The sequence below is a fragment of the Musa acuminata genome, chromosome BXJ1-9 (genome assembly GCF_036884655.1).
Source record: "Musa acuminata AAA Group cultivar baxijiao chromosome BXJ1-9, Cavendish_Baxijiao_AAA, whole genome shotgun sequence".
In the NCBI taxonomy this organism is placed as follows: domain Eukaryota; kingdom Viridiplantae; phylum Streptophyta; class Magnoliopsida; order Zingiberales; family Musaceae; genus Musa; species Musa acuminata.
Genome location: NC_088335.1, coordinates 15,898,631 through 15,970,719, shown reverse-complemented (window position 1 = coordinate 15,970,719; position 72,089 = coordinate 15,898,631). Strand labels below are relative to the sequence as shown.

The following is a 72,089-nucleotide window of genomic DNA, read 5'->3' as shown; positions in this document are numbered from 1 at the left end:
CAAATTTTCTACAGGTTCATTTAGTTGCAGGGCAAATATTCCACAGAGAACTATTTTTACCACATTTTATTTTGTAGGAAATCATAGAATCCAGAAAACTTACTTTTATCTGTTGTAGTTTCTTGATCATCATCTAAATGCTCTAAACTGGTCATCCAGCAAAGCTTCTATAAGGACTTTTCCTTTTAACACAAAATTGTGATGATAGTTGATACAGTTACATTCTAAACAAGGTTGCTAAACTGTTATATGGTTAAGTGGTCTATAGAAGTGTATGTAGAATCTAAAATCTATGAATATCTATTTTTAATTTAATAATATCTCTCTCTGCTAGTTGTGGTGGATGTCACATTAGTTGCTAAACTGTATTCTTTTGACTGTTTTTCTGTTCACTTCTTATTAAATTATGCAGTCTTGTATTTTTGGGTATATGCCATTATTGGTCTAGCTTGAAATAATTATTTGCTGCTGAAGATGACAAAAAGCACAATAGTATCTGCTTACGATTGGCTATGTGAATCTATTTTGCCATATTTTTGTTAAGTCTGTGTGTCTGAATGGTTAAGGTTTGTTATATTCTAAATCGCCATTATACATTAAAACTTCTTTGGTCTTTCCTCTCCTCCGAAGTCTCTAATGTGGACTAATTCAGATGCTATTTTTGTGCAGTGTAAAGTTCTCATCATACATGACTGCCCTATGTATCTTTAAATTTTTTGCTACACCTTAATTATCACATACAAAATCATATCTCGAAGGAAATTTCTTGCAAGACTATCTAACCTATCTAACCAACATGATGTTGTACATCAGTATTGTCAACCAGAGTGACGTAGAAAGGATGACTACTACAGTAATAGTAATAGTCTTACAAGATTAGTAAGTTCTATTTCAGAAATAGACCTTGTTAAATTTATCTATAAGGTTGAAAAGGTTTTTTTTTTCTTTTTTTGTTGGTTTTGTTGGGATATGGTTGAGGTTGGGCTTTCTGGGTGAGTAGATGTAAATTTGGACCAGTGCTTTAAAATGCAAAAAAATAACGTAAGTATCTTTTGATGTAGCTCGATCCAGCCCCTCTAATATTAAAGAATAACAGTACTTCATTAAAATAGTATCTTCCCCCATGCCATTACTGATCCTTTCATACTTCATATATAAATCTTTTTCAAACACAAATTGAAGAAAAATATCTTATCATGTGAATGCTTCCATAACAAAAAGGTTAGTGCTGAAAAGGATTTCGTGGGAAGAAAACCATCTTATCTGCACCTAGATGCAGTGGCAATAGTGCAAATATTCATGAACCATTTCAAATGGTGAGGATGAAGAAGTTGGTCTGAGTATTGGCTCAGATTTTTGACTTGGAATGCGGAAATATATTCAGATAAGGAAATTTAATTCATGGATATAATTATCAAAGGATAATTACATAATACAACTACAAGGAACAAAATAGTACAAAAAGGAACAAAATAGGAAGGAGAAACAATAACATGGGAATAGAATTACATGTTAGACATCCCATAAAGATTAAAGCTATTAGGATAGGATTAGATGCTGATCTATTGAGTTGTGGAATTGTGATAAAAGGTTTAAGATGAGGAAATTTACTCATCTATGTATATACCATATACACAGGCAAAGGGTACATGCAGCATTGCACTTACTATTTGGATACTAAAAACAAACATGAAGCTATGGGAGGATAAAAAGACAGAATTAATGTGTGGCACCAGTCTTCTCAAAACTAAAATGGTTTCAATCCTAGAAATATCAATGATGACCAAGCTAAGACAAGTGCTGAAAAATATTTGGAGAAAGGATCATAAACAACTTAATTTTGTTTTAATATAATATTACTTTTGGTTTTTGAATATGATAGGTGTTTTGAAAATAATGAACATTACCTTTGTATGTGATCAGGAAAATGCACAAAAATGTCTTTCTAGAACTCATAATCAATGCTCTTTGTCACAGCTTACAAAGTACTGTCTTTTTTTACCAAATTATTCTTGAGGTAGCCCATTTACAATTTTTACCATATCATTCGTGAGCTAGCTTTTTATATTTGTTTTTAAGTACTTTCTGGTTGGCTTTTCCATACTTAATTACACTGAATTTGTCTAGTGAGATTGGTTCAGTATACAGATCATTTAATGATATACATATTGATCCCTGTCCAGTCCGATATCCTATTGTATTTTTTGTTCAGTAAGGTAAGGATTTGCTATTTTGTGATGTGTAGGCTGCAGCCTCTTTCTTTCACATAAATTGAAACATTAGGATACGTAATTCTCCCATTGAATTCCCCTTTAATGAAAACTTATTACCCTTCTTTTTACACTCTTATTAGAATCCTTAGTAGAGCTAATCTGTTGCTAGATTAGAGGAGATTTAATTAAACATTTTACTTTATTTCCTTTGGCACTTCAAATATTGAAAAAATTCAACACATATCAAGTAGGATTTTCAATAACGATTATACTGATGTTTATAAAAAAAGAAAGGCATAGTGTTTCTAGGTGAAAATTCAACTGTTTCTAATAAAAAAGGGGTGTACTTAATTTGCAAGTAATGAAAATTCAACACACTGCACTTCCACCAATGTGAGTTTTGGGGAGGTCAATGACTAAATATAGAGAGCTTGCTTCTTATAAAACAGTCCATAAAGTCTTTAATAAAATATTTACTTATGAAATAGATCTTAGGCATCAGTTTTCCTTAAAATCCTCACTATCATGTCCCATGATTTTGAAGTTGTAATTGATGATCACACCTCATATTCTTTCTAAAGTTGAGATTGCTTTTGTCATCTTGTTCTGAACGAACACTATTATGCATTTAATGGTGATGCTTGTGAGCTGTTAAACATCCCTTATGCATTAGAGTCGGCCAGGTCTATCATGGCATTAGTCATATTATAAAACAATTAGATTAACATAAAAAAATAAAGGTTGAAATAGGATCGAATAATTGTAGAAGTCAACTGATATTTACTTTTGAGGTAGTATATTTGTTTCAGATTTAATCACCAGACAATTTTTTTTTTCAGGTGAAATGGTACTTTGAATATGAAGATCCAAATGGAACTGTAAATGAGATATGGCGTCAAGTTTCTTCAAAAGTTCCTCTAATAAAACTGATGATCAACCGTGACAAACGTCTTGTCCAGAGAGGCCATGATCCCGACTGTTCTTGTATATGTTCCAAACAGAATGGGACTATCAGTATCAGAAAATGAGTCCAGAAGATTAGAAGGCTCAACACCTCAAAGCACGGCAGGAGATTTATTTCAGATCGGAAGACGAAATTTCAGTTTGATACCAAGTGACTGTACGTGTGTCTGACTACTTTTATTCAGGGAGAAATATTGTTTTTTGTTGTTAAAGTTAATTCTTTCATTATTTGTGCCTTATAATACGTCGAAGCATTTCCCTTTGTTTCCAGTATGAGTGGATGAACGGTCTGCAAGTATGTGGAACCAACCAAAGTTTCCTTCTAGGCCCTCTTGGAAATAACATTTTCTGTTGCAGTTTTATACTTTTTCCTTGACCTAATATATGTATATAAATGTGTAGATCAATGTGTCTCGGCCAAGTTTTTGTTCATTGGATGAAATGAAATGGAACTGCATACTCGAAGGCTCGGAAACTGGTAATGCTTCTCGTGTTTGATCCATCTTACCTTTGTTGGTAGCAGCTAAGTTTGTCTATCTCCTCAAAAATCACAAGATGCAAATTCTAGATATTCGCGAGTTGTCATATTTTCAGTATCATATGCTGGCATTTTCAAGTAGGAATTGTACTCAGCACATTATTAGATCATCTTAGAAAATGATCTTAACAGAAGCAAATAAGGATTTAAATTATTGATAAATGATTGAATTTCAAATTCAATATGTGATCCCCTAAACGATTTATGATTAAGGATCAATTCTTTGAATTCAGGTACATAATTTATGAAAACTATATCCCTCCTCTCTCTCTTTATATATATATATATATATATATATATATATATATATATATAGAGAGAGAGAGAGAGAGAGAGAGAGAGAGAGAGAGAGAGGATATCACAATGAATAAGAATATAACCAATTACATAATATGATTTTTCATGGTATCAAAGTCTTACTGCTTTTCCCTCTGCAATCCTCGTTGATCTGTCCCAGCTTCAGCAATTCCCTGCCCCGGTGACAGCAACTCCCGTGCAATCGAGAGGTAAGCTGATCTGCACATCACAACTTCCTCTTCTCACCTACTGCTGTTGCTGTTGCTGCAGCAACAACAATGCAGCCACTGCGTCATCTCAGCTACGCCTCCTCCTCACATTGCAGTGGACGCCTTCGATCTGATCCGGTGCTTGCGCTTGCACCGAAGACGAAGATGTACGATTCCTCTACGTAATCTGCTCTGCAGCAGATCTACTCCACCTCACTGATCTGATCAGTCCTCTGACGATGCTGATCTGATCTGCCGCCTCCGGCCTCGTCCCATCTCCGGCGATCTCCTCTTACAATGTTCTGCTCTTTTCTACCCTACGACATTAAATCTGCAGCACCAGCACACAGCTGTTGCAGCGCCTGCTTTCGGGAAGGGTTCCCCCAAACTTGATTGCCTACCTCGCCTTTGCAGCGACTTTCTCGACTCGGCGAACAGCAAACACTCTTGGCAACGATCTTCTGATCTGACATGATCCAACGGACAACAAACACTCATCTGGTTGTGGTCTTCTGATCAGATCCAACGGTGCTCGGCGACTGCTTCTTTCTCTCCCGCTTTCGGGAACAGATAGCGCTGCATCCAACTAAACTAACGCCCCATTCAAAGTCTACAGCATGACCTCTTCTTCAACCTCTCTAGTTTTGATGGCTGTTTTGTCAAGCATAATTCATCAAATCTTTCTTTTGGATATAATTTATTGGGTTATTTCAATGACTCTCTAAACTGTCCATAAAAAAGATCCAAACACAAAAAGAACAACTTCAATGATAAATCTTGATTATAAATTATAACTATTATAAGATCATTTTATATAATAAGATATTCAAGCCTTAACTACTGACTTCATAGTATTACTAATCTTTTTTATAGCACTATAGTAAACACATAGTCCAAGCCACATATCACTTTTGCTAATTGCTCGCACACTCTAGAATGCTATAACCCAAGAGGAAGATATAATCCTCTTAATAATGAAAAAGTTATTCTTCACACTCTTAATAACCTATGAGATGAATATAAGGAGTTGGCAATCACAATTCGAACCTACAATTCACCATTATCATTTGAAGAACTCTACGATAAGTTATTTGATCAAGAAGCATATTTGAAATGAGAAAGAAATGAAGACAGAATTATAATTACAACCATATTCAACCAAAAGTCCAAAGGTAAGAGCAACTAAAGTAATAAAAATTTTAATAAATGATTAAATAAATTACGGACATATAGGTAACCCACAAAGCTACAATCATTTACAATACTATTAATTCTCTAATTATGATGATAACTTCAACCTAGACAACAGAAGAAATCACTTCAACCCCTATAATCAATATAACTACTAAGAGTCCCGACGTCTTCACAACATCAATAATTAGTGAAGAGTCATTTGTCAACTCTATAATAAAGTGAGATATACAACAAAAGTATGTCGATCTTGACAAAAGCTTAATATAATATCCACTTTTTTTCACTGTATCACTTAAATTATATGATGATAATCTTACTATAGATTTCACACAATATAAATAAATACTTGACTCTCTATAGTACTTATTTCTTACTCGTTTATACATTTTATTTAATGTCAATAAATTGTCTAGTTCATGCATCAACTCTCTTTTATTCATTAGTCTAAAGTGAACTTATGATATCTCAAAAGAACTCTCAATCATGGTCTTTTCTTTCAAAAAGAATTATCCTCTCATCTTCATACCTTTGTTAACACAAAATAAACAGGAATCATTGAACATCTTAATTGACGTATATTGTAGTTCTTGGTACAAACTCTATTAGTTGGAGCTCTAAGAAATTTAAAAAATAGTTACATGCTCTACCACGAAAGTTGAGTATCATGTTATTATAGAACTTAATTGGATCACTAACTTCCTTCATGAACTTGGTGTCACCCTTCACTCTCCAATAATTTACTGAGACAATGTCGGTGCTATCTATCTATACTCCAATCTAGTATTCTATTATTGTATGAATATCCCATATCCATATATTTGATCAATTAATAAGCTCTCTCACAAAGTCACTTGCTTGTAAGGTATTGCGCTCACATCATTACAAGATCAACATCCATAATGGAAGCTCAGTCTTCAACGGGCATAATAAAGGATAATTGATTAAAGCAAATCAAGAATCCCTAATAGAAACAGATGGATACAAATGATTGATAAATGATTATAATGTTAATACATTAGGATTTTCAATCAATGATTCAAGAATCAATTACCTTAGTTCATGCACATAATTTATAGGGAAATAATCCCTCTATATGTATCAATAGATGACACCATAATGAATGAGAACATAACCACTTACACAATACAATTCTTCAGCCTATAGGTATGAGGTTCACCGTTTGTATACAACTAATGCAGCAATCTGTTGATTGCTTGGTGGCTAGAAATATTTGATTTCAGGAAAGGGTCAAAACAAAGACTTGTTTATATACTCATTTGAAATGGATCAGAGCCATGAACCTTCATTACGATTGGAGAATAAGAACGCATGGTCTGGGAAAACTTTGTTGAGAACCAGGCTCCAAAATGAGAGGAACACAAATCAGAATAATTTAAAATATAAAAAAATTTATTAAAGAAACCTGATTATAAACCCTCAACCAATACTTTGTAGTCCAGCTGCTCCCCTTAATCCCACTTGGAGTTCCATAAGAGGAGACCACACCTCTAGTTATAGTGAGTCATGATATTTTAAACATAATAAGACTTATTATAATCTTATCTAAAGTAGGCATCCTAAATCAATTAAATTCTTATCTTGATATCTACTTAGCAAATAAAATTTATATTAGCATTGTTTTAATATTTTTTTATAATATTAATATACTTAATTATAAGTTTATCCCTTTAAAATAAAAAAAAAAATCTCTAATGGTATACAAATATTTATAGGTACATCTCTTCTATTGCAGCATCCGAACTTGTCATGCTTTGAACATTTTATATAGACTGAGTTCTTGGGAATGATGACTGTAGGCTTGTTAGAAAAATTATTTCATCTAAGATGTTTAGTTGAGTATTGAATAGAGCTATCAATATATCTTTTCAAAAAATATGAATTCCATCTTTGATGTCACATCCCACCAACATTTTAAAAAAATATCAACAAATTATCTTTAAAATCAAATCCTTATCTTTACAAAACTAAATATTTTTTTATAAAAAATAAATTATATCTACTGAGCAATAAACGATGAAAGATCTCGTATACTTAAATCTTAAATCTATTACAAAGTACCAGGTTACTCTAAAAATAAATATTAGATAAAAATATATCAGTAATCATCCGAAAACTCATAAAGATAATCTTCAATATTCATAAAATATATAAAAATATCAATAATTTAATATAAAATATATCAATTTATTATAAAAGGTATGTATTAGAAAAATAATGATAAATCTTATACAGTAAATAAAATCATGCCTCAGCATACATAATAGTCAGATACAAATATATATATATATATATATATATATATATATATATATATATATATATATATATATATATATATATATATATATATATATAACCATAATCATCTATTTATATTTATTCATTCATGCATTCAAGAAATAGTATAGAAAAATATTATGAGAAGCTATACTTGATATATTATATGCTAGATTGCGTCCATTCATGGTTCCACAATATGATAGTTTTGTAGCTCTTTTCATAGGTTGCACTTTCAATATAGACTATTAGTATAGTCATATATACTATATGATAACAATCACATTAATATCATAAATTTAATCTAAAGAAAATAGTAGAAAGCGAGTAATTATTTTCAAATTACACATTTAGATAATATTTTAAGTCCATCAAATCATAAAAATATAAGACATTAATCTCTTAATAGTTCTCAATCAACCATAACCATAATTAGAATAACTCAATTGACTTAAACCAAACTCAATTCAATAAGAATATAACAGAATCGACCTCAAAGCCAATCTAAAATCATCATACACCGATCTAATTTAGATTTAATTTATTTTAACTAAGTCAAGTAGGTTTGAACAAGTCAAGTTAGTCTGGAATCATCCTGAAACAAATTGAATCGATCAAACTAGTATGATTTAATCAATTAACAAGCTCAAACCAATAAAGAAAAAAAATTAGATTATCTTATATTTCTAACTTAAACTAAATCGACCCACCTAAGTCTTAAATAGACCACGTGCGTCGCACATGCATGTCCTAAGTAGCAGGTTTAGTTGAAGTATAATGAGCTGGATAGAGGGGCGAGTTTTACCATTAAACTAGGTCATACTTGGTTCATGAGTTAGGTTATGCCTAGTCACATAAATTAAGTCATACTTAAATACATAAACTGGGTCGTGCCTAGCCACTTAAGTTGGACCGTGCTTGGCCATATGAATTGAGTCATACTTGTTCATATGGGTTACGTCATACTTGACCACATGGGCCGGGTCACACCTAGTCACATGAGTTGGGTCATGTCTAACTAAATGAGTTAGACTATACTTGATTATATGGATTAGGTTATGTCAAGTCACATGAGTTGAAATATACTTAGCTATATGGGTTGTGTCATGCTTGGTTATGTGAGCTAAACCATACCTGATCACATAGGTTGAGTCATGTTTTATCATATGAGTTAGATTATACCTAACCACATAGGCTAGATTATGTTTGATTATATGTGGTAGGTCGTACCTGGCCACATGGGTGGTTTGGTCAATCAACTTAACTTAGGTCAAATCTCTAATTTTATCATTATTATTAAATTAGATTTTAATATTTTTAATTATTAAAGAGTAACTCAAATCCATGAATTAATAATTTAGATTCATGATCTTAAATTTTAAATTAATTAAATCATATAAAGTCACACATAATGCTTGAAATATAAATATATCTAATTAAATAAACTAAAAATATTATATTAATCTAATAATAAAAAAATTAATTATTAAATTAATCTTAAAATGTTAAATAACATTCTAACATCACAAATTAATTATCATTATTTATTAATCATAAAATTTTCGAATTAAAATATTATTATTAATCATAAAATTCTAACAATCCTAACATCAAAGATCTTAAAACATGAATCAAAGCTGATTAAGAAAGAATAAAGGATTCTATCGCTCATCGAGGATCTTTTCCTTGGAAAATCCTTTAATAAATCCTCCCACTTTCAAGATTTGTGAGGAATAAAAGAGGGAGAGCTCTCTTTATATAGGAGAAGTTGAACTCTATATGAAAGGTAAACAATAATTTAATTTTTATTTTTATTTTACTTTCACACATAAAGATAATTTATAATATTTATTTCTTATGGTTCATAGACAAAAATAAAATTTGAACCATTTACTTTCTAAAAATCATATCACTTATTAGGAAATAAATTAATTAATAATTAATTGATCGATAAAATTTTTAACTTATCCACATAGATAAGAAAATTAATTTTAATAATTTCCTTAACCATATTATACAAATAAGAAAGTTAATAATTTAAATGAAGTAATATATTATTTATGATAATTAATTTTTATTAAGGGGGGAATTTTTTTTATCGTTATAGTTCCCCCCCACTTAATAGAAATAAGGTCCCCAAATTTGATATAAAAATAATATTAATCAACATAGTTGGCACTTAAAATACTAACTCAAAAGATAAAATCTAAATCAGCTTGAAAAATATTTAGAAGTAATTGTGCCACTCAAAAACTTTAAGTCAAAAGATATATATTTTTTAATATTTTATTTGCATAAAATATATAAAAAGCAAGTAAACTCAATCAATAAATTTGATTTTAGATCACCAATAACAAGCATAACAAATTCTCTATCCAATAAATAACTAAAATTTTTAAAATTTAAAAATTAATTGGTTGTTTACATAAAATACATGTTGAGACTAAATGTGTAACTCAACAAACAAAAAGTAATTGAAATGATGAAAATTTATCTAACTATTCAATATATATTCTTTTATAATTTTAAATAATTTATATATTATATGTGCTAAAGAAATTGTTAGGATCAAGAGCACTAAGAGGGGGGGGGGTGAATTAGTGCAGCGGATAATTTTCGATGATTTAAAGTAACGTTCGTATGATAAAAACACTTTTAATGAAAAACCGTTTCGGAAAGTTCTTCAACTTAATATTAAGTGAATTACAGTTGAAGAAAAGTAATGGAGGCAGTTTATAATTAAGATACAGAGCAAAATGTAACTGCAAACCAAGATTTAGAGTGGTTCGATCAATCTTAACCTATATCCACTTTTGGCTTCCACCTCCGATGAGGTCACCGACGTTCACTAGAGGCCTTCCTTTAATAGGCGAAGGCCAACCACCATTTTACAGCTTTACTCCTTTTGACAGGCTTAGGAGACAACCCTTACAGATTTTCACTCATCTGTTGAATGATCAAAACTTAGATGAAAAAAGGGAGAACTTTTGGCCTTTTACAATATTTTTTAACTCTCAAATTCTCATAATAAGATTAAGATTTCGGTGCCCTTTCATACAAGAAAGGGTGAGGTTTATATAGGCCTCAACTGGTTTGAATTTGGAGCTAAAAAATGTCATCTCTTGATTTTTCAGGGTCTTGGCGGTACTACCGCTATAACTGGGCAGTACTACCGCTTGACATAGCTCGGAGACCGAGCTTAGGCAGTACCACCTCCTGACAAGGGCAGTACCACCACCTGACTTCGCTCGAAGACCGAGCTCAGGCGGTGCCACCGCTTGACAGGGGCGGTACCATCGACGAGCATTCTTGGGAGACTGAGCTCCTAGGCAGTGCCATCGCCGGTCAGGAATTCTGGGTCCAAATGGGCTAATCCATTCGGCCCAATTTGGGTCTATTAAGGGCCTAATTATCCCTAGATTAAGTTAATGGGATCACCTCCCATTCCTAACTTAATCTACATGCTAACTACGATATTTAAGACATTAATACTGTAACTTGCTCCGGTGCGTCAATCGCTTCTTCTAGCGAGCTTCCGACGAACATCCGACAAAACCCTCGGCGATGTTCCGGCGAACTTCCAGCAAACTCCTAGACTTACGATGATCCACTTAGCGAGTTCCAACGAGTTTCTTTGGCAAGCTTCTGGACCTCTCGGATTTATTCTCGTAAGAACCTCCGACGGCCATCCGGACTTCCGTCGAACTCTCGAAGCCCCAATGTGATCATGGTCTTGATTCCGGCGCAACTCCTGCTGCATGACTTACTTCCATCGTAATTAATCCTATACACTTATCTCAACATATGGATTAGATAACAAATGACAATTGACTTCATCATCAAAATATGAGATTCAACAAAAATAATATTATATTTAATTCTCATTAGATCTCATCATTCTATTAGATAAATAATATCTAATAATTAATTTGATACTCATTAAATCAAAACTCTATTCAAAGTAGTTACCATAAGTTTAAATATCAATGCATAATCAAGTTTATTCAACTATAAAAACATATATATTATTAATGTAAAAAATAATAACTTCTATATACCATCCTAACACATGTCAACTCTAGTCTCAATTTTAAGAATAATATATAGTAACAAAAATTATAACGATAAATACTTTTTAATTTATATTTTTTTAAAGATCCTACAAAATTTTTATGCTTAAAATTTATCTAAACTTTTACTTAATAATTAATACTTACTATTATCTCCGATTAGTAAAACTAGACAAGTTAACTATAAGCATGCATAATAATTTAAGACAAAGGTGAGGAAGAAAATCAATCATCAACCCTAAAGAAACCACATAGTAAATAGCAAATATATTCTTATAATTTCTTATTGAATTTAGCCAATTCATAATTATAGATAAGAATAATAATTCAGAGTAAAGACTATCAAAGTAATATGTTAACCTATAATAAAAATTATGTCAAACTTTATTTATGTAATATACTTAAAATTTATAACAAAATTATATGAAAGGATTCTAGGCCCTCAACATGAATAAACAATATTAAAAAAAATAATAAGATGCATGAAATAATTTTTTAGTAAAATAAAAATCTAAATATTTCATAGTGAACATAAGTATTATATAATATTTCTAGTTAGTTGACCAAATTGTTTTTTAAAAAAGTATTGGATAAAATCTAACATATGCATCTTTATGAATAACTAAGTCAATTAATATTTATTTACTTATTATAAATGTATCTTAAAAAATAAAATAATATATTCTATAATCGAAATAATAACTGTTATCTAAAGTAGATAAGAGTATTATGACAAAATTATATTCAAAATGTAAAACTTTATAATAGTTTCTATGAAAAAAATATTAAAATACTAATTTAGAGAAAATATACTAAAATTTTGGCCTTTTACTCAATAATCTCGGTCAAGCAATTTAATGAGACTCTACTTGAATAACATCTTAATTAATTATTTTTATTAAAAAATCATATTTGGCTCAATAAAATGAATCATATCTTAAAATCATTACTGTGTAAACCTAAAATCTAAATCTCAAAACTAATTGAGTCATCTAAGATTCTAATGAGTCATAATCATTGCTCTAATACCATTAAATTATGGTTTGGAAAAAGTAAACCATCAACTTTGTTTACAGAAGACTCTTTTTTTATTTTTGAATTAAAATCTCTATCATTATAACACAATAATATTTTATTAAAAAATTATATCTTCTTGGCATGCCATAAAAGGTCCCTTTTACTCAAGCCTCAGATCTATTATAAAGTAGTAAGTATTCTGAAAATAAATATAAGATAAAAATATATTAGTAACTACACATGCTAGTAAGAATATCAAAAAGATCATAAAAATAATTTATAATATTCATGAAATTTATAAAAATATTAATGATTTAATATAAAATATATCAATTCAATATAAAAATTATGTATAAAAAAATAATTCTTATACAGTAAACAGAATCATGCATCAATCATATGTAATATATATATAATAGTCAAATAACAAAAATGTACAACACAAGTGGACTCTCCTAATAGCGGATGAAGTAGTATCCCTCACATTCCCAAGTGGAGACATATTTTTTCTAATAACAGATGAAGAAATTTTCTAATCGGTCATGTTTGATAACTCGCTAATTCCCAAAGGAAATTATCATTTATATTTATTTATTTATGTATATATTCATTATAGAACTTTCTTCAGAAATATTAAGATTTAATTCTGAAGTTGTAGAATACATTATTCGTATTCAAATCTAATTCAATACCGGCATTAGATTTCAACTGAACATTACTTCTAAAAGGATTCAAATGTTGATTAATAGCTACATCATACAACTCATGATCATCATATAGTGCTATCACCATCTTCAGCAATATAAGTCAAACTAATATCAACTTCTGAATTGATCTTGAGAAGGTCAAAAATCTTATTTTTCAATCTAGTCATATCATAATCTATATCTCTACAAGCATTGAATCGTTTATCACTTTGCTTCACCTTGATTACAAAATAAAATCTGTTTGATGCATCACTAATAGAATGACATGTAAAAAGTAAAATTTTAGATTTATTATCTCCTCCTATGAAATTAGTTTGTGGATACTATCTTTTAAAATAGCAAAATCTTTCAATATGATCATACTTTTTATAACAATAACACTGAATATTTCTCTTATAATGACCTTGATTGTTACCTTTGATGTTTCTTTGATTGTGATCACCAGGTTTATTGTCTGATCTATCTCTTACACCACTATTTTTTTTTCTCTCTCCTTGAAAATATTTAATTTATTTTGGAAGTTATGCTCAATATAAGTATTTCAAAATCTATCCAATCTATCATCATACGATTGTAAAGAACTAAGCAATTCATTAACATGTAACTTAGATAAATCTTTTGATTATTCAATAGCAGCAACTACATATATCTATTTGAGAGACTTATTAAAATTTTTTTGTAATTTTTTGATCAGAAATTAATTCATAATATCTTTTCATCTGAGTTACTATCTCCATAACTCTTGAAAAATAAGCTTGCATTATTTCACTTTCATACATAAATAAAATTTTAAAATGTTTTTAAAGAGTTTGAGGTTTAATGGTCAATACTTTAGAGTTATTATGATACTCTTACTCTAAAATCTCCCAAGTTTGATTGGAATTTGTTGCAACAGAAATCTGAAAAAATATTGCCTCATCAATTGCTTGTTGAAGCAAATACAAGATATATAAATCTTCTTTTGTGGCTCTTACTGCATAATAATCTTATTCAACAATCTCCCATAAGTCTTGTCATCTAAACTAAGTTTATATTTTCATAATCTAAATCAAATAATTATCTTCTTTAAAAATCGAGACCGATAGCAACAAAGATCCTATGGTAGCAAAAATACTACTACTTGCCATCATAAACAGAAACTATAGTACCTCTAATACTACTTAGAACTAGTTATAAAAAATAGGAAAGATAAAAAGCCAAAAACAAATAGAAAAATCAGAATAACTTAAAATATAAAAAAAAAAATTATTAAAAAAATCTGATTATTGTTAGGAACGAGTAGGCACTAGGGAGGGGGTGAATTAGTATAGCGGATAAAACAATGGCTTTGAAAAACTCTGATAAACTTCGTACGATGAAAAATTGTATCAGAAATGTACTTGACTTGAAAGCATATGAAAGCGTAATGAATAAGTAAATAGAGCAGTTTGCAGTATGTAAATGACAATAATAGAAATGCAAACTAGAGAAGAACATGCTAATTTTATAGTAGTTCGGTCGTCTGACCTATATTCACTTTCGATACCTCCTCCAATAAGGTCACCGGCTTCCACTATTGATCTTTCTTGAAGGGCAAAGATCAATCACCCCTTTACATAACTTTCACAAGTGACTCACTCTCCTTTTATAAACTTTCACACTTAAAAACTATAGAGGTGAACTCTCAACTTTTGCAAGCTATTTCACTATAGTTTCAGATTAATTCTTATCACTTCTCTCCTCTTACCAACTAAGAAGAAAGGGGTATTTATAGCCCTCAAATAGCTTCAAAATTGGAGCCAAAAAAGGTCTCATCTCGGGTTTCCCGGGTCCTAGCGGTACCATCGCCTGTGCTGGGCGATACCACCACCTACAGCATTGACACTCGACGGTACCATTGCTTGACAGTCTCTTAGAGACTATGTCTAGGCAGTACCACTGCCTGACATAGTCTTGGAGATTGTGTCATGACGGTGCCACCTGTTGGGTCACTATTTGGACCCTTCACTTGGCCCAACATAGTCCATACATGGGCCCAACTGGCCCCTAATTGGGTTGGCCTAATTCTAATCATAATTATGTGCTAGCTATGAAATTTAAGGCATATACTAAGCTAAACAAGTTTGGTAAGTCTAAGTTTCTTTCAGCGAGCATCCGGTGATCTTTCGGTGAACTTCCGACGATCTCTCAGTAATGTTCCAATAGACTCTCGGCAAGCTCATAGATTTCACGACGATCTTCTTGGCGAGTTCGTTGAAAAAGAATGCAAGATAGCACTACATTATTTTAGAATATGCAAGCTAGCAAATTTTAAGTTTTGAAAGTTTATAAGTTTTGCTAGATGTGCGAGTTAGTATTTTTGTTTCTTGAGATAGGCAAGATAACACTTCTTGGTGATGTTCAAGATAGTAAGTTCTACATCATGCAAGCTAGCAAAATTTATATCATTTTAAGTATGCAAGTTAGCAATTTCGCACATATGAAAGTTAGCAAAATTTTACATCTTTTGAGAGGTGCAAGATGGACTATTTTTGCATCTTCTTGAAATATGTAACGTAACACGCATTGCTTCTCTTAAGATTTGCAAGATAGCACTTCTTGCTTCTCTTTTGAGATGAGCAAGCTAGCAAGTTTGCCTCTTTTCATGATGTGCATGCTAGCAATTCTTTTTCCCCCTTTGTCATTGGCAAAAAGAGAAGAATAATAATACAATAGGGTAATTCATTTCCCCTTGCTACAATCTTCAAATCATGACAAGGATAAATAACAAAGATGAAAAATCAAGTCATGAATGTCAAAATAACTTTTCATCATGAATATTTTATTATTGCATGCATCATTATCATAAGTTGAAGTATTGCATGCATAATACCAAATCATCATTCATAATTACATCAATATTCCAATCATTATTTCAATCATCAAAAATGAAAGATCAAGTCTAAAATTCGAGAAATCAAGATTATGATCCTAAAAATGTATAAGAAGAATTTATGCATTTGGGAGCTCTAACATATCTAAGTTTATCATTCAAGCTAGCAAAATTAGTTATCTTTAGATGTTAGTTATTTTCTTTCCCCCTTTTGTTATTTTAAATAAGAAAGAAGGGAAGAACGTAATGGTGTAAATATTCAAGTCATCACAAAAATACAAAGGTGTCATATGAAAATCATGACATGAAAGATATTAATATCAAATCATGAATGCCACAAGACATGTTTTATTTCAATAAATCTCTTCTTTTTATTAATGGCAAAAAGAAACATAAAAGATCAAATGATATAATACCTTGATTCATGTATAAGAAATCTCAAGTTATAAATCTCGAAAAAATTATGATAAAGCTCATTCAAATTCAAATCATCAAAATTACTTTCAAGAGATTCAAAATTACATAAACAACTTTATCAATCTCTTAGTGAAAAATCGATAAGATAGAGAAAAAAAAATTTCAAGAAAAATGTTTTCCTTTCTTTAGTTATTTTAATTCATGTAATTTATTTCATAAAAGCATACCTTTTTTATTTATGCCACATAAAAACATACATCAACGTTTAAAATCGAAAAAACAAATCTTATCTTCAAAATCATCATGACAAAAAATATAACACATTAAACATAAGGCTTCTTTAAATAAGAGATTTGATTTATCATTTTAATTTTAATAATAATATATTTTTCTTTTTATGTGTTTCATTTTATATGATTGATTTCATATAAATATGTTCAAGTTTTTCATATAAAAACCATCCATCTTGTTTAAAACCGAAAAATCAACTTTCATTACGACAAAGATCAATAAACCATGAATCACAAAATTCATTATGCATAATATCAAAATATAAACTTATTAACTATGATCATTATGCATCACTACTTTGGGTATGACATGGTTTTAAGTTTTCAAGGTATAACATGCACAATTTCAAACTATAAACTCATTAAGCATGATATCATCAATATGATTTCATAAAGTATTTTCAATCAAAATCAGAAATCATCAATTTAGATACACATTATTTTTTCTTAAAAACATATGTAGGATTAATCTTTAGATTTAAATCTAACATTTTATTCATTTTTCATAAAATATGCAATGGCCATTATCATTTTCAAAATTACTAGCATGATTCAATTTTTTTTAAATATTTTCATTACACCATTAAACACATAATTTTCAAGAAAAATTTATATATAACTGAATTAAAAATAACTTGTCTTTATTGGTTTGTTTTTCATTTTCGGATGAACTTGATTCGTCCCAAGCCACTTTGAGTATTTTCTTTTTTTTTGGTAACTTCTTCTTTTTAAGTTTATTTTTATTCTTTAATTTTTATTTTAAGAATTTCTTAAGCTTTAATGATAAGAGTTCAAAGTCATCATCACTTGATCTTTCGCTCAAGTGGTCTTCATTTGTTCTAAGTGTCAAATCCTTCATGTTCTTTGGAAGGTAGTTCTCATGTTCGTCAAGTACATCATGAGTCATTTTATAGGTCATCAAGGACCCGATAAGTTCTTCAAGTAAATATTTATTTAAATCCTTTGTCTCTTGTATTGCCATTACTTTCGATTCCCAATTTTTAGAAAGAGATCTTAAGATCTTGTTAACGAGTTTAAAATTAGAAAAGCATTTGCCAAGAACTTTTAAACTATTGATGACATTCATAAAATGGGTGTACATGTCAACAACGGTTTCGCTTGGCTTCATTCAAAATAGTTCAAAGTTATGCATTAAAAGCTTTATTTTAGACTTTTTAACTCTATTCGTGCCTTCGTGTGTGATTTCGAGAGTGTGCCAAATATCAAAAGTCATTTCGCAAATAGAAACCCGATTAAATTCATTTTTGTCTAAGGTGCGAAATAAAGCATTCATAGCTCTAGCATTTAAAGAAAAAGTCTTCTTCTGCAACTTATTCCAATCATTCATTAGAAGAGAATGCATTTGAAATATGTTTTCAATAACATTCCATAAATTTAAATCCAAGAAAAGCAAGAAAAATCTCATTCAAGTTTTTCAATATATGTAGTTCATCCCATTGAACATGGGAGGATTAATGAGAGAGTGACCCTCTTGAAAGCCGAAAAAAACCATTTCTCTTTGGTGTTAAACAAAATGAGAAATAATGTGACTCTGATACCAACTATTAGGAACGAGTCGACACTAAGAGAGGGGGGGGGAGAGGGGGTGAATTAGTGTAGTGGATAAAAACAATGGTTTTAAAAAACTCTGATAAACTTCATACAATGAAAAATTATATCGGAAATGTACTTGACTTGAAAGCGTATGGAAGCATAATGAATAAGTAAGTAGAGCAGTTTACAGTATCTAAATGGCAATAATAGAAATGCAAACCAAAGAAGAACACGCCAATTTTATAGTGGTTCGGTCATCCGATCTACATCCACTCCCGATACCTCTTCCAATGAGGTCATTGGTTTCCACTATTGATCTTTCCTGAAGGGTAAAGATCAATCACCCCTTTACAGAACTTTCACAAGTGGCTCACTCTCCTTTTACAAACTTTCACACTTAGAAACTATGGAGGTGAACTCTCAACTTTTATAAGCTATTTCTATAGTTTCGAATCAATTCTTATCACTTCTCTCCTCTTACCAACGGAGAAGTAAGGGGTATTTATAGCCCTCAATTGGCTTCAAAATTGGAGCTAAAAAAGGTCTCATCCCAAGTTTCCCGGGTCCTGGTGGCACCATCGCCTGACAGTATCTCAGAGACTATGTTTAAGCGATACCACCACCCAGTCTAGCAGTACCACCACCTGACATAGTCTCGGAGACTATGCCACGACGGTGCCACCTGTTGGGTCACTATTTGGACCTTTCACTTGACTTAACATAGTCCATACATAGGCCCAACCGGCCTCTGATTTGGTTGACCCAATTCTAATCTCAATTATGTGTTAAATATAAAATTTAAGGCATACACTAAGCTAAACAAGTTCGGTAAATCTAGGTTTCTTCCAGCGAGCTTCCGGTGATCTTCTTGTAAATTTTCGACAATCTATCGATAATATTCCAGTGGACTCTCAGCAAGCTCCTAGACTTTACGACGATCTTCTTGGCGAGTTCCGATGAGCTTCTTTGGCAAGCTCCTAGACTTCTCGGTCAATTCCGGCAGAACTTTTGACGAACATTCGGAATTCTAATAAACTCTCGAACTCCCAACGAACTCTTATTCTTGACTTTGAGACTTTATTTTGCTTTATGCCTTGATCACTATCGTAGTTAATCCTATACAAATAAAACCTACTTCGATCTAGACAATTATTATAAAAACTTGAACCATATTGTCCGGCATGTCATTGGTTAATCGATGCTTTGTCTGATGCTTCGACGCATCGTCCTCTCTTGTGTCCTATTACCTAATCGACCAATTAACCTCCGCAACTCCGATTTCCTTGGCGTAATTTTCGCTCTTTTTGACTCAATGCCCGAACTCATGGCCCGAAGCCTTCTGACGATATGTCGACCGATCCTTCAGCTCGATGTCCAATTTTCTGACATGTTCCACTCCGGCCCAACATGATTCTTCCTGCTTTAATTGTCTCTCCCCGATCGAAGCTTCCTGCGTCACTCAAATTAAATCATAAATACTCTCAATTAGTTTCATCATCAACAATTATAACCTCCCAACCAATACTTTGCGGTCCATTTGCTACTCCCCCTTAATCTTACTTATGCCTCGTAAAGGGAGATCATACCTCTATTTATAGTCTAGACTCAGACACTTAAACATATTAAAACTTATCACAATCTAATCTGTTTCTTCATTTAATTAATTTTTTTATCTCGATATCTCCTAAATAAATAAAACTTATATTAGCATTGTTTTAACGAACTCTTGTTTCTCTTGTTTCCATGCTCAATTTCAACATGTTGAGTTACTAAAATCTAAGAAGTAATAAAGATAAATATGATTACGTAATGGAATGTAGAAGTTTTTCACACTCCAAGCTATATCCACCAGGAAAATTCCAGCAAAACCATGGAAACGAGAGAGTTTTAATTTGATGTTTCTAATATCATATTTCCAGGATGGATTCCAGCAAAGATGTTCTTAATAACTTCTGCCCGCATTGTTCCTTATATTGTTCATAAGCGCAGCTAAAAATATGAGTCAAATATTTTGAATTTTAATGAATATACCAATATTTTGGTTGCAGTGCTATAAACTCAGCTTTCATTCATACACAAAATTTGAGAGTTGATTCAGTAATATATTCTTTTCTCATCATAGGTAGTGTGTTCATCATCGAACTATTAGCATTTATAAGCACTGCAACCAAAGATTTATGATGTTTAACATCAAATTCAATGAAGAAGAGAAAGGTATACAAATGCAAAGTAAGTTGGCCATTTGGGTGAATCAGTAGGCATCCACTAACTACTTGACAGCATTTATATCTTTATTAGAAATGGGTAGAGTTGTGGAAGAAGAATTATTGAATAAGAAGATAAAAATCTAACTCTGTTTGGTTTTAATGGTTAAGTTCTTTTTATAAAAGAAGAGAGTACAAAGATTTTATTCATAAAGGATAAAAATTAAGAAATTGATAACTCTATAGATGATATATATTTTTTAACTTTATAGATGATATATATTTTTTTTATAAGATATTGATAACTTTCTAAACACATAAACTTTTAAATGATGATAACATATTCTAAGAAGATTTTGTGTTTTTTAAAATATTCAAGATATTCTTCGCCTTTCCAAAGGGTCTATACCCTTTTTTTTAAGGTGCCAAAATCTTTCTACATCTAAGATAGTTAAGTAAGATTATCTTTGATTAAATCAAGCTTGACTTTAATAATCTTCCTTAAACATAATTTTTCTTTCATCTATCATGCAGAAGTGTTTAAATTTGGTAAATAATTAAACTATAAGTCATTTAATGAATATATTTGTCTTCAAATTTATTAATGAGTTTAAATTTATTTGTCTTCACAAGCTTATGAGATAAAATAAAATTTTCAATGTGCTTTGTACTTTCATGGTGCACTAGGGTCTTAGCTAGTATAATTATGGATTTTATTGATATAAATTTATATTATTTCTTATTTGATATGTATATTTTTTAGTAAGTTTTTTAATCATAGCATGATACTCACATGATGATGTCATAACATATTTGACTTTTTAAGAGTATTATAATTGATTGATTTTTGGATGTTTAAGTGATTGTGATATCTCCCGTATATAACACAAATCCAGACGTGCTCTTTCTATCATCAATATCTCCTCTCCAATCACTATTAATGTTAGTTTGACAAGTTTCATAGTCCCACATCGAGAAAATCAGACTTGTTATCTCCTATTGGAACTATAAATAAGGGCTTGAGCTTTGAAGTCACATACACCACAAGAGGCATCACAAGTGGCACCATAAGAAAACCTAAGTATTTGCTTTGGGTTTAAGTCCACACCCAGTTAAATAGTTTGGGCTTATTGATGAGGATTTTCTTGTTTAGTATTTTCGGATGTTTTATGGCCTAGGAACATCTTCCTAAGGCATTTATAATAGTCCCTTTTCATAGTAGTGATTTGCTCCTCTTTCGTCCGTGGATGTAGGTCAAAGTCAATTGCCTTTTGGTAAATTTCCTGGAGCTAGCTCTAACAAACTAGTATCAGAGCCTGGTTCTGGAATCTTTTGGCAACGATGACAAGAACAAAGATTGTTGTCGAGAAATTTGACAGAAATGTCAACTTCGGCTTATGGCAACTCAAGATGGAGGTCATTCTAGTTCAAGACGGAGTTGATTTGGTACTACAGGGAGCCAAGAGCATTCCAGATGATATGTCAAAAGAAGAGCTTGCGGGTATGGATAAAAAGGCTCGACGGCTAAGAGCATGTGGGACAAGCTTAAAGCCTTGTACATGAAGAGGATAGTGGAGAATCGTCTCTACTTGAAGCAGAGTCTGTATATGCTTCGGATGATTGAAGGTATATCTACATCTTGATAAGTTTGATTCTTTGGTTATGGATTTGGAGAATATAGATGCAAAAATTGATGATAAGGATAATGTTTTGTTACTCTTGTATTCTCTTCCCCAATCTTTTAAGCATTTCCGTGATACTTTGATTTATGAAAAATAAACAGTTTCGTATCAAGAAATTAAATCTCCACTGAAATCTAAGGAGCAGATAGACAGGAATATAACTGGGGAAAGTAGAGAGAATCAGGCTAAAGGTCTGGTTATTAGGGGAGAATGGATAAAAGAGAATTTGACAGTAGTAGATATAAATCTAGATCTAAATCCAGACATAGAAATTTGAAATGCAGATACTGTCATAAAATGGAGCACATTAAATTTGATTGCTTTAAATTGAAAAATAAATTAAAGTAAAAGGAAAATTTTGTTGAGAAAACTATTGAATCCGCTGAAGTTAGTGTAGCAACTGATGAGAATGTTGGAAATATTTTCTCTGCTATTGATGACAGGATGAGGTCTAAAAATGAATGGATTTTAGATTCAGGTTGTTCTTATCATATGTGTCCCAACAGGAATTTGTTTTCCACATATGAATCTTGTAATGGTGGAATTGTTTTGATGGGCAATAATGCCGCATGTGATGTTGTTGGTAGAGGCACAATCCGAATTAAAATGCATGATGGTATTGTGAGAACGCTCACTAATGTTAGACATGTTCCTGATTTAAAAAAGAATCTCATCTCTTTAGGCACCCTAGAGGCCCTTGGGTGTAAATACACAACTGAAGGTAGAGTTATGAAAGTTTCTAGAAGTGCTCTTGTTGTTATGAAAGCTTGTAGGTCTAGTAGCTTATATATTTTGCAGGGAACTACTGTCACAGGCTCAGTTGTAGTCTCGTCATCATCATTGTCTGATTCTAACATCACCAAATTATGGCATATGCGTTTGGGTCATATGAGTGAAAAAGGTTTGAGCATATTGAGCAAAAAGGATCTACTTTGTGGACAGAGTACTGGGCCACTGGATTTTTGTGAACACTGCATTTTTGAAAAGCAGAAAAGAGTCAGTTTCAATTCTCCAGCAATTCACAAAACAAAAGGTACTCTTGACTATATTCATTCAGACCTTTGGGGTCCAGCTCATGTTCAGTCTAAGGGTGGTACCAGGTATATGTTGACTTTCATTTATGCTTATTCCAGGAAAGTTTAGGTTTATTTTCTGAAGCATAAAAATGATGTTTTTCTAACCTTTAAACAATGGAAGGCTTTGATTGAGAAACAAACAGATAAACAGATTAAGCGGCTTCGAATAGATAATGACATGGAATTTTGTGAAGGTGACTTTGAAGAATTCTACAAAAATGAAGGAATCATTCGGCATCGCACTGTTAGGATGACGCCTCAGCAAAATGGTGTGGCCGAACGTATGAATAGAACACTCTTGGAGAGAGCAAGGTGTATGATCTCAAATGCAGGGTTGACAAAGGACTTTTGGGTAGAGGCGATTAATATGACTTGTTACGTTGTCAACCGCGCTCCTTCTGCAGCACTTAACTTTAAAACTCCGGAGGAAGTTTGGTCAGGTACTCCTGCTGATTACTCTGATTTTAAAATTTTTGGGTGTCCAACATACATGCATGTAAATGAAGGAAAATTAGAGCATCGGGCTAAAAAGTGTATTTTCCTTGGGTATGCTTCTGGGGTGAAAGGATATAGATTATGGTGTTCTGATCCCAAATTCCCAAAATTTGTAATCAGTAGAGATGTTACTTTTGATGAATTATCTATGTTATCTTCCAAAGAGGATTCTACTAGTTGTACAAGTGATAGTGCGTAGAAGCAGGTGGAGCTTGAGATTGGTAGTTCAGATTCTTTTAAGTCGAACTCTTCTACTCAAAGAATGCCAGTAGGTGGTCCCGAGTCTACTGACGCAGATGATCCAGAGGAAGAGCAATATTCCATAGCCAAGGATAGACCACGAAGAAATATTCAACCACCACAAAGATATGCAAATTTGGTTGCATATGCTTTGTCTGTTATAGAAGAGACAAGTGAAGTTAGTGAGCCTACTTCCTACTCAGATACAGTTTCTTGTGATAATTCCGCTAAGTGGTTGCTTGCGATGAATGAAGAAATTGAGTCTCTCCATCGGAATAGAACTTGGGATCTTGTGAAGCCGCCTTCGGGTAAGAAAATTGTTGGATGCAAATGGGATACCATTGCTAAGGGAAAGGTCCTTGTTCAGAAAATTCATACGAAGGACAATCCAACTGATATGCTTACGAAGCCTCTTCTAGTTTACAAGTTCAAGCAGTGCTTGGACTTGGTTGGTGTTCATTGTTGGTGATTGCCCATTGGGGCTTTTGTGAAGAAGGTGGAGCAAGTTTTGTTGGGACATGTCAAGGTAGAGATTTGTTAGTTTGGCAAGTCTCATAGTCCCACATCGGGAAAATCAGACTTGTTATCTCCTATTGGAACTATAAATAAGGGCTTGAGCTTTGAAGTCAGATACACCACAAGAGGCACCACAAGTGGCACCACAAGAAAACCTAAGTATTTGCTTTGGGTTTAAGTCTACACTCAGTTAAATAGTTTGGGCTTATTGATGAGGTTTTTCTTGTTTAGTATTTTTGGGTGTTTTATGGCCTAGGAACATCTTCCTAAGGCATTTGTAATAGTTCCTTTTCATAGTAGTGATTTGCTCTTCTTTCGTCCGTGGATGTAGGTCAAAGTTAATTGACCGAACCACGTAAATCTGGTGTTCTTATCGCTTTTATCTTTTCCGCTTTATTGTCTTTGTTGAGTTGCCAAAATTACCCTTTGGTAAATTTCCTGGGACTAACTCTAACAATTAAGGTATCTAAAAAGTTTAAAATTGTCAAAACTTAAATAGAACAAACTATCTTAGAGAGTACATTTAATGTAACATAAAATCTTTTAGTAGCTCTCCAATGAGTTGATTTAGGCTCCTCCATGAAGTGGCCTACTAATTTGAAATCATATAGAATACTAGATCTTGTACATGCGAAATATCTTAAGCTTCCAATCAAGTTCTTATAAAGTGTTGCAACTATTGTTTGCCTTCGTCATTCTTTGATAATTCGACACAACAATTCACCAATATGTTAATTATGTTGCAATCTTCTATCTTCAACTTTTTGAGAACTTATCTTGTATATACCTCTTATAAAATAAAGATGTCTTCATTGTTTTATTTCACTTATATGTCAAGGAAATAAGATATCAACTCAATATCGATCATATTAAACTCTTTTGTCATGATTTGCTTAAAGTCTTGTAACATATGAGATTGTTACCTATAAATATTAGATCATCTACATATAAGCAAATATATAGCATATTTTCATCTTCTTCTTTCAAGTATAAAGAATACTCATAAGGACATTGCATGAAACCCTTAGCTTTAAAACAAACATCAATTCTAGCATCCTAAGCCCTCGGAGATTGTTTGAACCCATATAAAGCATTCTTCAATCTTAGAATTTCATCTTTATATCATTCATAATATATAGATAAGTAATCTAATAATTTTCATTCAAGTCATAAGAGCATATACCTATCATTGTCGATATATATTTTCTGTTTATATCCTTTTGCCATTAGTCATATTTTATGTTGTTCAATTTCTTCTTGAGCATTTTTCTTCATTTTAAAAATCCATTTGACTCCTATGGGTTTATGACTTTTAGGTAAAATTGTGATCTCTCATGTCTTGTTCTTACAATTGGTTTCCTCTAATTTTTATCATAGATTATATCTTCAAAAGAAATAACTTTTTCATTAGCATATAGACAAATAAGATTGAATTGATTTGTCACCCCATATAATTTTTATATGCTCCTTATCCTTCCTAGTGTTGGACTTTCTTTTAAATATAAGCTTAATATAGGAGATGATGGAGGTCCATACTCTTCATTTATCATTTTTTCTTAGTCTTCATCTTGCACCTCCACCATATTTATGCTCCAATTACATACTCCATCTTAATGAAACTTCACATATCTACTCAAAAACACTTTGTGTTCTTTTGGATCAAATAACTTATATGTTTTATATCAGGTATTATAACAATAAAAATATATCTAAAACTTTTATCATCCAATTTTGTTCTTCTTTAATCTGGAACATAAGTATAGGCAAAGCATCCAAAAATCCTTAAGTGAGAGATATTAGGCTTCTTACTACTCTAAGCTTCTTGTGGTGTTATGTCTTCCAAGCTCATTGTTAGACATCTATTAACTAGGCGGACCACACATGCAATGACTTCACCCCAGAACTCCTTTAATATCTTCTTGTTTTGTAGTATGCTTCTAACCATGTTGATGATGGTTCAATTTTTTTTCTCAATCATACAATTTTGTTGAGATGAATAGAATGTTGTCAAAATTCTTTGAATGCCATATGATTAATAGAAAACTTTAAACTCATTTGATGTGAATTATCGTCTATGGTTTGATCATAAGGCTTTGATGGTATAGCCACTTTGGTCCTCCATTTGTGCTTTGAACTTCTTGAATGACTCATAAGCCTCTGATTTCTCCTTTAGGAAGTAGATCTATATTTTCTTACTAATATCATTAATGAATGTTAGAAAATAATGATGCTCATCATAAAATATTAGAGATATTGATCCATATATGTCAATATAGATTAGCTCAAGAGGTTTCTTTATATGGTAGATCAATTCCTTTCAAAAGCTATTCCTTGATTCCTTACTAAGAATACATACTTCACAAAATTGATTTGGAGAGAATAATATATAGTAATTCTTCCATCATTCTTTTGATAGATAATATATTGAGTGCACCAAAGTCTTAAGTGCTATATTCAAGAGCTATCTTTCAAGCTAGCGTTCAAGTATGTGTTATCCATATGTTTTGTACTCGATATAAATAACTTATTCTTAGTTATTGGCACTTATGCAATTATCTTCGTGCATTAATTTCTTAGTGTGAGAGTTCTGTTCTCCATGTATAATATATATATATATATATATATATATCTTTTTTCTAAAAGTTATCCTAAACTTAAAATATTTGTCTTCATATTAGGTGCATAATAGATATTAGAAATAAAATATTAATTTTTATTTGTAGCTTGAATATGGATTTTACCTTTTCCCTTTATTTTTATCCTTGAGAAGTCTCCAAAACAAATTTGTTTATTGATCTCTTTATCTAGTTCCATAAAGATATACTTATATTGCTTACTCTACTATCCAAAGTATCAAAGGTCTTCATTGTGAATATCTCGTTCCTTTTGTACTAACAATAAGAAGAAATCATGTTCTTTTTCATCTTTTTTATACATAGTTACACTTGTTATCAACTTGGCTAGAATCATTATACTAATATTCCAATGAATAATAATTAATTTTGTTGTAAGTATAACAATAAACTTTAGATTTGTCACACATTATGTGAGAATCATAATTTCTTTATTTCTTAGGATATTCTTTATTGTTACTATTATATTGTGCCTATCCTCGGTCTCTTCCATGACCTCTATCATGACTTCCGCTATGACCACAACCATAATCACAACTTATTTAGTTTTTTTTTATTTGATTTTTTCATTCTTGTCTTTAAGAAAATGCTTGCTTTGAAGAGCTTATTTCATTTATTCTTTGTTTTTTATAGTATTTGTTCATAAGCTTGTAATAATCATATAAGCTCATCAGCAGCTATGACTTCAAGATTTGTTGATTCTTCAATGACCACCACAATATAATCGAATTTTACATATAAGAATCTTAAAATTTTTTCCACGACAAGATTGTCTTATAATGTCTCATTATTTCTTCTTAGTTGATTGACAATGATCAAGACTCTTATGAAGTAGTCCAAAATAGACTCCATCTCCTTCATCTTCAATGCTCCAAACTCATAGTAACATTCTTGAATGCTCCTTAGTTAAGCCTTTGATAGATCAAGAAGAGAGCCTTCTTGTCTCTTTTTCTCATGTCTCTCAAAGAATCCTTTTTACGATCCAAACAAGACCTTCAATTGGATGTTCTAATTTTCATAATTGTTGGTGAGATGAGGATAAAGGATGATATATTGATAGTCATCTTGGATAACTTGGCTCTAATATCATTTTATTAAAAATTAACCGAGTTACGCAAGAAGAATGATTGAGTAAAAAGATAAAAGTATATGTTTGCTTGATTTTGAATGTTTAAGCTTATATTCACAAAGATATTCTGTCCTGTATTTATAGGAGATGATAGTACAAGACTCCATCCATTCGTAAAAGATAAAAATTAAGAATTCTTTTAATTTTTTAAATGATATTTTTCTCTTCACAAGGTTTCTTGATAACTTCAAAATACTCAAAATATTATTCATCTTTCAAAAAGATCTATATTCCTTTTGAAGAAGACATCAAAATCATGAAGCTTCATGCAAGATGATTTAAGTAGGATCATCTCTGATTAAATTAAGCTTATCTTTAATAATCTTCACTGAGCCTTTCTAGAAGCTTCTAATCGTAAGCTACTTACGGAGGGAGTCTTGTGATTTCCCGTTTCGTGTGGATCAGTCAGTACTTGGGATTGAATTGAATGGAGCATGATTTCAATTGAAAAAAAAAGAAAGAAAGGGTATTCACTTAGCAAGAACGCCTGCTATACTTCATAATCACTCACACTTTAAAGCTGTATTTGAGGCTGATTAATGCTAAAATTTCCTCACATTTAGTTATGATCCTGCGTCTTAGCATACATACATAACTATACTTCTCTGTATCGACTAACTTGATTAAATGTAGTGTGATGAGGTCTGAGAGAACACTGGAGGGAGGTGATGCAACACATTGTTGCTACTTTCACTATCAAATAACAAGCACCACTGTGTCTTCCCCACAATCACAAACATATTTGTCCATCAAATGTTGCAAGAAATTTGTCATATTATGTTGCAGAAAATGAGAACCATGTGCTTTTATTCTCTTTGGTACAACAACATGCACTTTCCACACAGCTAATGGTAGCACATAGCAATGACATAGTTGATCTAAGAAAAAGTGAAAAGGTAGACCAAAATAAAAGCAGTCCCACGTGAATAATATTCTTGCACATATGGCTGCATAAACAAAGGGAACAGTATATACTACTTGCCAAGCAAAGTGCACAAACACATGGCACACACTATGTATGAGCCCATCCATCTCCCTTGTAATGGAGGCTCCTCCTTGTTCTCTTTATCCTTGGTTGGTAAATGGAAGTCACTGGAGTTGGGTGGAAGCTTTGACAAGGCGTTTCTCTACCTAGAAACATGGCAACTTGTCTTCACAAGAGGGAGGATATGTTGAGCTGAAAGTGAGTGAGGAATAATGAGGCATGTAGTGATCACATGCTATGTCCCCTGTTCCTGCAATCACAAGACACACACCCTCCTCATCTAGTCTTCCACTCCTATTTCTACACGCCTCACACCCAAAACTATACACCAAATGAGTCACAAAATACACAAACCTTGGATAACTTCAAAAGAGAATTGTAAGGTCAGTTTATAGCAGAGAGGGTTGAGCAATGGCGGTGGCGGGGGCAGGAGACGATGTGGTCGTTGGTGAGGCCGGCGGCCTGCATGAAGGAGTGGACGACGGTCGGGCCGACGAACCGGAACCCGCGGCGAACCATGTCTTTGCTGATGGACTCCGATTTGGAGGTCTTAGCAGGGATTTTTCTGCATGACCTGTAGCTGGTGGAGATGGGCTTGTGGTTGACGAACCCCCACAGATACTTGTCCAAGGACTCGAACTCTCTTCTCACCTACTCCGATACAGTCACATGGGTTGCATGATTAGAGAAGACAAACAATTGATGACCCCAAAAAGAAACAAAAGAAGAGAAAGCTCTTCTTGTTCACTGATGTTAACATCATTTTCACTAGTATCTGCATGCATGTTTATTACCAAGTAAATCTTCTTTCCGGGTGAAGAATTCTAGCCGCTTGTTATCTGCTACTTTGTTATTAGATATCAGCATATTTTTAGCGTAAGTGTAGTTTGGTTAACAATGTTTTTAGCTGGTCAGATACAATATGATAGCAACTTTACCTCATCCATGGTTTTATTATACACAACAAAGGACATTTTTCTTGGATATTCTTCTTTTTATTGTTTGATTAGGCTGAATGTTGTGGCTTTTTAGAGGCAAAAATGATGCAAACGAAGCCTATAAAGCACACAAATCAATCAACAATGTGGTTCTGTAAACAAACTTCCGTGAAGAACAAAGCTGGATGCATGTCGATCGTAGAAGAAAAGATACCTCTAAGATTCTGTTAGCATTTGCCACAACCCCTCTAACTCTTCCCAAATCCAGCCCGTGTTCCACACTGATTGAAGCCATCTGCCTCTCTGTAAACTTGGAGACCGTCCATGCGTCAAATTCAGCAAATGCTGCCCTGCGATCACAGATCAAGTCATTTAATACAAGATTTCATAAGCTGCCGAATACTCTCTTTGCTTCTTACCTGAACCCATTCCTTTTCTTCAGTATGGCAGTCCAATCCATCCCAGCTTGAGCACCGGTTAGCACTAGCAACTCAAACAGCATTCTGCAGAATTCCCATTTGCGTGTAGTTAGCCTCTGAGTAGAGAGATTAAACTAGAGAGTTGTGGACACGCGATAAGGAGGAGATCATGGAAGCTCACCTGTCATCGTGGACCGGAACTCCCCACTCCTCATCATGGTAAGCAACATATACATGATCTACAGACATGAAATAGTAATCAAGATTCGCCCTGCATCAGAAATATATATACATCACATGAAGTTGATACCTGAATTTGGTGTTATGAAGCAGCATTTCTTCTCCTCATGGCCGCTCGTGCCGTTGCCGGGATGGTCAACGGAAACCACCATCTCTTCAAGCTTAGCCGCCGTCCGTCCGTAGTGTGCGACGCGCAGCTTCCTCTGCGCTTGCACGAGCGCGGCATGCTCCCTCTGCGCAGCTGCAATGCTTCCAGGAACTCTGTCGAACTCAAACGCCGACGAGAAGTCGATCGAAACCGCCACTTGGCTCCCTCCGGCGGATTTCTTGGGGTTCTTCCTCACCATCGCAGCCGACTTGATGGGGACCTTGGGCACTACGGGCTTTTCAGTGCTGGAACAGAGGCCGTTCGGCTCGTTGCCTCGGTTGGGTACGATCCTCGCCGGCTTCGACGTGGGAGACGGCGGTGGCGAGAGCTTAGGCAGGGCACCGAGGTTACTGTCACCAGAATCGACATCAAAGCAGGCAGCAGTTTTGGTGAACCATGTGGGCAAGGAGGCCGACTTCTGTAGGGGTTTCTTGAGCGGCCAGCCGGCTTCCGACAGCGTGACGCGGTTGGAAGCCGGCTGCAGGACCGGCCTTCCGTCAATCTCGGCCACCGCTGCGTGGTCTGACTTGATATTTGAGCTGCACATGCTATTAAGATGCGTAAGAGATGGTTGAGATGTACAGAGAGAGTTGGAGAAGGGATGGGAAGAAGCAGCCCAAAGGGAGTATATAAAGAGAAGGGGGGGAGTGGGAAAGTTGGAGACGGGTAAAGTGCAGGGTGTGTTACTTTTTAATTATTTTTGATAAAAGTTGTTAGGATCATTAATCACCCAATTAAGATCCTTATCATCTTTCCGAATATTCAATTAAAAATATTTTTGTAATACTTATTCTTCATTTAGGTTTGTTTCACACATCTCCATCATCAATCCAAGAGCAAAGTCTATTTTCAATAATTATATTTAGGAAGCTCTTTTTAGCTGTTGAATACCCGCGGGCGTAGGTTCCTTACCAAGAGATGCTTATCTCTCCCTCTCTGTGGACTAAGTGATCTTAAAGACTCATTCCTGTTGGCTTTGGTTCTCCTTGGTGCCAAAGTGCAGCAAGCTGTGAAGTGGTGGACAAGGAAACTCCATCATTCTTCTCCCTCCTCTTTCTAGCTGGCAGGAATCTGCCTCATTTTTGTACCTCAAGCCCTTCCGACTTCCCAGCTTGGACATGCATGGCTGCATGTGCAGAGGTATATCCACCTGCATGTAAAAGAAGCATGGATGGCAAGCATCATTTGCGATGGTGTGCATCTCATCTTTGGATGGTCACGGTGCTGATGGAGGTCAATGGCCGTGGTTGAGAGCCATCCATGTTTCATGCAACTAGTGTGATTCGACTGGGGCATGTCATGGTCTTTTTTCAGAGCTTTGCGTGCGGGAGATGACTTTGCAGTTGGAAGTAATTGCTACTACCCACTTGAAGGAGATGCAAGATGGGGATTGTGGCTGTCATTGTTGCTTTGAGCCACCGACTTCAATCGGCCTCCCAAAGCCATCTCACTCTCTCTCTTATGTTCTTATCTATACTTAATGTGTATAGGAACCGGTTGAGTGTTAGAGTTGCTACCAATCCATTTCCCTCGTGCACATCCATCCATCCATCCATCTAAATACGAGATCGATCCAACCAAAGCTGAAGCCCAGGGTCCTCCCACAGAGGGTGAGCTAATAATCTACGAGAGGTGACCGATGTGGAAGCTTCTTGTTTGCATGTCCCTTTATCCCTCCACTCTCCAATATGTTCATATCCTCTTCAATGGAAAAAAAAAAACACCATATACAGTCTCAAGAAAAAAAAAACGAAAAAGAAAGTGATAGCCCGAGCGTTCTTCCTCATCTTCAACTTGGATTTACAAAAGTAAAAGAAATCGCACCATCCTCTCTGATATAGTCTGCGCAGTTAAAAGAGATGAATCCTGAAGAGAGAGATATGATCTACCATCCAACCAACAATGTTTTGGAGGTAGAAGAAAGCATGACAATTTACGAGCTTAAATCAAAACAGTGGTGACGGATGTTGGAAAAAAGAGGTACGATAAAGAAGAGAATAAAACCCACTATGGAAACAAATAACAAACACAAGATCAAGAATACTTTAGGAAAGATATTTAGGTTTGAAACGTGTATAAACACTTTCCTAAAAACGATATTTGCACCCTCTTCTCAATAAGATTGCTCTGGGTTTGATGCAAATAGTTTTAGTGGATATGACAAGCCTTTAGAAGATCTGTATTGAGCAAACAATAAAGAATCTTCAGAAAGGAATTGGAGAATGTCTAACTCAATCACTTGGAGAGTAAAGAAGAAGAGCATGAAAGAAAATTATATCTGTAATTTACCCTCAAATAGCTATTTATAGATATTTTCTCAAAAGACATAACCTTTGAAAATTAACCATTTTCTCAAAAGACACAACCTTTGAAAATTATAACTATTTTCTCAAAAGACACAAACTTTGAAAAATAACTACCAAAAAATAAAAGAAAACATCTTTTCAAATAAATCTTTTGAAAAGAAATTCTTAATTTGAACAATTTATAACAATCCTCCACTTGTTCAAATTTAAAATTTTCTCCAAGTGATTGAATAGTATTTATGAATAAAGTAATATATCTTTCGATTTGAATATTACCTTAGTGTAAGCATCACAAAGTGAAGTCGAAATCCCAAATAGCATAAAAGCTTTGAATTTGTTATTCCTCATGACAACACCAGTGATACCACACACATAAATACAACATTCTTGTATTCCTCATAAAATCTCGCTTAGTCCTAATATGGCCTTGGGCTCATCCAAGTTCATGAACTTTTATGAGAGAAACTCCAACTCTCAATCGAAGCGGCACCACTTCTAAGTTCATATAGGTGAAGTTCTTATAGTATCTTTGTCACTCTTTGAGATATTTGTCCTAACTTGACTGAACTTCATTAAGAGTATAATTAACTCAACCCTCATTCGGTGACAACCAGCACTTTAACATCTTTAGATGGGACTCATAAAATATTTCAAAGTGCTGAACCACTCCACATATCAATGACTTGTTATTACCCTTTGAACTCTTCATTACTCATTTCATAATGTTGAGTAGAGTTGCTATCATTGGTGGATCTTTTATTCAAGGAGTTTTAGCCCCATTCATTTTGATGTTGATCTTACAACTTCTCTTGTAAGAGGTTTGGTGAATGGATCAGCCAAATTCTCACTTGTTTTCACAAATGTGAGTGAAATAATCCCACTCTTGATTAATTTCCTCACATAATCATGTCTAAGACTTATATGTCTTGACTTTCCATTATATATTTCACTATATGCACAAGCTAAAGTGGCTTGACTATCACAAAGTATAGAAATTGAATTCACACTCTTAGAAGTCAATGGAATTTCTAATAGAAAGTCCCTCAACCATTCAGCCTCCTTTCCTAGAGCAACAAATTCCGATTCCATAGTTGAGTGAGTTATACACGTTTGTTTCTTGCTCTTCCAAGAAACAGCGCCACCTCCCAAGGTGAACACCCAACCAGTAGTGGATTTGTTATCTCAAAAACTCGATATCCAACTTGCGTCAGTATATCCTTCTAAAATAGCAGGAAATTTTGAGTATTGTAGGCCATAATCTTTGGTTCGTTTAAGGTATCCAAGAACTCTTTCAATAGCCTTCCAATGCTCTATATTTGGATTGCTAGTAAATCTACTCAATTTACTAACTGCAAATGCTATATCAGGTCTTGTGCACTGCGTTGCATACATAAGACTTCCTATAGCACTTGAATATTCTAATTGAGCCACTGTTCTTCCAACATTCTTGACTAATTTGATACTTGGGTCAAATGGGGTATTTGCTTCTTTGATTTTTAAATGACTGAATTTCTCCAATACTTTCTCTATGTAATGAGTTTGACTCAAAACATATCCCCCACTATTTCTTTTTACCTTGATACCTAGTATAGTATCAACTTGCCCAAGATCTTTCATCTTAAATGTTGAAGATAGAAACCTCTTTGTTTCTACAATACCTTTTATGTTGTTGCTCACTATTAGCATATCATCAACATAAAGGCAAACTATCACCATATAATCATCACAAGTTTTGAGATAAACACATTTATCTGCAATATTATGAACAAATCCATTAGAAAGAATTATTGCATCAAATTTCTCATGCCATTATTTTGGAGCCTGCTTTAAACCATACAATGACTTAATAAGTTTACACACTTTATGTTCATTTCCCGGTAGAACAAAACCTTCGGGTTGTTCCATATATACCTCCTTATCGAGGTCTCCATTTAGAAATGCCGTTTTGACATCCATTTGATGAACATAAAGATCAAAAATTGATGCTAAAGCAAAAATAATTCTAATAGATATGATCCTAGCCACAGGAGCATATGTGTCAAAATAATCTATTCCTTCCTTTTGTCGAAATCCTTTAGCAACTAACCTTGCTTTGAACGTTTGGAGAGTACCATTTGTATGATACTTCCTACAAAATATCCATCTACAACTAATAGGTTTTGAGGCAAAAGGTAAATCGACAAGTTCCCAAGTATGGTTTGACATAATAGAATTCATCTCATCATTAATAGCATCTTTCCAAAAAGCAGCAAGCCATAGCTTCTTTAAATGTTTTAGGATCATCTTCCACTTGTAAAACAAGAGGAATTGTTTTTAATACTCTCTCGTTAGTTCCTTCTACTAGGTAAAAAGAAATACTTTGAGAATCAATCTCATCCGATCTTAATGTTTTTGCTTTTTATACACGAGTGCTTCTCCTTAATTCATAAGATTGCTCTCCAACCTCTTGTGAACTTGATTGATATCCAATCAAAGGAATTTTAGGTTGCTCACCAACCTTTTGAGATTTCTTCACTAGTGACTCTTCACTAGTTGGAGGATGAATATTATTACTAGAAGTCAATAAATGTTCAAAGAACTCCACATCTCGAGATTCTATTATGATATTAGACTCCAAATTAAGAAGTCTATATGCTTTGCTATTTGAGGTATAGCTTATAAATGCACATTTGATTCCTCTAGGTCCCAATTTTGTCCTTTGAGGATCATTATTCTTACAATATGCAAGACACCCCCACACTTTAAAATAACCAATGTTAGGTCGTCTTCCTTTCCATAACTCATATGGAGAGATCTTATTCTTTTTAGAGGGAATTCTATTTAAGATATGACATGCAGCCAATAAAGCTTCTCCCCACAAATTATAAGATAATTTAGCATGTAACAACATAGCATTAATCATCTCTAGATAAGTTCTATTTTTTCTTTCTGCTAATCCATTTTGCTCAGGTGTTCTAGGTGCTGAACATTCATGAATTATGTCATGTTGTTCACAAAACAAGTTAAATTCATTAGGAAAGTATTCTCCTCCTCTATCACTTCTTAAAGCTTTAATTTTCTTCCCCAATTGATTTTTAACTTTTGCTTTATATGCCTTAAAAGCATTAAAAGCATCATTTTTATGTTTCAACAAGTACACATATGTGAATCTAGACATATCATCTATAAAAGTAATAAAATATCTATTACCATCTCTCGTTAATATGTCATTTAATTCACATATATCAGAATGTATTAAATCTAACAAATTAGTATATCTTTCAACACTTTTAAAGGGTTTCTTCATCATCTTTGATTTAACACAAATTTCACATTTATTAATATCATCAAAATGACAATTTATTAAGACACACTTAACCATTCTTCTAATCATCTAATTCCAATATGTGCTAATCTATCATGCCATAATGAATAAGAATCAACAATATAAATAGAAGCAATATCTTTATTAACTTTAGAATCATTGTCAACAATAAATAATTTGACCATTCCCTCAGCGGAATAGTCTTTTCCAACAAAAGTTCCATTACGGGATAGAATTAACTTCCCGGATTCAAAAACAGATTTAATTCCAGGTTTGCTAAGGAGATTCCCACTCACTAAATTTCTACTCATATCCGGTACATGAAGAACATTAGTAAGAGTGACTTTCTTACCTGAAGTGAAAGTGAGTTCCACATTTCCCTTGCCAATCACCTTAGAACGAACTTCATTTCCCATTTGAATCTCTTGCCCTTCTGTGACTTCTTTGTAAGTCTTGAAGAGTCCCTTATCATAGCAAACATGACGGTAGCACAAGTATCGTACCACCAACCAGAAACCTTGCTAAATATGGCATTCACTTCGCTCACCATAGCGATTATATTATCATCTCCCTCAACGGAGTTGACTTTTGGTTTCTGGCCTTTTTTTAAATCTGCAATCCCTAGCAAAATGACTAGGTTTTCCACAAACAAAACAGCCTCCACTCTGTGGCTTCTTAAATTTTCTTTGATCCCTTTTGGGGCCAAAATGATTCTCCTTGTTTTGTTTGCTTTTGTTGGAATTCTTAGGCTGATTCACAACATTTGCTTTTATATTACAAAAAGAGTTCTCACTCTTATCTCTTATCCTCGATTCCTCCTCGATTCGAAGATGTTTTTGAATTTGCTCCAAAGTAATATCCTTGGAATCATGCAAAATCTTCTTCCTATACCCTTTCCAAGATGAAGGCAACTTGGCTATTACAGCCCCTACTTGAAAAGGTTCAGGAAGTTCAATTTTTTCAGCCTTCAATTGATTAACAATGACCTGCAACTCATGTACTTGTGCCAAGATTGGCTTGCCATCCACAAACTTGTAATCAAAATATTTAGAAATTAAAAATTTCTTTGTACCTTCTTCCTCGGCATGATATTTGAATTCCAAAGCATTCCAAATTGCTTTTGCAGATGGTTCCACCGTATAAAGATCATAAAGCCGGTCCGAAAGAGCATTGAGAATGTGTCCTCTACACATGACTTCATCTTCATTTCTTTTCTTTTGTTCAGCCTTGATTTCATCGGTGTCATCGTCGGTTGGATCAGGAATTGGTTGAAGATTTGGATCAAGCACATAGAAGATCTTCAAAGTAGTCAACATGAACTTCATCTTATCTTGCCAACGGGTAAAATTCGTTCCATCAAAACGATCCAAACGAACAAAATCTTGATTCAATAATTTGATGATATTTGTAGCCTCCATAGTGAATTTGAATAAACTCACAAGATATCGTTTTTAGATTGTTGGAAAAAAGAGGTACGACAAAGAAGAGAATAAAACCCACTATGGAAACAAATAACAAACACAAGATCAAGAATACTTTAGGAAAGATATTTAGGCTTGAAACGTGTATAAACACTTTCCTAAAAACGATATTTGCACTATCTTCTCAATAAGATTGCTCTGGGTTTGATGCAAATAGTTTTAGTGGATATGACAAGCCTTTAGAAGATCTGTATTGAGCAAACAATAAAGAATCTTCAGAAAGGAATTGGAGAATGTCTAACTCAATCACTTGGAGAGTAAAGAAGAAGAGCATGAAAGAAAATTGTATCTGTAATTTACCCTCAAATAGCTATTTATAGATATTTTCTCAAAAGACACAATCTTTGAAAATTAACCATTTTCTCAAAAGACATAACTTTTGAAAATTATAACTATTTTCTCAAAAGACACAAACTTTGAAAAATAACTACCAAAAAATAAAAGAAAACATCTTTTCAAATAAATCTTTTGAAAAAAAATTCTTAATTTGAATAATTTATAACAACAGATCTCTAGTATAAAACATTACGATAGTTTCAACTCCAAAAACACATCCATTCTGCAACCAACTTCCATTTAATAGTAAGGAGACATGCCATACGACTCCAATTTAATAGGACCATGCTCTCAAGTCAGATCCCCACTTGGCGAATCATGCAAACAGCAGATCAAGTGTTAATTAATCTTGCTCAACTATGAAGATTGAAGAATGTTTCTCCACAATGCAGTTTTCATGTGACGAAGCGATTAAAAGCTCAATCCATCCAGTGATCTATCTGTCTTTACCTTGAAACCCTATTTGCTGAAACAAAAATTCACCATGATCTCTTCTCCCTAAGCTTAAAAACAAAAGGCACCTGCGGTTCCTTTTTCACATTTTATAGGCGGAGATATGAGATTTATTTATTAAAAAAATCTTTGAAAATATGTCTCAAGCCTAACGAGAGTTATATTTTGACCGGATGTAAACAAACAAATGAGATAGTGAGATAGTGCAATCAAAGAAGGATTGATATATGCAAAAGGATGAGTACCCATCCAACCTAGAAATTGAGGGTGATGATATAAAATATAATAAAGATGTTAAAAGACGGAAGGAACCACCTTAAAAATTGCATCAACGTTATGTATCGAGGACGTGCTATCCCACTTTCGAAACATAAAAGTCGACGTATGCCCTTAGGGAAGAAAAGAAGAATTTGGATATCTCATCAACCTCTCTTTGTTGTCTTTCTATTTTAAGCAGCTCGTAAGAGGTTTGATATTTATTTTCGAGTTAATTATTTTGATTACTCGTAAAAAGTGATAGAGGGGTGTGAGCGGAGGAGACACACGACATTATAGACACAGAGGAGAGGCGACATCCACAAATCGCGACCAAAAAATGATCCCTAGCGCTTAAATTTAGATTTTTTTAATTTTAAATAATCAAAACCTTAAAAACACACCAAAAAAAAAAGGTTTTGTAGTAAAATTATAAACCTTACTGAATCACTTTCGGCTTTTGTTGAATCGAAAAGAAAAGAAAATGAAGAAAATACTAGAGTTTTTTTCGCTGTAGTTTTACGTTTCCTTTTCCCTTTATTCCCACAAAATAAAATAAAATAAAATAAAATAAAATCTTCATTTTCAAAATAATAAAAATAATCCTCAATCTTTTTTTTTTCTTTTTTCCTTAAAAAAAAAATTACATCCTCCCCTCTCCCGACTTTTCAAATTCATCGTATTGAATCAAACCATTTAATCTAATCGAGACGGTTGAACCAACTCAAGAAACACACTACTACTACTATGCGGACTAAAGCCCGATTTCTTGTTCGCATAAACATAATATGCGGAAACTTAAAGAAAGCAGACTCGCCGCTGCCGTTAAAAAGTTTCTCTCCCAAATGGGGTTTTGGTCTCCTTCTCTGCTGCGTTTCTTCTGCTAATTCTTAGGCCCAGAGGAAAGGTGGGCGCAAGTCGCTGATTCCATGGCGCTGGTGATGTCTTGGTTAATTTGTGTTGCTCCTGTTGGACCATACTTTTTCTTGGTGCTTGAGGATTAGGGTTCAAGGGATGCCGACGTTGGCATCTGCTACGTGACTCTTCTTTCGGCGTGGGTAACTCTTCAAAATGCTTCTAGTTATCCATGCGTATGCAACAATGTCCATTTTGCCTTGATGCATTAGAAGAAACTTGTTAAGAGTCGTATAACATGTTAGCTTATCAAAATTCGAAAGACTTGTGTGATACAACCGTCGTTATAAAGCTAAATATTACGATTTGATGGTATCTGGGGATTTCATCACATCTGCTTAGTCCATCTCAGATTTCCAAGGCCGTTTAATATGTTGTAGCAGGAGTAGATTAATATGTTGCCGAGGCATCTCGAGGCCGTTCGGTTGTTATAGTAGAATTGTATTAGTAGGTTTGTCAAGGCATCAAGTTCTTCATGCATATCATATTTAAGAAAATTCTGCAGTGTATAAAAGGGGCAAAGTTGGGCATATAATCCCATGCATCAGGAAGGAATTCGAGGTTCCGTTTGTCTCCCTGCTCGAGCATTCATAGGTTATGTGGCCTGCTCGCCCAGGCTACGATTTACTACTGCTTGCATTTGTAATCCTACTTTCCTGAATTGGATCAATTTTATTCTACTTAATGGTGATTTGTCTAAAAATGATGTGCACGTGCGTGAATAAGCGCACAAACACACGGCACACTGCACACACACTATTAAGCTTGTTCCCCAAAATGATGTACCTCATATTGTACATCCTTGAAAATGATATAGTTTCAGAAATTCATGGTTAGTTAACTATTATGTGGGCATGTAAAACAACTGAAGTTTGTAACAAATGTTTGCATAATGATTTTCAGCTCATGACTGGTGATCTGAAGTCAGAGTAATATGGTTTTTTTCTGATGGTCCATAATTATGTCCGATCATACAGTCAACATTTGAGGATTAAGTAATTCAGCACTGCACTACTCTTCTGGAGATCCCTACCTCATACTCTTTGTTCTCTTCTTTGTTGAAAATTTTCTGTTGCCATCATACTCTGTGAGTAACCTTGTTACATCATGATTGATAGCGGTTTCTATAAGTGCTTGACTACAAACATTTCACTCACAGGTGTTACATGTTAACAACAACAACAAGAGCGGTTTCTAGGCACTGATTGCAGCGGAATTTTGAAATGGGAGTTGCAAATAAAATTTCTTGGTTTCTTAAGATGAATCCCATCGGGAAGGTAAGTGATGGCAAGATCTTAAAATTCGAGATCATGTAATTATCCTATTTTATTTTCCAAATGTTCTGGCAGGCTCCTGTATTAGAGACACCTGATTGTCCCATTTTCTAAACTACTGCAATTGCTCGTTATGGTATTAGGAGGTTATATGCTTTAAGATTTCACTCAAACCTTATGCCTTTCTGTTCATTCTTCTTTAGTGACACGCTCGAAGGCTGACAACCCTCTTTATGGTACTTCACTCGTTGAATACGTAAGTTTTTTAGTTTTAATAACATCTTTGGCTTCGTTTCAATGTGATTATGTAATATATCTGGCCATGTGATTATCAGGCTCATATTGAGCAATGGATTGACTTCGCTCCAACAGAGATTGCCCCAAGAGTTGGATTTGGACCTTATCTTGCTGGGTCAGTTTACGAATATTGTCTTGCATTGTACCAACTATAACTTTACTCTCTCAGACTGAACAATGGTCCTTTTGTAGGTTGAGGAAGCTGCCATATCTTCTTTGAAGAGGGCCCTTGGTGCTTTGTACACTCATCTTACGTCAAATATATCTCGTCGGCCATGCTGTTACTTTGGCCGATATTTTTATGATTTGTAACTTATATATTGGATTCAATTGAATCTTCATTAAAAGTTTTACCTCTGAGTTTCCGAAAGATACTTTTGGACCGTGGTTGATCAACCAAATTTCTGCAAGGTGTTAGGTGAGGTAAAGACCTGTTCCATCACAAAAAAAAGCCTTCTCAACTGAAAGAGTCCCCAAAGCCTAAGGTGCAAGAACCCATGGAAGAGGAAGATGAGGTGCCCAAACCCAAGCCAAAAATTCCTCTAGTCCTGCTTCCTCTCAGTAAGATGATATTAGATGAGTGGAAGAGGCTTTATTCTAATACGAAAATGAACTTCCGTGAGGTTGCTATCAAAGGTACCTTTCCTGCTTTTGTCTGGTTGTTAAACTCTATGCAATGATGATCCTTTGTTTGCCGTAGAAAGAAGATAGTATTTGTTATGATAGTGAAACCGATGTCATCTTCTTGGGGAAATCTGAGACATGATGGCATCTTTCATCATTCAGTTTCTGCTGATAATGTGTGGCGCCTGTTAGTTAAAAGAACTGTATGCGCTATTTTTTTTTTCTGGTCTATGCTAAAATTTCAGAAAACTCCTGTTTCTTTTTGCTGCTTATATGTAGATCTTTGAATGAAGAGGACCTTGACAGGAAGTCGAAATTTGACAGGAAGTTAAACTAATGCTACAACAGCCAGTTATCTTTGTGATGATCAGAGGCCCCATTACAGAGTTGGCCCTTTTGTAGGAACATCACATGATATTCTCACTTCAAGACTGAAGCATGCTTTTTTTCGTTTATTAATCTAGATTGTTTTAATGTTGTCTCGCATAGTGTAACGATTTTGTTATGTATGACTTCAGTTTCTGGGATATGTACGACCGACCCCGAGGGGTACTCACTGTGGTTCTGTGACTAAAAATACATTCTTGACCCTGAACAAAGTGAGTGGTTTCCTCCAGCGCATGGACTTTTTGGGTCGGAAATGTGCATTTGGAAAGATGCTTGTCAATGCTTGGGAGCCACCGTAGAAGGTAAAGGGGCTGTGGCTCTTCCGGGGCGAGGAGATCCCACAATTTGTGTTGGATGATTGCTATGACATGGAGCTAAGGTTAGAGATTGCCGATGAAGCACACGAGGAGCGAGTGAACGGAGGACCAGTAGTCATTTGAAGGCGAGGCCCTGTCGAATGCCGAGTAAAAAGTCCTCCATCCAGTCTGGCCCAGCATAATATTAGTAGTAGTTACTATGACTTGTATGGCATTGCTGAGCACTGTCTTGAATATTTTTGAAATGTGATATTTATATGTAATTGTCTGATGATAACTACTTTTTTTTTTTTTAATTTATATATTTCTATCTGAAATTGGAGACTGCTGCTACCTTTATTCAAAGATCTTTTCGTCACCACCTTGGATTACGCAGCAGATGCACACTATCGATTCTTCTTAAACTGTGATTTTAATTAAGACATGTATAAATACACTTACAAGCCTGTTTTATGGAATAAGCAGCAAGATAAACAGTGTTGTAACCAAAGCCAACACCAAAAGAAGACTTTTATATTTATTACTCACGGATGAAAGCAAACCAAACCGGTTAGCTTACGGAATATCGATCATATTTCTTGTTCATTATACATCATAAGAAATGACTTGTTCAGTATTACAAGCAACTGGAAAACATAATTTCTTCTCTATACTGAAACGTAAATAACAAAAAACCTAAACAAAGAAAAATTGCCACTAAACACCTAAACAAAAAAACAAACAGAACTGATGGGAGAAATGAATCGCTTACATGAAAACAAAAACACTTTTCAATTGTTGAAAATATAAGACTAGTCAACACCAACCCTTCAAGTGTTAATTGTCAAACATATAAAATGCGTTATAACAAATTTTGTCCACATAAATGTAAAGCATATCCCTATGGTGATTATAATCATATACAATATAATATCTATCCTAAAAGGGCATTATGGTTCTAAAGCTTAACAAAAACCGCACTGAACCAAATTAATCTCAGATCTGTATGGTTTTGGATATATAACTAATAGATTGGTTCAGGTAAAAACACTTACCATTAATGGTGTGAGAACTACAACGGATAGACAGGACATATAATATATTAAAAACTTATTTAATTTCATTAATAGTTGTTGTTTGATACATACAAATGACTTACAAACAGCATATTTAATCATACAACCAACTCCATAATTTCGTCAGTCATTCTGTTGACAATAACCCAACCGGTGATAAAAATTAGGCTCACTATGTACTCGGAAATTAACTGTTCCGGACAATCATATAACTTTTTAAGTAATTTATTCTGAAGGAATCCAACATAAACAGATATCTAAAGTTTCCAACTAATCACACCAGTTAACAAAAAAGAGGGTCGAGAAACAGTTAAAAAGTGTCACACAGTTATCAACAATCATAATGTCAGTAAATTAATCACTGAAGAGAACCATATTTAGTTAATAATAGCCATGTTGCAGGTAAAAATATCATACTAAAATTAGTATTGAGCAATGCTTTTGCCGAATAATCACTTACTGTCATAACCAAAAGCTAGAATAGTGAACACCCAAAAGATTTGTAGTGAGTCTGTCCACCACATCATTTCTGATCGACGACACTCGATAGAAAACAAGGGAGGTAGCTATTAAGCTGCCCCCAGAGGATCATATATAGAAAACGCATAGCAGCACTGATGACTGCCACTCTTTTTTATCGGCGTCCATGAGCTCGTTGCATGTCATATGCTCCCCAAGAACCATGGCCAGACCCAGATCCATACTGAGGACCAGCATCCGTCACTCCAGGAACCTATAGTTTAGAGACGGTTCAAAATCATAATTCTATAATATTAAAAAAACAAGCTACTTTGGAAAAATGCTAAAACAAAATGCAACGCAAAATCATACAGGATTCACGCCATAGCCAGATGGATACGGATTTGCACCATAATTGGGATCTGGATTGCCATAATTTCCACTATAAACTGCACCTGTTGATCAAAGAAATATAGCTAGTTAAAATTATGCAAGTTTTGCCGCAAAGAGTAATGTATAAGCAGGCAACAAAATATAATACAAGTGCAAATTGTAAATCCTAATGTATTGAAAAAAAGGTTGAAGATGAGAAGTCCTTGCTGGGAGGACTTGAAGAACAGAAGTCCTTGTTGGGAGGACTTGAAGAACAGAAGTCCTCTTTGAGAGAGCCTTAAATTGCCAGACTAACATGTGTGCATATAAACTTGATTATTTCTAGAAGTCCTTAGGAGGTCCATTCTAGAAGTGCTTGGATTATATTTTTAAGCTTTGGCTATCAATTAAATTAATTGGCCTAGTGTAACTGATATATATATATTTTTTATTAAACTTTAATGCAAATATCAGTGCAACAGATTAATACCAAAACCACCACAAACATCGAAAGTGCAAGCCAGAAGACCCAATGAAATATTTACCATAGTTAACTGACAGAAATGATTTTAGGTACTTAATTAATGCAAATATGTACAGGGCAATGGAATTAAATTATTATGGAATACGTTGATACAAAAACATAAACAATTTAGGTAACTAAATACTCAGGCACCTACCTTGATTCCCAGCAGCTGCTGCTGCTCGTGCCCGTTTTTCAGCATTAGCGACCTCAGCTCTTAACTTCTCAACCTCACGTGCCATTGAAATCAAATTCTTCTCCATAACTTGCCCTTGCTCATAATTCTCTGCATAACCCTTCTTCTCATACTCGATAGCAGCCCTATATGTCATTGTTGTTCAAAAGATCAAAAATACCATTCAAGGATAGCAAAAAGGGAGAAGTAGAATTAATAATGGCAGGTCCATGGGCATATATGGGCCTCATTGTCAACTAATTGGCAAGGCTTCACAAGATGGGCCTGTTGAACACGGAGGTCACTTTCAGGCTCATTGTCAGCTCCGATGAGAGGTAACAGATATACAGGGTAAGTTTCATTCATGGTTAACACCTGATGGTATTCCTCACCTTTTAAGTCCTTCTCAAGATTTTCAAATAATTTTCACAGTATTCTGGAAACAGTCAAAAGTCTATCATATCTCTTTTATGTAATTGTGAACATCCAATATTCAAATATGTACACTAGACAAAAATTGCTGACGAACAAAATATTTCAGTAAAGCAGTAAAACTCTTCTCAGAATCAATTTGGAGCTAACTTTGACAAGTTACCAATTGTTTACACAATCAGAAAAACCTATCAGAAGTCTAATCTGAAAACCTTGATAACCAATAAACTCCAATATTGCATATGATTCAAATCTGAACAGCATATATTAACCCACTTCAATCTGTTCTCAAAGTTGATGACTTTCAAGTTGGGTTTAGGCTTAAAACCAAGTTGTCATTAGTTTCATAAATATATGCTTATGCAAATGAAGCACTAAGGTTATAAATGTCTGTTGCACCATGGCAGGATGTCTGAGGCAAGCTTAAGTTGTGCCTTTATAACATTGTTAGAGAAAACATTTGTAACCCGCATCATCACTACAAGTTATATTTCTTAAGAGGGATGAGAAAAGGAATGAACAAACAAAGGCCTCGATCTGCCATAGGAGAACTCCTGAGTACCCTTTATTTTTTGAAAAGTGCTTTAGTGGCCTGCAGCCATTGGATTTAAAATCCCAGGTTGCTAATAAGATGTTTGTTATGGTATGGACTAGTATCAGATATTGTCAACATTATTCATAGTAGATTACATATTAATTATATATGAGTTAATTCCATTGCTAAGAGTTGGCTAAAGAGCTGAATCATTTTTCACTGAGCCATGAATGAGCCAAAAGGCGTTACTTGTGGCATTGTCCAATTGCAGCAAAAATCCATATTGGTTTTATCCCTTAAGAGGCACTGACTTCCAATCACTTTAGCCCAAGTATACCCGTTTGCTACTTCCCAACACATGTCAAGTACCTCAGAACATCTTAAACCCTTGCACCATTTACTCTAATTTGAGTAAGTACATCACATATATGCAGAAATATAGTTACCTAATACCTAGAATGTGGTGCACTTTAGACCAGTGTATAGATACGAGTAAACATTATGCCACTTAGCTTGTTTAGTGATTTGTCATGGCCCATGATATTCACTTATTTAGGTCATTTATTACATTTGATGAGATCTAAAGTCTAAATAGCTAACCATGTATCAAAATGGATCAATAAAATGGTCATAGAAATTTTAAAACCATATATTTATTTTATCATAAATGGTTCAATGTTTCCTTTAGCTTTCTTGAAGATATCTAGAGTAACAATGCTTATGGAACTATTACCAAAGACATTAATGAGACAGTATTCCAATTTTTGGCATTTTGAATGGATTACCACAATGACCTAGGATGCAAAAGTAGCATGAATCAGGAACAAGAACCATATTGTGACAAATGGTAGCATGATCCAGGAAACTACACATAAAAGACTTCTATATAGTTTCAAGACATAATAAGAATTGGTTTATATATATATATATATATATATATTGTGAAAGTTTTCACTTGTATGAATGGTTGTCTGCTTCTCATAAATGTTATATCTGATGATAATAGATTATCGAAAACACAAAAGGATAAAATTTTAACAATATAAAAGTACATATTTTGTGTGTGCGTGGATATGTCATGTGCTACTTATAAGATTTTCCATGTCTACAATTCAGACTTTTCAGTATCATAGTTTTTGTAAGTTTTACTCTATTTCAATTATATTGGATAAAGCAACTAATTTTTTACGTGGAACAAACAAGTGTGGTTAGCAGTAGAGATGATGAGCATGTTTCATGAATACTACCTCACCCGTTGAGTTTCCTGCTTGATGGCTTCAATTTCAGCTTTAATCGCTGGTGCCTGTTGCAAATCTGCCGAGGCACGAGTCAAGTCCTGGGTAACGGCCTGAACCTGACCTGTCAGCTCCTGCCTCACCGCATTGAGCTTCTGTATGTCCCCACGGATCTGTATCAGCTCCCCCCTCATAGCCTCCGCAGCTCGCAGCTCCGATTCCAGCTTCATCGACTTCTCATAAGTCTACTCAATTTTAAGGGGCATTTTGATTAAAAATAGAGCTTGATTTATTTTCATCTAAAAACAAGAACCTAGGGATTGCATAGTCCGTGCCTCACGAAGCTGCAGATCCCTGTCGGCTTGCATGGAGGCGACGGCGTGGGACATGCGGCGGATCTCGTCCTGGGCAGCGTCGAGCTCCTGCTTGAGGGCGACGTGGGTGGCGGCGAGGCGCTGGTTGTCGGCGAGAAGGCCCTGGATCTCCTGGTGTTGGGCGGCGAGGCGTTCCTCGATGACGGCAGGGTGAGGGGCATGGCCACCGCGGAGGCCGAAAGGGGGGCCGTCTCTCATCTCCTTGAGGAGGGCGGCGTGGTGGATCGGGCCGCGCCCGCGGCCGCCGAAAGGGGGAGGCGGCACATCGTGGAGCGACGGCGGCGGGCCCTTCATGCCGTGCTGCGGCATACGGCTCCTCCCCGACATCGTCGACGAAACCCTAGCTTCCGATACGGAGATTCGAGGGTTTTTAGAGCCCAAAGAGAACCGTGGAGGCGAAGTGATCGGAAACCAGTGGTTACCTCGTTTCTCCCCAGGGACTTGAAACAAGCCTTCGCTGTGGGGATCTTAACGCTGTCTGATCTTAAAGCATGTATTCATTACACAGGGCGTATAGAATTAGATGGCTCGTAGGAACGCTCTGTCGGATGCGGATTACTGCACGCAATAATCCGTGTCAAGATGTACCGTATATAATTGAATCAAACTTGTGTTTTAAAAATAGCAGGTATAATATCGTTACGTAATTGCCTCTTTACACGTAGAATAATAGGTATAAAATATGCATATTGAAAAACTCTGTCTGCTAAAACTTTGAACATACTTGACAATATCATGCTAGAATGGAAATATATATATACATATATATATATATATATGGAGGACCAAATTAACTATCGTTGATTCAGATGGAGCACAGCCGCAGGGGCACAAAAGATCATGATGCATATGACAGATAATTTTACAATTGTCATATATATTTTAAACTAGACTTTCGATCCCTTAGAGGGCAATTATTGAAGTACATTACAGAGTTGGCAATCCATCGAGGATAGACAAGGAGACCACTAGGCCATTAACATCATTATCACTTACATCCACCAACAACCACAGAGGAATACTACTTGTGCTCCAGGATTTCCTACAACTTCACATTATGTCTTCTCAGACGACATCCTCAATTCTGTTGAGCAACTCACAATGCAGATAAGGGATGGCCTGCTGGAGTTTTGTTTTGGTAGTTGTAGACACCAGTTCCACGCTTTCTTCCAAGGCGACCAGCATCAACATACTGAACAAGGAGCGGGCAGGGGCTGTATTTACTGTCTCCGAGTCCTTCATAAAGCACCTTCAGTATCGAAAGGCAGACATCCAAACCGATGAAATCTGCAAGTTGTAGAGGACCCATCGGATGGTTAGTACCCAGTTTCATCCCAGTATCAATGTCTTCTTTTGTCGCAACACCAGTGTATAGAGCGTAAAATGCCTCGTTAATCATGGGCATCAGGATCCGGTTCACTATGAAGCCAGGGAAATCTTGGGAGCATATGACAGTCTTCCCAAGCCTGTCACAAAATGAGACGTCAATTCATGGCGAAGCTGAATAGGCATGCAAACAATAAATAGTGCTTAAATGATAGCAAACACTAAACAGAACCTCAAGAAATCTTTTGTATCAACTTAACAGTTACTAAAACAGGAATATTGGTGTTTCTAAAAATATTCATCGTTCCTCAAAACAATATTCTCGTGAATTGTGGGGTTTCCTCTCATTTCATAGACAAATATTAGCCAATATAGATCCAAAGAACCAATAAGCTTGAGTTGAGTAAGCCACATAATTATAATTGAGATCAAGGAAATACATTGACTCATGCACTTGGGTTAGGAACCATCTGAACCTTACCTTTCTGCCAAGGTTTTTATTGTCATGAAGACCTCATCTGAAGTGTCAGCTCCTCTGACAATCTCAACCAGTTTCATAATTGGAGGGGGATTCATGAAGTGCATACCTACCACCTGCAATATGAACAGAAATTGATTTTATAAAAAAAATTTATTCTTAAGGCACTTGCTTAAGTATTCCATAAAATGATTGATGAATAGAAAAATAATTTGAAGATGAGCAAAAATTTGTAATGTTAAAACTTATCCCCAACATTCAAATGAGATAGGGTGGCTGTATAAAAAGATATACAGAAGCAGCAGTGAGAATTAAGGTATTTTTACATTTTCCATTTTTATATCATTTTTCTGCCATCTATCTGGCACTAGGAAAAGAACCAAAATTCTTCCATGAGAGAGCATCAAACAGCTGGAACATCTACAAAAAATGAAGCAGCCTTACAAGAAAATAGTGTTGAGCAAAAAGATCAGAACTATTTTTATTTTATATAGATTCATATTTTCTCTAAACTAGCATTTTACAGAAGCAGCAGTGAGAATTAAGGTATTTTTACATTTTCCATTTTTTATATCATTTTTCTGCTATCTATCTAGCTCTAGGAAAAGAACCAAAAGTCTTCCATGCGAGAGCATCAAACAGTTGGAACATCTACAAAAAATGAAGCAGCCTTAAAAGAAAATAGTGTTGAGCAAAAAGACCAGAACTATTTTTATTTTATATAGATTCATATTTTCTCTAAACTAGCATATTTACAGAAGCAGCAGTGAGAATTATGGTATTTTTACATTTTCCATGTTTTATATCATTTTTCTGCTATCTATCTAGCTCTAGGAAAAGAACCAAAATTCTTCCATGAGAGAGCATCAAACAGTTGGAACATCTACAAAAAATGAAGCAGCCTTAAAAGAAAATAGTGTTGAGCAATATGATCAGAACTATTTTTATTTTATATAGATTCATATTTTCTCTAAACTAGAACATAGTCTGGCTTTTCACACCAGCTGATTTTGGCAGCCTTCTCATTCCCTTCTTTTGTCTGTTCTATTTCATCTCTCTATATTTCTTCACTTTTTTTTCCATTTAGTACCTCCCATATAAGGCTCTATGTGAAGCCTAACCCCCTTTCTCGCAGCCAACCAAGTTCCTTTTTTCCACTATGGATATCTCCAAGATACTGATCTTCAAGTAATATATTTCCCAAGTAATGTTTCTTATTCACTTTGAATTGCATGATAACATCAAGAAGTACCTAATCAAGATTAAAGACATTAAAGGGTCATCGACATAATTAATTATCCACTTGAGTAATTTAATGATTAAAGGGAACAAATATAATAAATCCTGTCACTGAAAACCAACAACCATACTGTTTCTAGTTAATAAATAGCATGGTCTCCTGCATTATTTGTTTTCTTGGAAGAATTTATCCTTGAGATGTACTATCAAGTATAGCGTTACCCAGAGCGATCATCTGCTAATCTTGGAACAGTTAATTTCTTTGATGGAAAAGTAAAGCCCAATTCAGCATCAGCTTCTAGAACAAACATATATATATATATATATATATATATATATATACACGTAAAAATATACATACATATATATATCTATATATATCTATATATATATATGTATATATACACATATACATATGTATGTATGTATATATACATATGTATGTATATATATATACATACATATATATATTCTTTTTTTCTTCACTGCAAAGATTCCTAAAAACTACTTTATTGGTCCACATATTATAGGCATCCAACAACTCACTAAATGATCGTGTCCAACATTAAAGCTACTGGATAGATGGCACCAAGGATGAACCTTGTCGAGTAACCGATTCGAAGGAATCAATATGAAGTGTCCTAACTTAACCAGCTTCCTAAGTTGAACCAACTTAGTGGCGAATTACAACAAAGTGCATGGATCAAGGTCGGCATCTCAATGGTAGAAGTAGGTTGCACCGGAAGATGATCGAGTTACACCATTCACAAAGGCGGTCGAAGGAATAAGTGAGGGGAATGTTATGAAGCAATGAAATCAATGTGTGTAATGCATATCGGTGACCCTTTTCAATATTGTTTTCTATTACGTTTTGGTGTTTTAGTATGTTTTATCATAAGAAACTTGTTCGGGGCATGAAGTAGTACTATTAGCCTCGTGGTAGTGTTTTTCTTTCTTGTTTCCATCTCATAAAATTAGGAAACATTCTTTGTTATGCAACATTGGTCAAAGGGAAAAATAGTCAAAACATTTCTGTTTTCATGTATCATTGGTTGACTTTTGACCGATGACCTTGCGACAAGAAACATAAGTTGTCTTAGCATCCTAGAATCCCCTCTGGGTGACAACAGGTCAAATGAAACTTTGGTTATATGTCTGAGGAGTGATGCAGTGTCTTTAGCATACTCGTCTTCTGTTCGATGAAATTGTCAGGTGAATATTAGGCATGTACCAACCTTTAAAAGCCCTTTGTGTGTGATTAATCATCCACACACGCATTCAGCCACTTATGAGTCTTTTGTACTTAATAAAAACTACTTGCTTTGTGTTGCTTATGTTCCAAATTTTCTTCCATTTTTTGTGTGATGGGCAGTAAATTACTCACACATTCACCTTTCTAATATTTCCTCATCTTCTATGTTCACATCCTTAATGGACTACACAAGGACCCTTGCACATAGGTGTTGTTTGGGTGTCAACGCCTTGGGCAGAACCACGTAAGAATGTGGCACCATGTCCAATATTAGGATAATCAACTTTGAGTGTCAGCTCTAATATCATTTGTCAAGACTCGATCTGATATAATAATCAACTCGTCAACTTGTTGAGTTTGTAACACTGATCTAAAATGCTTTAGCACAAGTTAATTGTGGTAGATCTATCTAGCCCTTATAAATCCATTTAAATCATCTCTCACTTCCAATGTGAGACTAAGTCGGAGTATTATGTTGCTATTAACAACATATCAAAATCAAAGGGTTCAATTATTGATTCATGGTCCTATTCTTACAAGGCATTAAGTTGAATCTTGTGTTATATAGTGATTTAAAAAGCACTAGGCACCAAAAGACGCCAAGGTCCCAAAATGCCCAAGGCACTAGGTGTTCGCCCAAGCAAAGTGAGACGCTCTAAAATATTAAAAAATATATGATATAATTGATAAATATGATTATATAAATAAAAAATATAATATTAAATTAAAATGAATCTATTGAATTGCTTTATACACTAGCTATTTATCCTGAAACCCTAATAATAATTTTAAATAAACAATGATTAGTAGTGTTACAATCTAAATAGTATATTATCAATCTAGTAAATAAAGATTGTTTTGTACAGTAGTTAACAATCTACTGTTAATAGTATATTATTTACCGTTAACAGTAGTTAGAGGAGGAGAAAAGAACTATTAACAATAGCAGAGAGGGAGAAAAGTGTCACTGACAATGGAAAGTGGAGAAGGAGAAGGCAACGATGATGAAGGAAGGCACAGACGACAACAGTAGTGGTGGAGGAAGCTGTGGATGACAATCGCGACAGCAGAGGAAGCTGCAAACGATAGTTGCGAAAGCTGCGGATAGTAGCAGCGGTAGCAATGGAAGCTACAAACAACGATGTCGTGGGCGGAGGAAGCTTCAAAGGTGTTCGTCGGTGGCGGAGGAACCTACGGTCCTCTCCCTTGATGGTGGAAGGAACTGCACACAGAGCGACGGCGGAAGGAAGCTACAGGCTCTTACTAGGCCATCGGACCCGTCCGTCGGCAACAGAGGAAGCCTCGGTCCGCTGCGTTTGCAGCGAAGGCAATGACAGAAAGCATCGATGGCGGAGATAGAAGCAGTGCTAGGGTTGATGGCTCGAGGTCGCGCGGGCTTGCGAGGGTGGCTTTTGCAGGTAAGAAACTAGTTAGTTGGTTCAATCGAACCAACTAACCACTACTAAACCGAACTAGACTTAAAAGTCTGGTTCGATTGGTTTATTTGAACCAGGCGCATACCCAAGGTGCTCAGCACCTAGGTTCAGGCAAGCGCCCAAGCAACGCCTCATTAAAGTGCGTCGTTTGGAGCGAAGGCAATGACAGAAAGCATCGATGGCGGAGGTAGAAGCAGTGCTAGGGTTGATGGCTCGAGGTCGCGCGGGCTTGCGAGGGTGGCTTTTGCAGGTAAGAAACTAGTTAGTTGGTTCAATCGAACCAACTAACCACTGCTAAACCGAACTAGACTTAAAAGTCTGGTTCGATTGGTTTATTTGAACCAGGCGCTCACCCAAGGTGCTCAGCACCTAGGTTCAGGCAAGCGCCCAAGCAACGCCTCATTAAAGTGCGTCGTTTGGTCCACCCATGAGGGGCTCGAGCCGCGCCTCACCTCGCCCGAGCGCCTAGGCAAGCTCCCGGGTGCCTATTTAAACCAATGGTATTATATCTAATTTAAGTAAATACAAGACAAAACTTCTTTTTTATAGTGAAGCTAAAAAACAAATTTCTAAATACATTATGTATACTAACACATGCTAAAAATAATAATAAATAAATTGTCTGTTAGCAGAATTTTGTAGGTACCTTTAGTTGCTTAAATATTTTATTTTTTCTATTTTATGAGAAGCATATTAGACAATAAAAAAAGATTAAAGTTGTTTCTTGTAGAAATTAGAGTCTACATCAGCCTATTTGTCGTTGAAGTAGGTAAGCATTAGCAAGAACCTTGGATGGACGACTAGTTGAAGAAGCAAGGCGAGTAATTGATATGGAACTAGTATTAGATGCCAAAATTGTAGACTCTTTCACAATCTTGTCAAGTTCCGAAAATAATTTCTTCTTTACGACTTCAGACTCCACAATGGCTTCAATTACTACATCTGAGGTTCGTAAATCTTCTAAATTGGAGGTGTATCTTAAACGGTTTAATGAACTAGTGCCTGCAAACTGCAAATTAGACCAAAAAAACAAGCCATAAGAATGATATTTCAAGATATGCACAATAAAGGAATCAAAGAAAGGTTCATAAAACAATAATTCTTCAGAAAATCAGTTATAACATACCTTCAGAATATGAACTAATCAAGCTGGCTCTGTATATAAAAGAAAATTTGTTTCTAAAACTTCTACTAATCATATTATTTAGAATCTTTCACTCAAATCCATCATTCCTATCCGCAAAACAGAAATATCCTTCAGAAAGTTGTTACCATTTATTTCCAGCTCAAATAAGCACCCCTGACACTATTTTCATATTTATTCCATGCATTGCTATCCGAATTACAAATACTAGAGCTGAGCACTTCTAAAAAAAATTCCTTTTATAAACAACCATCTGAAAGCGTATCTTGAGATAGGACTTACTGATGGAAAATATCTATTTTTTACCTAATGTTAAATAGTATTCTTTTCTTTGGACAGTTAGATTTACAATGGCAACATGAAAGTCTTCACTCTGCCGAAATATGCTTCACTCTGGCCGCTTAAGCAATAATATCTAGATATGATATTATTATCATATCTAGATATTATTGATCAAATGGTTGGGAAACTATTGTTTTCAAATTTTAGTTATTGTTTTTGCACCTTAGTAAAGCTGCTGAGTCATCATGCATGACAATCTACTAACTCATATGAGCCTAAGCATTGGATGGCGAACACGAGTATAGCTAGTTGGTATGGTTGAATCAGGTTAAAATGTTACCTTGAGTCAACTTAAAGGGTTCAGAATTTTTTTTGCTTAATCTTGTTTATAAATAACAGTATGCTGGTTTAGGTTTGGTTGAACCTTAGCATTATAGAAAAATATGCTTTAAACCAAGTATGAACCAAAATGCAGCATCATCAATATGTTTTTGGCCCGAATAATATTAATGGACCACTGCGCCTCCTTAAATCGATCCAGTCTAGGCCATGATTTACAGCACATAGAGGTTATGTCAATAAAAACTTAATTACTCTTTTACATATGACAAGCATAACACAAAATAACATGTAGTTTTATGATTAGTAATAAAATTAGATCATGAGTGATCCTTATCGTTTATCCATACAAAATATCATGAAACTAAAAATGGACCAAGAAGTAGTGAAAAGAATAGATAATCCAGACATTCTAATTAATGATGGAAAATAACTTCTATTTCATAAGTCAAAAGGAAACGAAATCACCCTATGATGTTAAAGGTCATACATAGTTATACTATCATTGTAGCTATCTGGAATTGGAAACTGGTTCTTGCATTCCAATATTACTTTTGCATCTTTGTATAATAGTATGAGAAAGAAAACACTCATACATTTTGATCAATGATGAGAAGTATTGAAAACATTAATAACACATTACTTGTTATGTCAAAGATCATGTTTTACCCCTCTAGAACTATATGCTTGATTTGTCATTCAAGTTTGCATTACTTTTGCATCTCAGGTAATGGCGATGTCTAATCCAGATTGCCAAAAGCAGGCATCTGAATATGTGTATATATATATATATATATATATATATATATATATATATATATATATATATATATATATATATATATATACATACATATATATAAGCCTTTATAAATACATTATATATATATTTATGTATGTATGTGTGTATGTATAGCATATTCTAGATTGTCAAATCAGGGTTACATTCTTAAGAATATTAAAATAACCATTTAAGTGCTATCATCAATTACAGGCCTTATAGTTATTTGCCACCATTTTTTATATGAAAATTAAAATGCATAGCTACAACTTAGCAAAATTAGAACATCTTACCTTAGTAGCCTGTCCAAATAAGTGAATAAATGCATACCATGATCATAAGTAGCAAAACAACTAACCCTTTACCCTATGTATCAACTATAAGAATCGAGCTAAATGGTCACCCTGTCCCTGCCACCCACCCTGAATCTATACCATGATAGGATACCCACATCCACGTTACTCAGTTCAAGATAATAAGCAAGCAATACAATAAAGAATTACATGCCTGGAGACCCTAACAACATCTTAGCCTGATTGGTGATCACATTGATCGAAAGTATGATGAAATAATCTGTAAAATGAAGAATAGAATAACCTCAATTCATGACATTTAAATAAGGATGAACTTGTTAGAGGCTTAGATGATGAACCTAAGTCTAATGCTCCAAAGAGATGCTAGACCTTATGATAAGGATTTAATGTCCATGACTTGTATATCCCACATGAAGCGAAATATATTTAGTTTATCTCTTATTTGAATAAATTTAATTAGTTTAAGGCTTATTTCTCATATGTAAGTTATCACATGACAACATTTAGAATAATTCTAACCTAGTTTTCCATTTTACTTAAGGAACAAAGAAAAAAAGAAACATATGTGAAAAAATATAAAAATCAAATTATGATTATGATTACAAAAACAATAACAAATCTGTAAGTCTCAACTATTTGGGGTTGGTTGCATGGATCTTTTGCCACCATTGAGATCAAATTATGATTATGATTAAATATTATAAAAATCTTAATCGGAGATTTTAAAGATTCACTTCTATTAATATTAAAGTCATTCAATCAAGAATACAATCTGAAGGAAAGAATGTTTTCCAAATCAAGTAAGTAATATCAATAACTTGGAAAGAAAGAAGAGATCATATATTTGATTTGATGCAATTATATTTTTTCCTTATTTTTACATTTTTATTTTTATTCTCTTAATTGAATCTATATAAAGACAAAAAGATTGCAATTCAAATAATCAAATAACGAAATAGGAAATTATGTCATTTTGTTACATAATATGTGAATGGTGTAAGATCATAATTATATATCCGATGGTATGCATCATCCATGTGTGAGACATGCATGTGAGGCCTTCATCTTGGAAGTTCACTCTTTAAGAGCGAGACTGATAGTTATTGTTAGGACTCTTTTTCTGAGCTTTTGAATAATGTTTATTGAGTTTGTTTAGTCCAGTTGTTTATTGAGTCGGTTTGGTTCAGTTAGAGTCAAGTAGAGATTTATTTAATATTTATTTATAATTAGAGTTCAAGTCCTGATGGACTCTGGGTGGAACTCTATAAATAGGGATGTAACTACTTCTTTTCGGTAATCTATGAAAAATATTATTCTGTCTTTGGACAAACCCTAGGAGGCCGATCCCCTCGAAGCGATCAAGGAGGGCCGATCCCCTCGAAGCGATCAAGGAGGCTGATCCCCTCGAAGCGATCATTATCATCCTCATTTCTTCCCTTTCTTCCACGATAAGACTTTAGGGTCTTATCATTTGGTATCATTTGGTATCAGAGCCTACGATAAGACTTTAGGGTCTTATCATTTGGTATCAGAGCGACGATAAGACCTTTAGGGTCTTATCATTTGGTATCAGAGCGACGATAAGACCTTTAGGGTCTTATCATTTGGTATCAGAGCAGCGATCCTTGGCGTTCTCGCTGCAACGAAGCTATCAAAAAAAAAAAAGAAACGAAAGAAAAAAGAAAAGAAAAACACAAGAGGAAGAAGAAGCCGCAGCCACCCCTGCGACGAGTGCTTGCCGGCGCTGCCCCCAACCACATCACCATCACTGCCTCCCAGCCCTCAGCAGCAGCGATCCCTCCACGCAGCGACTGCAACAAGCATCATTGCCTCTCACCAGCGCCTCCTTCCGCAGTGTAATAGAAATAGAGCAACGCTGCCTTCCATCCGCGCCGTCACAGCCATCGCAACGGTGAGCCCTTGGCGGTGCTGCCCCAGCCGCACCACCATCGCTACCTCCAAGCCCTCAGCAACAATGATCCCTCTACGCAGCGACCGCAACAAGCATCGCTGCCTCCCACGCGGCGACCACAGCTACATCCTCGCATCCTCGCAGCAACCCTTCATTCCCATAGTGTTGCCACCAATTGCATCACAACAGCAGCACCGAATAGGGCAGTGATTGATGCCCTTGACCAACACCAAAAATAGGAGTTGAGATTACAGATTTGCAGTCTTATGAAATGGCCACCGATAACTCAGTGAAAGCACAAATGGAAGCATTGGAAATTAGAATTGAAAATCGGTTACAAGAATTACTTAATGATTTCAAAAAGGATTTACTGGGGAGCCTTAGTAAATTTCAACAAGGTGGGAGCTCAAGTTCTACATTGCATAGATCTGGAAATACCAGAAAAGGGCCCCAAGATTGTGATACAATCTACTCAGACATGAAGGTGGATGGACAGCTCTCAAAAATTTGTCAGACTTCTACAGTGTTGGAATATCAGAGTAGGTTTGAAAGCTTATCAAATCAAGCTACAGATTGGTCGGAACGATAACTTCTGGATACATTTATTAAAGGTCTTATTCCAGAGATTCGGTGTGCAGTTAAAGGCTCGTCAACCCCGCACTATGATAGCTGCGATCTCATTCGCACATCTACATGAGAAAAAAATCAACAGGGAAAATCATGGAAACAGAAGTGACAACCACCAGATGATCAATATGCCACCCACCATATCTATTCCCAACCAAAGCCTTGACACCCGAGGACTAACCCAAGAAGAACTCAAGAAAAATTCAGCAAAGGGTTTGTACTATCATGAAAAGTGGAGTATGGAGCACCAATGTAAACAAGGGCAGCATATGTTGATTGAGCCAATTGGAGAGGAACCAAAAGCAGAAGAGTTGGACTCCGATCATGAAGGTATAAATTCTAATGAAGACGTTGAACCTACCGTACATACAATGCATATATTAGCCGATTACTCTAACCCGCAAACTATGAAAGTTGCCGGAACTCTAGAGCATTAGCCTATTATAGTTTTGATTGATACTAGTAGCACTAACAATTCTATGGACAGTAAGACTGTTGACCGATTGGCCCACCACATTGAAGACTATGACATATTCGAAGTAAAGATCATTGATGGACGGATTTTCACTTGTGATAGCAAAGGTTCAAAGATAAAATTGATTATACAGGGCCAGAAGTTTCATGCAACGATTACTACACTGAAAGATCGACCTGTTGCTTACACTCTCAAAAAGTGGAGACCATACTTACTTGATCAACAGGTTGTGATGCGTTGTAGATAGTCTATGGCTAAAGTGCTGAAAGAGAAGCTCCCCGAGATTGATGCTGCTCAGTCTTGAGGACAAGGCTGATTTGAAGAGGGAGGAACTGTTAGGACCCTTTTTCTGAGCTTTTGAATAATGTTTATTGAGTTTGTTTAATCCAGTTGTTTATTGAGTCGATTTGGTTCAGTTAGAGTCAAGTAGAGATTTATTTAATATTTATTTATTATTAGAGTTCAAGTCCTGATGGACTCTGGGTAAAACTCTATAAATAGGGATGTAACTACTTCTTTTCGGTAATCTATGAAAAATATTATTCTGTCTTTGGACAAACCCTAGGAGGCCGATCCCCTCGAAGTGATCAAGGAGGGCCGATCCCCTCGAAGCGATCAAGGAGGGCCGATCCCCTCGAAGCGATCATTATCATCCTCATTTCTCCCCTTTCTTCCACAATAAGACTTTAGGGTTTTATCGTTTGGTATCAGAGCCTACGATAAGACTTTAGGGTCTTATCAGTTATCCAATTTCCTATTCTATCAGCTTTCAATTATTATCTTCTTTTTTCCCCTTCATTCTTCTATCAAAAAAAATTCCTACCTAAGCTATGAACTTGTCCTACGTCACCATACTTCATTGATTTGACAAATAGTTTGACCATCTTGATCATAGCAATCGAGCTTATATTGGTTGAAAAGGAAATCATCGGCAAAAATAAATCAGAATTGCAAACCTATTATTAAAAAATAGGACTATATTCACGTTTTGGCCCACTTGAAAAGAGCACCTCAAGTAGAAAGAGGTAGACACTTCCTTATAAGCCTTTGGCTTTTTTGACTCATATTTTATGTGAATGTTGGTGCTTCCCCTAGTTTAAGTCATAACCAAGGTTAGCAAAACTGGTCGATACACTATGGTATGTGGTATTATTTGGTCCAACAATCTATTGAACCAGGGTAAACCGGACAGTATGCTTGGTACAGGCCTAAACCACCCAACATGCTTTGGTACAATACAGTAAAAGCCCGATATTCATATTTTTCAGTTTTTAAGATTTTTTTAAACTGTACGTACCAATGTACCAACACTCAGTACTTCGGAATGGACTGCCGTTATGCGAAATTGCAAACTTTGATCATAACACAGTCAAAAAGATGAAAATTAATCGTTTTCCAAACGATGTTAGACAGCACCGTGTTGTCCATGTACGAAATAGACAGAGGTACAAGAATCCTACATGTAGCTTGATTTGGTTCATCACATAAATCTAGGTTCTCGTTGTACAAAAGAAACCAAATCATGGAGCCTTGAAGCTGGAGAGCAATCTTACCCTCGAATAAGAGTAAAATATTCCACCTATTCAATCACTTCAGTCGATCATCAGTCCAAGATTTCATTGTTTTAAACTTACGTAAAATCTGGACCGATTCGAAATTATTCTAAGAAAGTTAATATGAATAAAACAAAATTCCATCACATATTCGATACTAAAAAAGGTGTCGGAAGCAATCCGAAAGGATAGCGAAGGAGATGAGGCCGGACGATCACCTGGGAGATCTGACCCTTGGAGACGAGGTGCCGGATGGAATCGACGATTGATTTCTGCGCCCGCTGGAGGGCGGAGGGTTCGGTATCGTGGAGCCAGACGTCGAACCCCGCGACAGCCGCGAGCTGGGCTATCCCCGATCCCATCTGACCGCCGCCCACCACACCGATCACCTCCACCGCTGCGGTCGCCATGCCTTCCCTCCCCCAAACCGCTGGCGTCAATGGTCCTGGTTAAATGCACCTCCGTGATATTTGCAAAAGACTCCTTGGACTCCAATATTCGTTACGGCCGTTCAATTCTCTACTTTGGGCTTATTTAATCAGAACGACAAAAGACGTCTGTCTTTGTTCCTGGCTAAATTGTTTTTAATTTATTTTCTCTTGATAATATGCTAAAATAATCTGGTCATAATTTGACATTCCCAAATTACCCAATATATTATTATTGGAAATTTTTAGGGCTTATATTTAAATTTCATTTGGTGTACTTTAGAGTCAGTGGTTCACCATCTATCAAATTAATAGAATAATTATTCTGTTGGATTTAATTTTGAATTATTATTTGTAGTAGTAACTTCAATTAAAGTAAATTATGCTTAGAAATTCATAGTATAGCAATGCCAAGAGCAACAACACGCAAAACTGTTGAGAATAAAATATACTACAAGACATAGTCTAGCAATCTTAACAATAAACAACACCCAAAACTTTAATTAATGCAGAGTGGCTTCAAAATATCATCATTCCAAATTTAGAAAAGAAAATTAACATCTTGCAAACTCTCACAGATTGCAACAAGCTATAGGAAAGATCGTTTCAGCATCAAGTAGATGCTAATGGATAACGAGAGATGTCACTCGGTCAGTCCATCATCCACATGTTCTTGTCCGGTGATCCTTTTTCTGCTCAAGGAACATGCTGCACTGCAACTGTTGGTTCGTCTCCTCTGCTAGGAGAACTCGCAAGCATTCTTGCGATGGAACACCAGTCAGGCTCAACGAGCGCTCGAAAATTGACTTTGGATGGTGGCAATCTTGTGAACAAAGCTTCCTTGATGTTCCTCAGTATCCCTTTATCGTAAGGATTAGGAGTCTTGGCATATGATTGCTTAAAATTCTCACGAGCTGTCTGTAATTTCCATGAGATGGATGAAAAAGTACGATAGATAATTAAATGAAAACTGCAATTAAGAAAAAAAAATATGGATATAATTAAATTTTATTTAAAGTTATCAAAAAAAATTATAATTATTATAAGATTTTTAGGAGATGAATTGATGGAGAGACTCTCATACTAAACCATACTCTCAATATAAAGGACATGATCTCTGATTGATAAAGCGAGATTCCTAATTTTTTCTCATAGCAATTCAGATAAAAAGAAAAGATATCATTATAGTTTTCGGATCGGATGATTTATTATTATTAAAAATATATGCATCATAAATTTAATCTGTCATTATCCGACTATAATTTCTAACATTAAAATTTTTATCTAATAATAATATATTATGATTTTTATGTTTATAATTTGAATAAAAAAAATGATAGAAACCACACCTGATTGTGTGCAATAAGATAGGCATGAAAAATGAAGAACCCTCCGAGCAACCAGATCGCCATAAAGCTAAACAGTGCTAAGAGAAAGGTTTCAGGTGCATCCCCAAGCATCCGAAACAAGCCCGAGCGAGTCTTCGACCAGTTTCTCCTAATCCTCAACCATGAGAAGGCAAATATGTAGCTGAAGAAGACCAACGCTGATAATATGAACATCAAGTAATACCGAGAGTTTCGCTGCAACCAGAAGAAATAGCCATTAATACCATCCGAGTGCGTGCATGCATGCATGATCACATCATGTTATCTTACCAATCCGATGCATTGGCCAATCCAAGGGCAGTGGTGATCGAATCTATCGACGCAGTTGTCACAGACAACACAGTGACAGCTTCTTGGTGGACGGTATATCTTACATATCTTACAATATTTAATCTTCACCGAGACACCTTCAACGCTGACCCTCCTACTTCTGGAGATGATGTCAGTTGCATTTGAGACTTGATTCCTTGGAATGATTCCTGGGTCTCGAGTGCTGGCCAAGATCAGATTAACAATCACCTGCTAGAGCATTCAACAAGTCAAACGGTATTCCTAGTCTTTTGCCCAAAATGAGGTGTGAATACTAACAACTGCTGTTAAAACCATGGACGCTGTAGCTCTGAAGCCAAAGCGTGAAGTGTCGTCTATGTAGGCACAGAAAATCCAATCTGAAAGAACAATGGTCACTGTCGTCAAGGTGAGACCTCGTGGATCTGGGCCACACACCATATGTCCCCCGAACAAAAATACCTGCATTGATATGACACACGCCGGCAACGGTGTTAGCAGCAGACGAACCCTAGTTGCTTCCTAATAAGGGCAGGATGCTCCTGTGTGAAACTAGTTACTACTTTTATATTGGGGACTGTATGTAGTTTCTTATGGCCAAAAAGCACTCAAAGTTTGAAGAAAAGAATGGTAAAATCATTCTGAAACGACTAATTCATATCACATCGGAAGAACCGTAAGAAGACTACTTACGTTTTTCCCTTGCCAGACCTGATAAAGTCTGGTGCGAGGGCCAAATGGCTGCACCCCGAAGAAGGGACAGCAGCAGTGAGGCAGCGGAATTGTATTGGTCAACCAGTTAGCAAATCTACTTCTGTCACTGCGGCCAGTGGCGTCTCTGGTGAACTCATTTGGTGGACGACTGGAACTTCCGGCACCAATTCCAACAACACGAAGTGCATGTTTGTTTCCTCTAAACGAAGAAGAAGAAGAAGAAGAAGACTCTTCATGGCTGCTGGCATTGATGGACTGCTGATGATGGTTGCAGGAAGAGTCCAACTCTTTCGCAACTTCTTGTTCTTCTTCGATTGGTGGTGTCAAGGGGTTCATCCTTTTAGCTTGACATTGGTTGTTCTCTCTTCTTCCTGTAATCCTTATTGTTTTTGTGCGTGGAGGAAAGTTGATCCCAACCGTCGTCGACGCACATAGCAACTGCTTTTTTATCCAAACCGCAATGCAAAACTGAAAGACGAAAATACAATCACTCCAGACCGCTTGATGTGAGATCTAAGGCTCTAAGGCTGTTTCTCACTATATATATATATATATATATATATATATATATATATATATATATATATATATAAAGAATGAAGTGTTGGCATAAGAAGAATCATCGTGTATAAATTCCATTTGCCCAGAAATGATCAATTAAACTTAAGCAATTTAAATGACATGGAGCACAATTTTATTGGAAATTTTATAAATGAATGAGCCATAGTTAAACTAGTGAAAGTTAACATGAGATGTCACAAAATAGAAAATAAAAGTCCAAATTGTTAAGTTGTGTGCAAGACCTATTTAGTGTTGGGTCGGCTGGGATAATTTGGGCTATAAGCCCAGGGTAGCAAATTAGAGAGCGCAGCGTGCAAGCGTTCGGACGTAAAAGAAAGAGAAAAAAAGAAGAGAGAAAGTTTAGGTTTCTGAGTTTTCTGCTTAACGATCGTTGGCCAAACGTTGTCAGTTTTAGCCTAAATTTTATGTGGAGAATTCTTACAGTAAATTCTACAATCCTAATGGTGTTGATCTACAGTTTACCCTCTCTAAGGTACTTTCCTACTATACTCATTTTGTGAGACCTAGAATTATCTTTCGAGGAGATCCATTCTATGATGATATGCTAGAGCCAAGATCTATGTTCTTGATGTTATTATGATCCTCTAGTTATTCTAGAGAAGATTTACTGTAAACCTGTTATCATTATTATTGATAGTGGAAGTTTGAGGTGGACTACGGTCTCGTGGTTTTTCCCACATTGGGTTTTCCACGTTAAAATATTTGGTCTCACTGTGTGATTGATTAATTGCTCTATTGTTTATGCTGTGCTGGTTGATATTTACATTTTGATATCAAGTTGGTATTTTGATGAAGAACCAATTTTGATACACAAAGAGGAAAAAGAATTATTCCGCATCAATAGGTTTTTTTCCCAACAAGTGGTATCAAAGCAATAGGTTGTTTGGTGCTAGTTTTTCTTGTATGATTGAAATGGAGCAGTAAAATGGTATGATTAAATTGTAAAAAACCAGAGTTGATGTTGTTTGACAAAGGTTAGAAAATCTCTTTACGAAAAAGATAATAAGAAATAGAATTTCTCTACTCAGAAGACTTGTAAATTTGAAGTATAAAGATGGTGGTAATATTATTGAGCACATAAGCCTATTTCAGAGACTTGCAAATAAGTTGGTTACTGTGAAAATGAATATAGATGATGAGATGCAAGGATTATTACTTCTCAACTCTTTACCAGAAAGTTGGGAAACGTATGTGGTGACTATTTGCAATTCCACGCCACAAGGAACTCTAACTATAGATATGGTTAAAGACAATTTGCTAAATGAAGATGCCAAAAGGAAAAAACAGGGTGAATCTTCTTCTGGTGCATTTGTTACTAAAAAACAAGAAAGACGTGGAAGAAGTCATAGCAGAAACCCACATGGATATAGAGAAAGATCAAAGTCTAGAAGAGATATCAAATGTTTTCACTATAACAGACTAGGTCACATGAAGAAAAAGTGTAGGTTTTGGAAGCGAGAATAGAATGAAATGAAGAAAAATAATAAAGAGACCAATACAGTTGCTGCTGAAGGTAATATCACTATTGTCTGTGATGAAGGTTGTGTTTGTCTTGTAGCTCAGGACAATAATTGGGTAATTGACTCTGGTGCTTCATTTCATGTCACTTCTCATGGTTATTTTTTTAGATCTTACACTGCTAGTGATTTTGGTAATGTCAGAATAGGAAACAGTGGTACATCTAAGATTGTGGGTATTAGAGATATTTGCTTGGAGACCAATATTTGGAGCAAATTGATACTCAAAGATGTAAGGCATGTTCCAGATATTCGTTTTAACTTGATATCTATAAGTAGACTTGATGATGAGGGCTTTGCACACTATTTTGGTGAAAGCAAATGGAAACTCATTAAATGTTCTCTGATTGTGGCAAGAGGAAAGAAACTTAACTCTTTTTATGTCATGGAAGCTAAGCTACACAAAGGAGAGATTAATGCAATTCAAAAAGGTGAAAGTATAGATCTTTGGCATAAGAGGCTTGGACATATTAGCGAGAAGGGACTTCAAACTCTTGCTAAAAAGTCGTTCTTACCAGAGTTACAAGGTACATCTTTTAAATCTTGTGATCTTTGCTTAGCTGAAAAAACACATAGAGTTGTATTTCATACATATCCATCATCTAGAAGATCAGATGTTATTGATTTAGTTTATACTGATGTTTCTGTTAGGATCGGAGCGGCACTAAGAGGGGGGGGGGATGAATTAGTGCAGCGGATTACAGCTCATAATTTTGAAAATGATTTCGTAAATGAGTAGAGATTTCGATTCGACAATGAATGACTTGGTGAAAGTAGCTCGAGTAAAGTGAGAAGATAAAAACCAAAAGCTTGCTGCTATGTAAATAACGGTTTAAGAAAGGTAAACACTCACACATTCAAGGAACATACTAATTTAAAATGGTTCGGTCAAAATGACCTACATCCACTTGCGAAGCCTTCTTCGATGAGGCTCCCAACTTCCACTAGTAAATCACATTGAAGGGGAAGGATAAATACCCCTCTTACAACCTTTTACAAGTGGTTCACACTCTTACAGATTTTCAAAGAGAAAGAAGGAGATGAACACTCAAGCAATTGAAAACAAGACTTGCTAAAGACTTTGCTAAGGCTTTATCTCAATCTCTAACTTCTCAAAGGTTATATTCTCTACTGAGAATTGAGGGGTATTTATAGACCCCAAGAGAATTCAAATTTGGACTCTAAATTTTGAATTCTCTTGGGTTCCCGATGCCGGCGGTGCCACCGCCTGTCAGTGTCTGACACTGACAATGTACTAGTGGTGCCACCGCCCAGTCCGACGGTGGCAAAGTTTATATTCTCTATTGAGAATTGAGGGTTATTTATAGACCCTAAGAGGATTCAAATTTGGGCTCCAAATTTTGAATTCTCTTGGGTTCCCGATGTTGGCGGTGTCACCGCTTGTTAGTGTCTGACACTGACAATGTACTGGCGGTGCCACCGCCCAGTCTGGCGGTGCCACCGCTGGACCTCTCGGGTGCTAGGCGGTGCCACCGCCCAGTCCGACAGTTTGCTGGCGGTGCCATCGCTGGAATTCTTGGGTTCTGGGCGGTGCCACCACCCAGTCTGGCGGTGCCACCGCCTAGACTATTTCAGCTCACTGGTTGGGCTCCAAACTTGGCCCAAACCAGTCCGAACTTGGGCCCAATTGGCCCCTAACCGGGTTATAGGATTAACCCTTAATCCTAACTCTAATTACATACAAACTACGAAATTAAGATATAGTCCTAAGCAAGTTTTTAATCGGCAACATCTAGTTTCCTTCCGGCGAGCTTTTTGGCGAACTTTCGGCGGACTTCCGATACACCCTCGAATATTTTCCGGCGAACTCCCAGCAAGCTCCCGGTCTTGTGGCGAGTTTAGTGAGTCTTTGGCAAGTAGCCAAACCTTCTCGGTGATCTCCACGAACCTCCGACGATCTCTCCGGCAGACTTCTGAAAACTTCGGCAAGTCCCCGATTTCTTCTCGGTTGGTTCCGACAACACTTCTGACGAATCTTCGGACTCTCGAACACCCATCAAACTTGACTTTGGTAGACTTGCTTTATGTCTTTAAGCTATCGTAGTTAATCCTGCACACTTAAAATAAAACTTCGATTGAGACAATTAATCCTAAGCAATTAATCAAGTTGTCCGGCATGTCATTAGTCCCTCGACGCTTCGTCCGATTCTTCAGCACATTGTCCTCTCTTGTGGCATATTACCCAATCGATCAATTGACTCTGCAACTCCGATATCCTTGGCACAATCTCCGCCCTTCTTGGCCCGATGCTCGAATCCACGGCCTGAAGCCTTCTGTCGATACGTCGACCGATCCATCGGCTCGACGTCCAATCTTCCGACATGTTCCTCCAGCACAACATGATTTTCCTGCTTTAATTGTCTCATCCTGATCGAAGCATCCTGAGTCACTCAAAAATACAGATTAAAATATAAACACATATTGATTGGTTTCATCATCAAAATCCGAGATTCAACCGTTTGTACTATGCAAATTAGAACTCTTGGAGGTGCTCTTTATTTTGTTACTTTTATTGATGACCATTCTAGAAAAGTGTGAGATTTTGCTTTAAAATTTAAAGATCAGGTACTAGATGTTTTCAAGGAGTTTCATGTTAGTCTTGAAAGAGAAACTGGTAGAAAACTAAAGTGTATTCGATCAAATAATGGTGGCGAGTACAGGGGTCCTTTTGAGAATTATTGCAGGTTCTATGGTATCAGGCTTGAGAAAACAGTTCCTAAAACTCCTCAACAGAATGGTATGACAGAAAGGATGAACATAACCATTGAAGAAAGGATTAGGTGTATGCTTTCCCACGCCAAGTTACCAAAGTCATTTTGAGGGGAGGCTATGAGAACTACAATTGATCTGATAAATCTTTCTCCATCAATTCCTTTGAAAGGTGATGTTCCAGAGAGAGTATGGAGAGGAAAAGATATATCTTATAATCACTTAAGTGTCTTTAGGTGTAAAGCATTTGTTCATATTCTCAAAGATGAGAGGTCCAAGCTTGATAGTAAAGCAAAAGCATGTATCTTCTTGGGATATGTTCATGAAGAGTTTGGGTACAGATTATGGGATCCAGTGAACAAGAAGATTATTAGAAGCAAAGATGTTATGTTTCTTAAAGACCAATTATTTGATGATGGTAATAATATTGAGAAGCCAGAAACCTCCGTTTATATTTCTTAGAGTTTGGGTCTAGTTCCTTCACCTGTAGTTCATGATGATCATAGGGGAGATGAACAAGAAGATTGTGGTGAGAATACCAGTGATGATACACCTACAGTTGATGATGCTGAACCAATTGAATAAGCACCTCCACCATCAGTTGAGATTCCATTGACAAGATCCACAAGAGAGCGACAACCATCTACTAGATATCCTCCACATGAGTATGTTATGGTTACTGACGGGGGAGAGCTAGAAACTTACTAAGAAGTTATTCTACATGAGCATAAGAATGAGTGGGTTAAAGCCATATAAGAAGAGATGAAATCCTTGCTTGAGAACCACACCTATGACTTTGTAAAGTTGCCTAAAGAGAAGAAAGCTCTCAAGAATAAGTGGGTTTACAAATTGAAGACTGAAAACAATAGCTCACAACAAAGATACAAGGCACGACTAGTTATGAAAGGATTCAGTCAGAAGAAAGGTATTGACTTTGAAGAAATATTTTCTCCAGTTGTGAAAATATCCTCTATCCGAGTTATTCTTGGTTTAACTGCCCGCTTGAATTTAGAAGTTGAGCAACTTGATGTAAAAATAATATTTCTTCATGGTGACTTAGAAGAAGAAATTTACATAGAGCAACCAGAAGGTTTCAAAGTCAAGGGAAAAGAAAATCTGGTGTGTAAGCTTAGGAAAAGCTTATATGGACTCAAATAGGCACCTAGACAGTGGTACAATAAGTTTGATTCCTTTATGATGAGCCAAGGTTATAATAGAACCACATCTAATCATTGTGTGTTTATGAAGAAATTTTCAAATGATGATTTTATTATTTTACTGCTATATGTTGATGATATACTAATTGTTGGTCATGATGCTGGAAAAATTGAAAAGCTTAAAAGAGAGCTAAGTCTTTTGCCATGAAAGACTTGGGATCGGTGAAACAAATACTTAGCATGAAAATTCTTCGTGATAGGAAGAAAAGGAAGATTTGGCTATCTCAAGAGACTTACATTGAAAAGGTTCTTGAAAGATTCAACATGAGTAAAGCCAAAGCAGTTTGTTCTCCACTTGCAGGTTATTTCAAGCTTAGTTCGAAATAATATTCTACAAGTAAGAACGAAAAAGAAGAAATGTCCAGAGTGCCTTACTCATCTGCAGTAGGCAGTTTGATGTATGCTATGGTTTGTACTAGGCCAGATATAGCTCATGCAGTTGGAGTTGTCAACCAATTTCTCTCTAATCCTGGAAAGGAACATTAGGCAACAGTGAAATAGATATTAAGATATCTAAGAGGTACTTCCAGGTTATGTTTATGTTTTGGTAATGATGAACCTATGTCAGAAGGTTACACAGATGCAGACATGGCAGGTGATACTGATTCCAGGAAGTCAACTTCGGGATTCTTGATGACATTTGCAGGAGGAGCAGTCTCTTGGCAGTCTAAGTTACAGAAGTGTGTTGCTCTATCAACCATAGAAGCAGAATACATAGCAATTACTGAATCTTGCAAGGAAGCTTTATGGATGAAAAAGTTTCTATAGGAATTGGGCGTGAAATAGGAAGGATATACTGTTTACTGTGACAGTCAGAGCGCCATTCACCTCTTCAAGAATTCAACATACCATTCTAGATCCAAGTATATTGATGTGAGATATCACTGGATTCGTGATGTGCTTGAGATGAAAGAATTACAATTGGAAAAAGTGCATACTAATGAGAATGAATCAGATATGTTGACAAAGTCTTTGCCTAAGGAGAAGTTTGAAGCATGTAGGCAAAGAGCGGGCTTAGTACAACCCACCATATGAGCTGGAGGGGGAGAATTGTTGGGTCTAGCCCATATGTGGGCTTGGACAATTTGGGTCATAAGCCTAAATCAATAATTAAGAGAGAAAGGGCAAAAGGTAAGAGCAAAAAATTAGAGAGCGCAGCGTGCAAGTGTTCGGGCGTGTAGTGAACGACGACAGCACAGGGCAAAAGAGAGAGAGAAAAGAAGAGAGAGAGAAAAATTAGGTTTCTGAGTTTTCTGCTTAACGATCGGTGGCCAAACGTTGTCAGTTTTGGCCCAAATTTTATGTGGAGAATCCTTGCAGCAAACTCTACAATCCTAACGGTGTTGATCTACAGTTTATCCTCTCTAAGGTACTTTCTTGCTATACCCACTTTGTGAGACCTAGAATTCTCTTTTGAGGAGATCCATCCTATATGATGATATGCTAGAGCCAAGATCTATGTTCTTGATGTTATTATGATCCTCTAGCTATTCTAGAGAAGATTTACTGTAAACCTGTTATCATTATTATTGATAGTGGAAGTTTGAGGTGGACTACGGTCCCGTAGTTTTTTCCATATTGGGTTTTCCACGTTAAAAGATTTGGTCTCACTGTATGATTGATTAATTGCTCTAT

The 72,089-nt window shown here is 35.2% G+C and overlaps 5 protein-coding genes and 1 long non-coding RNA gene across 10 annotated transcripts in view; 2 read left to right on the top strand and 4 right to left on the bottom strand.

Moving 5' to 3' along the window:
- LOC135593381 (probable arabinosyltransferase ARAD1) overlaps positions 1-3,540 on the top strand; it is an 8,466-nt gene extending 4,926 nt beyond the window's left edge. The window contains exon 3 of the mRNA XM_065083365.1: positions 3,053-3,540. Coding sequence (XP_064939437.1) covers positions 3,053-3,241 — 189 coding nt within the window. The 3' untranslated portion in view covers positions 3,242-3,540. The remainder of the gene's footprint in view (positions 1-3,052) is intronic.
- Positions 3,541-29,349: 25,809 nt separating this feature from the next.
- Positions 29,350-31,935, bottom strand: LOC135593380 (uncharacterized). Of its 2 annotated transcripts, XM_065083364.1 has the most exons (6): positions 31,246-31,935; positions 31,117-31,174; positions 30,936-31,019; positions 30,731-30,866; positions 29,933-30,229; positions 29,350-29,828 (listed from the first exon to the last, which is right to left on the bottom strand). In XM_065083364.1, exons 1-5 carry the CDS (start codon positions 31,868-31,870, stop codon positions 29,963-29,965), a joined length of 1,170 nt encoding a protein of 389 aa, XP_064939436.1. In that variant the 5' UTR covers positions 31,871-31,935; the 3' UTR covers positions 29,350-29,828; positions 29,933-29,962. The 2 variants fall into 2 exon arrangements, with proteins under 2 accessions (XP_064939436.1, XP_064939435.1); XM_065083363.1 differs by having other exon boundaries at positions 29,350-30,229.
- An 8,357-nt stretch (positions 31,936-40,292) lies between these two features.
- On the top strand, positions 40,293-43,554 carry LOC135593379 (uncharacterized). Of its 3 annotated transcripts, none has more exons than XR_010479561.1 (6): positions 40,293-40,512; positions 41,533-41,650; positions 41,851-41,903; positions 41,983-42,059; positions 42,137-42,580; positions 43,087-43,554. It is a non-coding gene; the product is annotated as an uncharacterized LOC135593379 (long non-coding RNA). The 3 variants fall into 3 exon arrangements; XR_010479560.1 differs by having other exon boundaries at positions 42,848-43,554; XR_010479562.1 differs by lacking the exon at positions 43,087-43,554 and having other exon boundaries at positions 40,293-40,516; positions 42,137-42,297.
- Positions 43,555-44,689: 1,135 nt separating this feature from the next.
- On the bottom strand, positions 44,690-48,993 carry LOC135593378 (protein FLX-like 1). Of its 2 annotated transcripts, XM_065083362.1 has the most exons (6): positions 48,855-48,993; positions 48,394-48,772; positions 48,071-48,303; positions 45,839-46,002; positions 45,159-45,241; positions 44,690-45,060 (listed from the first exon to the last, which is right to left on the bottom strand). In XM_065083362.1, exons 2-6 carry the CDS (start codon positions 48,757-48,759, stop codon positions 44,962-44,964), a joined length of 945 nt encoding a protein of 314 aa, XP_064939434.1. In that variant the 5' UTR covers positions 48,760-48,772; positions 48,855-48,993; the 3' UTR covers positions 44,690-44,961. The 2 variants fall into 2 exon arrangements, with proteins under 2 accessions (XP_064939434.1, XP_064939433.1); XM_065083361.1 differs by having other exon boundaries at positions 48,394-48,931.
- Positions 48,994-49,259: 266 nt separating this feature from the next.
- LOC103998470 (uncharacterized) lies at positions 49,260-62,093 on the bottom strand. The gene is made up of 4 exons (XM_009419952.3): positions 61,809-62,093; positions 54,951-55,172; positions 50,240-50,352; positions 49,260-49,898 (listed from the first exon to the last, which is right to left on the bottom strand). The coding sequence occupies exons 1-4, from the start codon at positions 61,998-62,000 to the stop codon at positions 49,529-49,531; spliced, it is 897 nt and encodes a 298-aa protein (XP_009418227.2). The 5' UTR covers positions 62,001-62,093; the 3' UTR covers positions 49,260-49,528.
- Positions 62,094-62,635: 542 nt separating this feature from the next.
- Positions 62,636-64,744, bottom strand: LOC135594087 (probable protein S-acyltransferase 7). Its single transcript, XM_065084508.1, has 4 exons — positions 64,388-64,744; positions 63,677-63,928; positions 63,368-63,601; positions 62,636-62,936 (listed from the first exon to the last, which is right to left on the bottom strand). Exons 1-4 carry the CDS (start codon positions 64,742-64,744, stop codon positions 62,715-62,717), a joined length of 1,065 nt encoding a protein of 354 aa, XP_064940580.1. The 3' UTR covers positions 62,636-62,714.
- Positions 64,745-72,089: the final 7,345 nt, after the last annotated feature.

Coding starts and splice junctions, on each gene's coding strand:
- LOC135593378 (XM_065083362.1), bottom strand. CDS start 48,759: ATGTCGGGGAGGAGCCGTATGCCGCAGCACGGCATGAAGGGCCCGCCG. Junction 48,304..48,393: donor GGGATCTGCAGCTTCGTGAG/GCACGGACTATG, acceptor AAAATTGAGTAG/ACTTATGAGAAGTCGATGAA. Junction 45,242..45,838: donor AGCAGCTGCTGGGAATCAAG/GTAGGTGCCTGA, acceptor TTTGATCAACAG/GTGCAGTTTATAGTGGAAAT.
- LOC103998470 (XM_009419952.3), bottom strand. CDS start 62,000: ATGGCGACCGCAGCGGTGGAGGTGATCGGTGTGGTGGGCGGCGGTCAG. Junction 55,173..61,808: donor CCAAGGGTCAGATCTCCCAG/GTGATCGTCCGG, acceptor TCTAATTTGCAG/TTTGCAGGCACTAGTTCATT. Junction 50,353..54,950: donor CAACTAGTCGTCCATCCAAG/GTTCTTGCTAAT, acceptor TTCATATTGCAG/GTGGTAGGTATGCACTTCAT.
- LOC135593380 (XM_065083363.1), bottom strand. CDS start 31,870: ATGTGCAGCTCAAATATCAAGTCAGACCACGCAGCGGTGGCCGAGATT. Junction 30,867..30,935: donor AAGAAAAGGAATGGGTTCAG/GTAAGAAGCAAA, acceptor CTGTGATCGCAG/GGCAGCATTTGCTGAATTTG. Junction 30,230..30,730: donor ATGCTAACAGAATCTTAGAG/GTATCTTTTCTT, acceptor GTATCGGAGTAG/GTGAGAAGAGAGTTCGAGTC.
- LOC135594087 (XM_065084508.1), bottom strand. CDS start 64,744: ATGAACCCCTTGACACCACCAATCGAAGAAGAACAAGAAGTTGCGAAA. Junction 63,929..64,387: donor AGGTCTGGCAAGGGAAAAAC/GTAAGTAGTCTT, acceptor TGAATGCTCTAG/CAGGTGATTGTTAATCTGAT. Junction 62,937..63,367: donor ATCTTATTGCACACAATCAG/GTGTGGTTTCTA, acceptor TGGAAATTACAG/ACAGCTCGTGAGAATTTTAA.